The 72,089-nt window shown below is 49.5% G+C and overlaps 2 protein-coding genes and 1 pseudogene across 7 annotated transcripts in view; 1 reads left to right on the top strand and 2 right to left on the bottom strand.

Annotated features, from left to right (window-relative positions):
* The window catches only part of SVBP (small vasohibin binding protein), a 14,501-nt gene extending 8,851 nt beyond the window's left edge, over positions 1 to 5,650 (top strand). The window contains exon 2 of the mRNA XM_069741478.1: positions 5,284 to 5,650. Coding sequence (XP_069597579.1) covers positions 5,284 to 5,370 — 87 coding nt within the window. The 3' untranslated portion in view covers positions 5,371 to 5,650. The remainder of the gene's footprint in view (positions 1 to 5,283) is intronic.
* Positions 1,355 to 2,742, bottom strand: LOC138651356 (calpain small subunit 1 pseudogene; annotated as a pseudogene).
* A 7,463-nt stretch (positions 5,651 to 13,113) lies between the features above and the next one.
* Positions 13,114 to 47,727, bottom strand: TRIM62 (tripartite motif containing 62). Of its 6 annotated transcripts, none has more exons than XM_069741472.1 (6): positions 46,969 to 47,727; positions 35,561 to 35,969; positions 31,637 to 31,732; positions 22,125 to 22,381; positions 21,889 to 22,004; positions 13,114 to 15,403 (listed from the first exon to the last, which is right to left on the bottom strand). In XM_069741472.1, exons 2-6 carry the CDS (start codon positions 35,966 to 35,968, stop codon positions 14,853 to 14,855), a joined length of 1,428 nt encoding a protein of 475 aa, XP_069597573.1. In that variant the 5' UTR covers position 35,969; positions 46,969 to 47,727; the 3' UTR covers positions 13,114 to 14,852. The 6 variants fall into 6 exon arrangements, with proteins under 6 accessions (XP_069597573.1, XP_069597574.1, XP_069597577.1 ...); XM_069741473.1 differs by having other exon boundaries at positions 47,070 to 47,387; XM_069741476.1 differs by having other exon boundaries at positions 46,866 to 46,980.
* Positions 47,728 to 72,089: the final 24,362 nt, after the last annotated feature.

Below are 72,089 nucleotides of genomic sequence, written 5' to 3'. Positions count from 1 at the left end.
CAAGTCTCTGATTACATAGGCTCATTTTCCTAATATAGAAGTGTGTGCAGCCTCTCACAACCCAAAACAGGAGCACGCCCGTCCCCTAGGGCCCCTCATACCCACGCCCGTCCCCTAGGGCCCCTCATACCCACGCCCGTCCCCCTAGGACCCCTCATACCCACGCCCGTCCCCTAGGTCCCCACATACCCACGCCCGTCCCCTAGGGCCCCTCATACCCACGCCCGTCCCCTAGGGCCCCTCATACCCACGCCCGTCCCCTAGGGCCCCTCATGCCCACGCCCGTCCCCTAGGTCCCCACATACCCACGCCCGTCCCCCAGGGCCCCACATACCCACGCCCGTCCCCCAGGGCCCCACATACCCACGCCCGTCCCCCAGGGCCCCACATACCCACGCCCGTCCCCCAGGGCCCCACATATCCACGCCCGTCCCCTAGGGCCCCTCATACCCACGCCCGTCCCCTAGGGCCCCTCATACCCACGCCCGTCCCCTAGGGCCCCTCATACCCACGCCCGTCCCCTAGGGCCCCTCATGCCCACGCCCGTCCCCTAGGTCCCCACATACCCACGCCCATCCCCTAGGGCCCCTCATGCCCACGCCCGTCCCCCTAGGGCCCCTCATACCCACGCCCGTCCCCTAGGTCCCCACATACCCACGCCCGTCCCCCAGGGCCCCACATACCCACGCCCGTCCCCCAGGGCCCCACATACCCACGCCCGTCCCCCAGGGCCCCACATACCCACGCCCGTCCCCCAGGGCCCCACATATCCACGCCCGTCCCCTAGGGCCCCTCATATCCACGCCCGTCCCCCAAGGCCCCACATACCCACGCCCGTCCCCCAGGGCCCCTCATGCCCACGCCCGTCCCCTAGGGCTTCACATACCCACGCCCGTCCCCTAGGGCCCCACATACCCACGCCCGTCCCCCAGGGCCCCACATACCCACGCCCGTCCTCCAGGGCCCCACATATCCACGCCCGTCCCCTAGGGCCCCTCATACCCACGCCCGTCCCTCAAGGCCCCACATACCCACGCCCGTCCCCCAAGGCCCCACATACCCACGCCCGTGTCATGTCTGTGTGCTGTAGATGCTCCTCGCCTTTAGATCACTCTTCCTTGCACCATCCACACATTCGTGTTTCTTCTGGGGCACGCTGCCTGCACCCGCTCGGACATTAAGGGGTTATTGGGTTGTGCCTGATTTTGACTTGCACATTAACTCTTGCATTGCTGGGGACATGGGATGTGTATCGCTGTCGATTTGTCCCAGCAGTGGAGGGGTTAATGTGCCACTTTCAGCATGCTGCCCTCCTGCCCCGGCGCCTGTATAAAAACACCAACATCCGGTCCCATAACTTTAGTGTACATTTATTTGGGTTATATCGGAATTTCTCCCGTGACACCAGGGCCTCCACCTTTGACAGCATGACACCAACGGTGATAATAATAATAATAATAATAATGTGGGATGTCACCTCACCCACGAGGCAGTGACTTGATGACAACAGTGCACTGTGTGATACCAGATGCAGCGAGGCCAGGGCCGCCAGCAGGAGAGGTCAGGGCCGCCAGAGGGCAAGTCGGCTCAACCATGACTTCATGACAATGCACTGTATGACACCAGATTTAACTCACCAGTGACACCGGGGCCTCCAGCTGGGAAGTCAGCTCACCCGCGAGGCCGGGGCTGCCAGCGGGAATGTCACCTCACCCATGATGCCAGGGCTGAGCGGCACTAAGAGTAAATGGTCAGCTTCAGCCAGTCCGGCAGTCTGCACTGGACCTGCCCGTTGCCTTCGCGGTCCAGGGCTTTGAAGGCTCGGAACATGCAGTCCATTCGGACCAGGCTGCTGATGAAGCTGTCGAAGTTGACATTTCCGTTGCTGTCGGCGTAGCGGCGGATCAGCAGTTGGTGCAGTTGTTCGTTGAGCTGGAAGCCGGCAGCCTGGACCGCCCTAGGCATGGAGGTTGCAGGGATGTAACCGGTGCCCTCAGTGTCGTACTCCTTGTAGATGCACTGCCACTTCTTGATGTTATTCCATAGGTACTTGAACTCCTCGAAGCCGAGCTTTCCTGTCCCATCACTGTCCATGACTGCCACCATACTGCGGCACGTGTCAATGCTGAAACCGTCCGTCTTTAGATCCTGGTGCTTGGCCACCACTCTGTTCAGAACATTCTGGAGCTCCACCGGGGAGACCTCCATGTCCTCTCCCGCCAGCTGCTTGAAGAGGCGCCGGAACTGCCGCTGCTCATCATTCTCGTAGGCCTCCTGCTGGTAGGCGTTGGCGCAAGGTGCAGGAGGAGGTTCCGGTTTGTAATTGGCTATGGCATCTCCAATGATACCCAGGATACCACCCAGTATGTTCATTCCACCGCCTCCCCCGGCCCCAGCCCCTGCTGGTCCTGCAAACAGTTTTCCAGCTCCTCCGGCCTGTCCACCACCTCCACTTAAACTGCTCAGAGCGCCTTGTAGCAACTTGCCTGCACCTCCGCCCTGTCCGGATCCAGAGAGCCCACTGAGGGCACCTTGCACTATGTTTCCCATTCCTCCGCCTCCAGATCCAGAGAGGCCGCTCAGAGCCCCCTGCATTAGGTTCCCCATTCCTCCACCCTGCCCGGAACCTGCAACATTGCCAATTGCTCCTTTCAAGACATTGCCAAGTCCACTGGCGCCTCCTCCTTGTCCGGACCCCTGTCCTCCAGTCGCAGCTTTCAGGAAATTATTTACCATGAACATATTGCCTGTAGTTCAAGAGTGATGTGGGATGAGCAGACTGTAGGATCTGCGAGCCTTGTCCGGTGAGGCAGGAGAAGACTGTAGGGTCTGCGAGCCTTGTCCGATGTGGCAGAAGTAGACTGTAGGATCTGTGAGCCTTGTCCGATGTGGCAGAAGACTGTAGGATCTGGGAGCCTTGTCCGATGTGGCAGGAGAAGACTGTAGGATCTGCGAGCCTTGTCCGATGTGGCAGGAGAAGACTGTAGGATCTGCGAGTCTTGTCCGATGTGGCACGAGAAGACTGTAGGATCTGGGAGCCTTGTCCGATGTGGCAGAAGACTGTAGGATCTGCGAGCCTTGTCCGATGTGGCAGGAGAAGACTGTAGGATCTGGGAGCCTTGTCCGATGTGGCAGAAGACTGTAGGATCTGCGAGCCTTGTCCTGTGTCGCAGGAGTAGACTGTAGGATCTGTGAGCCTTGTCCGGTGTTGCAGAAGAAGACTGTAGGATCTGCGAGCCTTGTCCGGTGTCGCAGGAGTAGACTGTAGGATCTGGGAGCCTTGTCCGATGTGGCAGGAGTAGACTGTAGGATCGGCGAGCCTTGTCCGGTGTCGCAGGAGTAGACTGTAGGATCTGCGAGCCTTGTCCGGTGTCGCAGGAGTAGACTGTAGGATCTGCGAGCCTTGTCCGGTGTGGCAGAAGAAGACTGTAGGATCTGCGAGCCTTGTCCAGTGTGGCAGAAGAAGACTGTAGGATCTGCGAGCCTTGTCCGGTGTCGCAGAAGAAGACTGTAGGATCTGCTGCTAGCCTTGTCTGGTGCGGCAGAAGAAGACTGTAGGATCTGGTTCAGTTACACTGAAGAGAAAACAGAAATGTTGAGTCAGAGTCCGCTCCACCCCAGCCTGAAGCAGCCAATGGTGCAGCCTCTTCCCAAAACATTCCTTCCAAAGTGTATTGTGAACCGCCCAGCCCTGAGAGAAGGGAGAGGGAGGGAGACCCTGCAGATCCCGACAGGCTGCCAGCAGCTCTGAGCTGTCATATCTGGCCATCAGATGCTCCACCTCATCAGCCATGAGACCCTACAGATGAGATGAGCGGCTCCCAGTAAGATGGAGATAAGCGTCTGCTGCTTTGGCTCCATCACTCTCTTGTACAAACAAACCTCCATCAGCAGCAGAAACACATCTGCATAATAGGGTTTAATCTGCACAGTGTGGTGTGTGTGTGCAGGGGGACAGGAGAAGGTGCATTGGGCTCAGTATGGTGGGGGTATGCACGAGGCACAGGGGATGGGGGACAGGAGAAGGTGTAGTGAGCACAGTGTGGTGGGTGTGTGCAGGGGACACTGGGTGGGGGACAGGAGGTGCAAGGGGACACAGTATGGTGGGTGTGTGCATGGGGCACAGAGGGGGTGGGGGACAGGAGAAGGTGTAGTGGGCACAGTGTGGTGTGTGTGCAAGGGGACAGGAGAAGGTGCATTGGGCTCAGTATGGCGGGGGTGTGCAGGAGGCACAGAGGGGATGGGGACAGGAGGTGTAGTGGGCACAGTGTGGTGGGTGTGTGCAGGGGACACGGGGTGGGGGACAGGAGAAGGTTCAGGGGGACACAGTATGGTGGGGGTGTGCATGGGGCACAGAGGGGGTGGGGGACAGGAGAAGGTGTAGTGGGCACAGTGCGGTGTGTGTGTGCAGGGGACACTGGGTGGGGGACAGGAGAAGGTGCAGGGGATAGGAGGAGGTGCAGGAGGACACAGTGTGGTGGGTGTGTGCAGGGGACACTGGGTGGGGGACAGGAGAAGGTGCAGGGGATAGGAGGAGGTGCAGGAGGACACAGTGTGGTGGGTGTGTGCAGGGGACACTGGGTGGGGGACAGGAGAAGGTGTAGGAGGACACAGTATGGTGGGTGTGTGCAGGGGACACGGGGTGGGGGACAGAAGGTTCAGGGGGACACAGTATGGTGGGGGTGTGCAGGGGACACTGGGTGGCGGACAGGAGAAGGTGCAGGGGGACACAGTATGGTGGGGGTGTGCAGGGGATAGGAGGAGGTGCAGGAGGACACAGTGTGGTGGGTGTGTGCAGGGGACACTGAGGGACTTGGGTGGAGATGCAGGGTGTTGTGCACTATATGAAGGGTCCTCTGTGCCCCCCTGCACATATTGAGCTGCTGACTGTACCCGCAGGAACGCCCTGCTCGCAGGCTCTGGGTGTGGGGAATCTCCTCAGCTATTTTACCCCCGGGCACAGAAATCTCCTGGTGCGGCCGTTCTCATGGTTCTGAGCTCATCCTTCCAGTTCTGTGGCTTGTCATCTGCTCCTCCTATAATCTACTACCACTCCTAGCCGCCATTGTCAGATGGGTGAGGTTACTGGCATGGGGCCATTGCTTTGTGCTGTGTGGCCTGTGACTTCCGCCCCTTGGGATGTGTGAAGACCCCCTTTCATGTTAGAGGGCCTGCCTGCTGAGCCCCTCCCTCCCCCGTCATCTACCAGTGTAGAGAAACAAGCGCCGTGTCTGTGGGACTACTCTTCCTATCATCCATGACTTGTGCCTTTTTCTCTTTCAGATTTATGCCCTGAACAAGGTGATGACGGAGCTCGAGCAGCAGCAGTTCGAAGCCTTCTGTAAGCAGATGCAGACGTCCAGCAAGTGACGGACAGAGCACGCCATTCCCTATCACCTGCCCTCCTGGCATTGGCAGCGATGACCCCGCCATGATCCCTCCACATGATCACTCCGCCATGATCTCTCCATGTCTGCTGCATGTACTTCATTACTTCACTTTAGTTTGGCCCCTGGATCGTCCATCACCGGAGATGTCCCAGAAACGTCACCGTATGATGCCCATCACGCACCTGTGACCAGAGCGTGCAGCATCTGGTGCACGGCGTCTTCTCGGTGAAAATTAAAAATTTCTAAAACTTTTCACTACATTTTGTGCCTCGGTTCTACATAATCTTGTAGACTTTAGCTTGCTGTCACTGAAGTGGAACTTTTTTTATTCTGTCCCTTCTCGACATTTGTTATTGTGTAAAGGCCGCCATATCAATAGCCAATCCATGGAGATAAGCCACTGCCAGAAGAACCTGGCCAGAGGGGTCAGAAGGGAAAGGTCAGAGGAACCCGAGGACATAGGAGTGAGGAGAAAGGAGGTCAAAGAAGCCAGGAAGAGGACAAAGGAGTGTGGGGTGTAAGAAAGGTCCTTACTGAGAGCTGGAAGAGCCGGGAAAAATATGTAGACGATCCTCTTATCATGCTGAGACTAAAGATTATTTGTAGATTCGCAGCGGAAAAGTCAGTGAGATAAAGTATGCAGGCACGTCGCACGAACAGGAGTCCAGACAGGCAACGTAACGCTGGGATGTCTGGTGGTGGCCTGGCCCTAGCCTGGCCATGGTGTGGCACGGCGGCAGGTTGGCGATGTAATGGCCTCGAACAACAGTAACGGGCTTTTTATACATGGGTAGACAAAGCAAACTGCACCTTGCAGCAAATGGCGTATATGATAACCTCATACTTCAGAGAGGAACATGTGTTTTCGAACAAAGAATACAATGACACAATATGACGTTAATTAACATTTCTCCAAACTACATTAAAAATCATAAATCTCCATGTCCTTCTTCCATAACCTCATTATTCGCATCATGCGTTTGGCGTGCTGCTATAACGCTTCATACACTGACAGCTCTTGATTCTGGTTTCTATCTTAACTCAATATATATACTATTCACTACCATGTAATACCACTTATTTCCTATCACAGTGCCCTGCAGCTGTTCCAATTAGTCTCCCTGGACTCCATCCATACTTACTAATGGCACTGAGGTCAATTTATACCTTTATTCTGGGGCGAGCCTCAGCTATTTCAGCAAAGTTGGTTGACTAGAGTTTGTCCAAGATGGCTGCTAGAGCCAACATGGCTGTTCGGTACATTATGGCTGACCATTCTCTTACAGGGGAAGAGTCTGCAGGGAGGAGAGAGGAGTCTGGAGGAGGAAACTGAAGAGGACATGAGTTGGGAGGGAAGGAGCAGGACATAAGTCTGGAGGGTGGTTAGAGAAGCCCAGGAAGAAGACCGACAACCTGAAGGGAGGAGGCCGCAAGAGGACCGAGAAGCCATGTAGGTTTTGAGAAGTCTGGGTCAAAAGCAGGGCATAAGTCTGGAAGGAGGAGATCGAAGAAGTCAGGAGAAGGATCGAGAAGCCAGAGGGTGAGCTTGGCCAGAGAAGCTTGTAGGGAGGTTCAGGTGAGCTTGCAAGAAGAGGACAGAAAACCCTGAGGGAGGAAAACCACAGAGAAATTAGGGTAGAAGTCAGAGCAGCACGAAGGAAGAAGGTTAGAGAATCCATGGAAGAGAACAGAAGGTCCTGAGGGAACGAGAGAGGAGCCTGTAAGACGGGTGGGTAATATTTTTCTGCCAAGGGCCATTTGTATATTCATACCATCCTTCGGGGGCTGTACAAGTTGTGCGCTAACTCTGCCCACAAATTGACTGGTGTCAAGACGTGATTTTTAATTGCATGCACCTCAGCGTTCAGTAGTGAACACTTTGTGCTCATGCTTTCAGAGCTAAAAGAAATGGCTGGCACGGTACTGCATAAGGAACGTGCCTCTGACTGTGGAGCCCATATGACAAACGCCCATAAAATATTGTCAGTGCCAAATACCCCCTCACACAACTCCCCTATGGTGATGCACAAATAGGGATGCCCAGCCGTCCAATGGTTCTTAAAGGTGAAGGTTCCTACGGCCACACCTACAGGGGTTAATTTCAGGTGTTTGGGTCAGTAACGTCCCTTTTCCTCTGGGGGACACCTAGAAGCTTTTGTTGGGGTGGGGTCGGACTCTCGTGTAAGTCATAAACAGGATCCTCCATGGCAGAAGAAGTGGAGGGCAAAAGGTTCATAACCGCTCGTTGGCCAACTCGCCTGTCGATCACAGACAGGATATCGGCGATTAGTTGCCCGTTACGAAATGTAATTTCCTTTCTCTGCTTACGTAATTAACCCTGCTGTGGAACCACGGGGTCATATAGACCCCAGCGCTGAATAAATTGAAATATTTCTAAAACTGGTCAATCTCAGACATTGACCTTCTATAAATTTTCAAGTAACATATTTCTGCTTATGTTGATATTTTGAATTTGTTTTTCAATTTTGTTTCAAAGTTATTTTCAGTTTTCGGTGTTTGGTACTCTCCTAACCTCATAGTACATTTATTGTCTGACTTTTTTTTTTTAATATTTTCTGTTTATTCACAGGTTTTATAATATAATTATAACTAAACAATGGCTAGACGAACTGTGATGGCTCCTGATGAAATATTGGCAGCTTTGGATGCTTCTAGTGATGTCGATACTGATAATGAAGGTAATTTGGAAGATAATTTGAGCTGGGTTGAAAGTGACGCAGATCTCGATGCCGCATCAGATTCGGACAGCGAACAAAGTGCTGTTCTGTCTGACACTGGCGACGCTAATTCCTCCGATGATGAGGACGATGATACTTCAGGTGAAATTCTTGGCAAAGATGGCTATAAGTGGTTGCTACAGCCAAAGACTATTCGACGATCTGCAATCCGAAACATTGCAAAGGCCAAACCAGGACCAAAGGGTGATGGACGTCTTGCGGATACGCCCTTGAAATCATTCGAACTTTTTTTCAACAATGCTTTGATTGAAGAAGTCGTCAAATTGATGAACCAAAAAGTTCAAAGTGCTAAAGTGAAATACAACTTGAAAAAACAAGCACAGGAGCGCTGAAATGAAGCCAGGACAAGAATATTGGTGTAAACCACAACGCGTTTCGACTTCATCATGTGGAAGTTTATTGTGAATGGACAGGAAGGGGTATTTAAAGGCAGTACAACCAATTAAAAGTAACATTCAATCAAACAAGTCACATGATAAAACAACAACACGACCAAATGCCTACATTAAAAGTTAAAAACATCATAAGACACATGTCATGTAAAATAAATTATACAAAATATATAAAATGAGCTCAGAAAGAGTTACCTAATAACCTCAATAGTGAGATTTAACCCCTCGGGAGCCAGCGTGCCCAATTTGAAAATCCAGAAGCTTTCCCTTTTAATAAGACTACCATAACGGTCAGACACAGTATCCGGGATAAAATCTACGATAGTTAATTAAAGAGATTCCATGTTTTTTTGGTGTGTAGTTAAAAAATGCTTAGACAGGCTATGCAGCAAGAAACCATTCCGAATATGTTGACGATGTTTATTCAGTCGTGCATGCATAGTCTGTATGGTGCAGCCCACGTACTGAAGACCCAGGATTCTGAACTGTGAAATGCGGAAATACTGGTTCATACTAAAAGGGACCCCATCCTTTCTGGCCGCATCCCCGCTCATCCCAGAACAATCTTTAGAAGGAGTCGTACACTCCGTAACCTGGCTGCACCCAGCAATACCACTAGACGCTCCCACGTGTTTTCCAAGGTTCAGAATCCTGTGTGCTTTTCCTGCAGGACAGCTAAATACCAAAATGGGTCTACAGAATTTAAACCCAGCACCACCAACACTAGCTATAAAATTAAGTATCGTGTTAACTGTCAATCCATGTTTGTAGTTTATTTGATTGAATGCTGATATGTGGGCCGCACCATACAGACTATGCATGCACGACTGAATAAACATCGTCAACATATTCGGAATGGTTTCTTGCTGCATAGCCTGTCTAAGCGTTTTTTAACTACACACCAAAAAAACATGGAATCTCTTAAATTAACTATCGTACATTTTATCCCGGATACTGTGTCTGACCGTTATGGTAGTCTTATTAAAAGGGAAAGCTTCTGGATTTTCAAAGTGGGCACGCTGGCTCCCGAGGGGTTAAATCTCACTATTGAGAAGGTTATTAGGTAACTTCTTTTCTGAGCTCATTTTATATATATTTTTGTTATCATTTATTTTACATGACGTGTTTTATTTGAGTCTTATGTTTTTAACTCTTAATGCAGGCATTTTGTCGTGTTGTTGTTTTATCATGTGACTTGTTTGAGTGAGTGTTACTTTTAATTGGTTGTACTGCCTTTAAATACCCGTTCCTGTCCACTCACAATAAACCTTTACCTGATGAAGACTGGGTACCGTCAAAACGCGTTGTGGTTTACACCAATATTCTTTCAGCGCTCCTGTGACCGTGCTTGTTTTTTCAAGTTTTATTTGCTCCTTCTAGAAGGTGCACGGCTGGAGCTGCGTTGAATCCTGCCTCCCTTTTTAACTCCCAATAGACCGATATAAAGTGAAATACTAGACCCAGTCTGGATGTTTGTGTGACACAAGCATTGACGAGGTTCGTGCTCTACTTGGAATTCTGCTCTTGGGTGCTACGAAAAGTGGAAAAGAAAGCACAGCAAGTGTTTGGAAGAAAGATGGCACTGGAAGGCCAATTTGCTAAATTTATTGACAGATCATTCGTTGTCATTCTGTTTTTACTAAAATCCAACCAGTTGCAGTTATTGTGCTTTTTTTATTGAATTTTAATACTTTTAATTATGAGTGAAGCATTTTGATATAAATTTCAGTTTGTGTTTTATAATGACAAATCACTTCAAAGTTACGTTTGATTTCATAACTGTGTTCTGAAATTAATAAATCTTGATTATTCTGAACAGCCAGCATGTTCATTTTAATGAAATATGACGATTTTGAGCCTGGGGTCATATAGACCCCATGGTACCAAAGTAGTGATTTTTTTTCATGGTTCCACAGCAGGGTTAATAAACTTTGACCGACCTGATTCAACCCAGCCAGGCCTGTCTGTGTTTCATTATGGGATTCGTGGGAGTTGGGAAGGCACTGTTTAAGGCTGCTGTCACACTAGCAGTATTTGGTCAGTATTTTACATAAGTATTTGTAGCCAAAACCAGGAGTGGGTGATAATACAGAAGTGGTGCATATGTTTCTATTATACTTTTCCTCTAATTGTTCCACTCCTGGTTTTGGCTACAAATACTGATGTAAAATACTGACCAAATACTGCTAGTGTGACGGCAGCCTAAGACACACGGGTCTCCACAGTCCAATTGGGCTGGCAGCCGTTAGGCTGACAGCGGCCGGCCCAAGCACTGCGATCCCTGGAATTTGCCCATGGCCGCATAAAAGGACATCAAGGGCTGTAAATGGACCTGAGGTTCCCCACCCCTGCTGTAGAAGAACAAAGGGGGACAAATGAGCCAGCCAGCAGAGTAGATTGGAGGATAGAGGGGCCCGAAGAGGACACAGGAGTCTGAGGGGAGAAGGACTGAGAAGCCTGAAGGAGGGGAGGTCAGGAACAAGACAGAAGCCCCTGGAGGGAGGAAGACAACAGAGACCAGAAGTGAAGGACAGCAGAACCTGGAGGGAGAAAGAGAAGTCTGAAGGAAGAGGACAGAGGGATTTGAGTGAAGGAGCGAAGAAGAGGACATAGGAGCCTAGAGAACAGGAGTCTTTAGGAAGAGGACAGAGGAGCCTGGAGGAGGAACCATGAAGAGGACAGAAGAGCCCGAATAATGAACCATGACAGAGGAGAACAGGATTTTGAAAGCCATGAAGAGGACAGTAGAGTCTGAAAGAGGAGGACGAGAGGTAAGTTTGAAGTTAGAGGACTGAGTAATCTGAAGGAGCCATAATGATGACAGAGGAACCTGGTGGAAGAGAACAGAGGTGAATGAAGGAGGACAGATGTGGCTGGAGAAAGAGGACTCTCGAGGAGGATGGGATTCTGAAGGACGAGGAGTCTGGAGGTGGAGAACATGAGTCTGAAGAAGGAGCCATGAATATGGCAGAAGAGTGAAAGAGAACTGATTAGTCTGAAGTAGGAGCCATGAAGAGTATAGAGGAGTGTGGAGAGAGAGTATGGCTGTTGCTCTCATGGAGAACACAAAAGTGCGTAGGGGAGTCGAGGAAGATAGTAGTCTGTCTGAAGTTCCACATATCAGACTCAGTGTTGGATACCAGGCACTTTGTCAGGGTTTCTGTTGAAACAACTGTATTCCATCAGGAACCCCAACGTAGCCATTCACTTGAATGGAGCGGACATTCCCCGTGTGCACACTATGGCTCCATCCTGGCCGTAAACAGAACCTGAACCATATGTTTTGCTAGCTGTGAGCGGGAGGAACCCTACTCTCCGAAGCACTGTGCTTTGTGCTATCATTTTGTTTTTCCCAGAGGGCCGTATTTGTTTTACTTCACCTTGGTTTATTAAACATATAATAAACCAAAGGAAGTTCTTAAAAAGACAGTGTTCCCGTGTCTACCTCCATGTACAGCTGCGTGAGCTGATCTACCACAGCAAGTTTTCTAATAATCCATTATGAACATGCTGCCGACCACCTGACAAGTTAGTCAAAGGCTCTTTGGTTGCGTAAAAGGATCTTTTGGTATGCTTTTACAGGAGATGTGCTGCTGAGAACAGGAGCCCAATTACTGATCATTGCGCTTCTGGGGCGTGGTGTGCCATTAAACGACAGTTGGAGCATTATGGTGACAATCGCAGACCTGCCTGGAGAAATATGCTATCACCTTATACCATGGGAACGGACCTTAAATAGTCAGGTCCTGGAGCTGAGAGCAAGCGGGACCCAGGATCTTTCCCTATCACGCGCTCTGCTATCACCTGCCAAGGCAAACAGGATCATGGGGTGCATTAAGAGAGGTCTGGATACACATGATGAGAGCATTATACTGCCTCTGTACAAATCCCTAGTTAGACCGCACATGGAGTACTGTGTCCAGTTTTGGGCACCGGTGCTCAGGAAGGATATAATGGAACTAGAGAGAGTACAAAGGAGGGCAACAAAATTAATAAAGGGGATGGGAGAACTACAATACCCAGATAGATTAGCGAAATTAGGATTATTTAGTCTAGAAAAAAGACGACTGAGGGGCGATCTAATAACCATGTATAAGTATATAAGGGGACAATACAAATATCTCGCTGAGGATCTGTTTATACCAAGGAAGGTGACGGGCACAAGGGGGCATTCTTTGCGTCTGGAGGAGAGAAGGTTTTTCCACCAACATAGAAGAGGATTCTTTACTGTTAGGGCAGTGAGAATCTGGAATTGCTTGCCTGACGAGGTGGTGATGGCGAACTCAGTCGAGGGGTTCAAGAGAGGCCTGGATGTCTTCCTGGAGCAGAACAATATTGTATCATACAATTATTAGGTTCTGTAGAAGGACGTAGATCTGGGGATTTATTATGATGGACTATAGGCTGAACTGGATGGACAAATGGCTTTTTTTCTGCCTTACTAACTATGTTACTATGTATGTTACTATGTTACCTCCATGTAAAGGTGGAGAGTTACTTAGTGATGTTCTGCTGCAGTAGACGCAGGTGGAGACCAGAGCCTCCCGGGAACTCGGTGACAACATCTTAGAACACCGTGAACAACTCATTTTATTATGTCCCGGCATGGACGCTGCAGCCCCTATTTACATTCATTGCACCCATTACAGATGCCCAGGCATTAGGGCTACACTCATCCCGCATACATTTGCTGCTCATGTTAGGGAGCAGCCGGTCATTTAGTTAGTGATGCCTTCTATTGCAGGAGTCCTCATAAAGGGCCAGTCCATTAACTAATGATACCCTCTAGTATAGGAGTGCTCTTAAAAGGCTGGTCCTTCAAATAATGAATAGTTTTATTTTTGCAGAGAAATTAGCTGGTGATAATTATAATTACAAGGGGGCGTTACAAGAGAGTCTCCTCTGAGGTGTGCACTTTGTCCCCTGCATGCCATTGACCAATCATAAACAAGAGATGTGATCCAAGGGAGACAGCACCGACCCCAGTTTCTCCACCTACTGTGTAGTATAGAGCAGAGTGTGATGCAAACACTTCCAGATCCCTCAGGGCAGTCAGTGTGGGGGGAAGGAGAATACAGTAAAGCTGAATGTGGTTACAAACACTTCTAGATAGCTCAAGTCAGTCAGTGTGGGAGAAGAAGAATACAGCAGCAGTGGAAAAATACAACAGAACTTGATTGCAAACACTTTCAGATCTCTCGGGCAGTACAGTGTATTGAGGGAGAATACAGCTGAGCTGAGTTTGATAGAAACATTTCCAAATCTCTCAGGGCAGTCAGTGTGGGGTAGGAAGTATACAGAAGAGCTTAATGTGACTACCAACACTTCCAGATCTTTTCTTGGCAGTCAGTGTGGGGGGAAGGAGAATACAGCAGAGCAGAGTACGATTACAAACATTTCAAGATATATTCTCACAACAGTACCAGTGTGGAGAGGGAAAAGCTGACAAAAAATCTCCTTCTGCAGACATATTTGCAGTCACAATCAGCTGTTCTGTATTCTCCATCTTCCACTCTGACTGCCCTGAGTTGGGATCTGGAAGTGTTTGTAATCACACTCAGCTCTGCTCTACACAGTAGGTGCAGAAATCACAGCACTTTCCTTTCTCACTTGAATGATTGGTCAATGTCATACAGGTATCCAGAGCCTCAGAGGAGACTCTCAGGTAATGCCCCCTTGGACTCATCATGAATTAACAGCTAAAGTTTACAAGTCTCCACTCCACTACGGAGAGGAAATGACAAACAACTCTGCAGCCGCTGTCCTATCTCGTGGCCGGTATAACACGCTCATACTGGTGAAGGGTCCTCCTGGCCGGTCTTCTCAGCTACATAACAGACAATCTCAGTTCTTTATCGTTGATTGCTGTCAGTGAATAATTTGCAGTGAGGAGGCTGCGGATCCCGTCCCAACTGTAAAGCCCATCCTGATCTAGTCCTGCTGACACAGCTGAGCACGGTGACACATTACCATTCACTGACAGTAATCAGAGATCTGGAAAACTGAGGAAACGATGGTCTGGCACCAGTGACGACGCTTCCAATCCAGGAGACCGGCCCTTTAATGGTGCAGCATAGCCATAGTAATCTGCTATGTGGGTATTGTGCTGCGTGTGGATGTGTCGCTGACCGCTCCGGCCGTGGCTTCACGCCTGCATGATATCCCCGCCCATTAATATGTTATAATGATGCAGGTCACCGATGGCACCGCTCACAACCTGCAATGACCTGAGCGGAGGTGGTCTGAGGCCAATCACTGAACTAACATTGTCAGGGAGGGGGTAAGTCATGAACGCTGCAGACACGGCCCCCTCATATCCGCACGGTGTTGATCCGCAGTGGTTGCACGTTCTTGCCGTTGGCATGGCTCTGCCCGGGGCTGAAGTACGAGCACAGTTTTCCAGGGAACTTCTCCCGGAAGGTGTAGAGCCAGGACATGTCGTCAGCGTTGTAGAAGATGAGGAGCCCCTTGTCGTAGTCCAGGTAGACCCCTACTTTCTCCAGTTTGCTCCTGACATTGAGCCGCGTCCAGGGCTCGGTGCAGGCGCTGTAGCGGTTCCCGTCGTGCATTACGATGCAGTAGAAGCCTTTCCCCGGCTGGATCTGGATACTTCCCTTCCGACTCACGGCTTCATGGGCCAGTCCAATCATCCACTGGGTTTTATCCGAGACCACTACTTCCCAGTAATGCACCCCCCCATCAAAGACCTGGGTGCCCAACACTGACACCTCCACATCAAACCTCTTTGGGGAGTCCTGGAGCGGCTGGGGGTGGAGGTTACCATAGGCCACAATAGTACAGTCGTCCGAGAGGATGAGGCGCTGATGAGCGGTGACGGGATCCAGGGTGAGCACGGCCGGAACTGAAAAACAACAATCAGGAATTCCACTGAGCCATGTGACCAGGAGAAACTGGGAACCTGCACCACCCAACCACAGAAATGGGAGAAACTCCGAGCACAAATCATAAGGGAGCCTCAGAGCAGGATCCACCCCCTCAGGGTAACAGGAGGGGATCAGAATAGGATCCATCCCCACAGGGTAACAGAAGGGGATCAGAGCAAGATCCACCCCCAGGGTAACAGGAGGGGATCAGAGCAGGATCCACCCCTAGGGTAACAGGAGGGGATCAGAATAGGATCCATCCCCACAGGGTAACAGAAGGGGATCAGAGCAAGATCCACCCCCAGGGTAACAGGAGGGGATCAGAGCAGGATCCACCCCCAGAGGGTAACAGGAGGCGATCAGAATAAGATCCCTCCCCACAGGGTAACAGGAGGGGATCAGAGCAGGATCCACCCCTAGGGTAACAGGAGGGGATCAGAATAGGATCCATCCCCACAGGGTAACAGAAGGGGATCAGAGCAAGATCCACCCCCAGGGTAACAGGAGGGGATCAGAGCAGGATCCACCCCCAGAGGGTAACAGGAGGCGATCAGAATAAGATCCCTCCCCACAGGGTAACAGGAGGGGATCAGAGCAGGATCCACCCCTAGGGTAACAGGAGGGGATCAGAATAGGATCCATCCCCACAGGGTAACAGAAGGGGATCAGAGCAGGATCCACCCCCAGGGTAACAGGAGGGGATCAGAGCACGATCCACCCCCAGAGGGTAACAGGAGGCGATCAGAATAAGATCCCTCCCCACAGGGTAACAGAAGGGGATCAGAGCAGGATCCACCCCCAGGGTAACAGGAGGGGATCAGAGCAGGATCCACCCCCAGAGGGTAACAGGAGGCGATCAGAATAGGATCCATCCCCACAGGGTAACAGAAGGGGATCAGAGCAGGATCCACCCCCTCAGGGTAACAAGGGGATCAGAGCAGGATCCACCCCCAGGGTAACAGGAGGGGATCAGAGCAGGATCCACCCCCAGGGTAACAGGAGGGGATCAGAGCAGGATCCACCCCCACAGGGCAACAGAAGGGAATCAGCAGGATCCACCCTCAGGGTAACAGGAGGCGATCAGAATAGGATCCATCCCCACAGGGTAACAGGAGGGGATCAGAGCAGGATCCACCCCCAGAGGGTAACAGGAGGCGATCAGAATAGGATCCATCCCCACAGGGTAACAGAAGGGGATCAGAGCAGGATCCACCCCCAGGGTAACAGGAGGGGATCAGAGCAGGATCCACCACAGGGCAACAGTAGGGAATCAGCAGGATCCACCCCCAGGGTAACAGGAGGCGATCAGAATAGGATCCATCCCCACAGAGTAACAGGAGGGGATCAGAGCAGGATCCACCCCCAGGGTAACAGGAGGGATCAGAGCAGGATCCACCCCCACAGGGTAACAAAAGGGGATCAGAGCAGGATCCACCCCCACAGGGTAACAGGAGGGGATCAGAGCAGGATCCACCCCCAGGGTAACAGGAGGGGATCAGAGCAGGATCCACCCCCACAGGGTAAAAGATGGGGATCAGAGCAGGATCCACCCCCACAGGGTAACAGAAGGGAATCAGAGTAGGATCCACCCCCAGGGTAACAAAAGGGGATCAGAGCAGGATCCACCCCCACAGGGTAACAGGAGGGGATCAGAGCAGGATCCACCCCCAGGGTAACAGGAGGGGATCAGAGCAGGATCCACCCCCACCAGGTAACAGAAGGCGATTAGAGCAGGATCCACCCCCACAGGGTAACAGTAGGCGATCAGAATAGGATCCGCCCCCACAGGGTAACAGAAGGGGATCAGAGCAGGATCCACCCTCACAGGGTAACAGAAGGGAATCAGAGTAGGATCCACCCCCAGGGTAACAGGAGGGGATCAGAGCAGGATCCACCCCCACAGGGTAATAGAAGGGGTTCAGAGCAGGATCCACCTCCACAGGGTAACAGAAGGCGATCAGAGCAGGATCCACCCCTACAGGGTAACAGGAGGGGATCAGAGCAGGATCCGCCCCTCAGGGTAACAGAAGGGGATCAGAGCAGGATCCACCCCCACAGGGTAACAGGAGGTGATCAGAGCAGGATCCACCCCCACAGGGTAACAGAAGGGGATCAGAACAGGATCCACCCCCACAGGGTAACAGGAGGGGATCAGAATAGGATTCACCCCCAAAGGGTAACAGAAGGGGATCAGAGCAGGATCCACCCCCAGGGTAAAGGAAGGGATCAGAGCAGGATCCACCCCCACAGGCTAATAGAAGGGATTCAGAACAGGATCCACCCCACTGGGTAACAGAAGGGGATCAGAACAGGATCCACCCCCACAGGGTAACAGAAGGGGATCAGAGCAGGATACACCTCCCATGGTAACAAGAGGGGATCAGAACAGGATCCACCCCACAGGGTAACAGAAGGGGATCAGAGCAGGATCCACTCCCAAGGGTAACAGGAGGGGATCAGAACAGAATCCACCCCCAGGGTAACAGGAGGGGATCAGAGCAGGATCCACCCCCCAGGGTAACAGGATGGGTTCAGAGCATGATCCAACCCGCAAAGTAACAGGAGGGGATCAGAGCAGGATCCACCCCTCATGGTAACGAGGGGATCAGAGCAGGATCCCCCCCCCACAGCGTAACAGGAGGGGGATCAGAACAGGATCCACCTCCCAGAGTAACAGGAGGGGATCAGAGCAGGATCCACCCCCACAGGGTAACAGGAGGGGATCAGAACAGGATCCACCTCCCAGAGTAACAGGAGGGTATCAGAGCAGGATCCACCCCCACAGGGTTAACAGGAGGGGATCAGAACAGGATCCACCTCCCAGAGTAACAGGAGGGGATCAGAGCAGGGTCCACCCCCACAGGGTAACAGGAGGGGATCAGAGCAGGATCCACCCCCACAGGGTAACAGGAGGGGATCAGAGCAGGATCCACCCCCACAGGGTAACAGGAGGGGATCAGAACAGGATCCACCTCCCAGAGTAACAGGAGGGGATCAGAACAAGATCCACCTCCCAGAGTAACAGGAGGGAGTCAGAGCAGGATCCATCCCCCAGGGTAACAGGAGGGGATCAGAGCAGGATCCACCCCCCAGGGTAACAGGAGGGGATCAGAACAGGATCCATCCCCCAGGGTAACAAGAGGGGATCAGAACAGGATCCCCCCCAAGGTAACAGGAGGGAGTCAGAGCAGGATCCATCCCCCAGGGTAACAGGAGTGGATCAGAGCAGGATCCACCCCCAGGGTAACAGGAGGGGATCAGAGCAGGATCTCTCCCCCAGGGTAATAAGAGGGGATCAGAGCAGGATCCATCCCCCAGGGTAATAGGAGGGGATCAGAGCAGGATCCACCCCCCCCCCCCAGGGTAACAAGAGGGGATCAGAACAGGATCCACCCCCCAGGGTAACAGGATGGGTTCAGAGCATGATCCAACCCGCAAAGTAACAGGAGGGGATCAGAGCAGGATCCACCCCTCATGGTAACAGGAGGGGATCAGAGCAGGATCCCACCCCACAGCGTAACAGGTGGGGGATCAGAACAGGATCCACCTCCCAGAGTAACAGGAGGGGATCAGAGCAGGATCCACCCCCACAGGGTAACAGAAGGGAATCAGAGAAGGATCCACCCCCAGGGTAACAAAAGGTGATCAGAGCAGGATCCACCCCCACAGGGTAACAGGAGGGGATCAGAGCAGGATCCACCCCCAGGGTAACAGGAGGGGATCAGAGCAGGATCCACCCCCACAGGGTAACAGTAGGCGATCAGAATAGGATCCGCCCCCACAGGGTAACAGAAGGGGATCAGAGCAGGATCCACCCCCAGGGTAACAGAAGGGAATCAGAGTAGGATCCACCCCCAGGGTAACAGGAGGGGATCAGAGCAGGATCCACCCCCACAGGGTAACAGAACAGGATCAGAGCAGGATCCACCCCTACAGGGTAACAGGAGGGGATCAGAGCAGGATCCGCCCCTCAGGGTAACAGGAGGTGATCAGAGCAGGATCCACCCCCACAGGGTAACAGAAGGGGATCAGAACAGGATCCACCCCCACAGGGTAACAGGAGGGGATCAGAATAGGATTCACCCCCAAAGGGTAACAGAAGGGGATCAGAGCAGGATCCACCCCCAGGGTAAAGGAAGGGATCAGAGCAGGATCCACTCACACAGGGTAACAGAAGGGGATCAGAACAGGATCCACCCCCACAGGCTAATAGAAGGGATTCAGAACAGGATCCACCCCACTGGGTAACAGAAGGGGATCAGAACAGGATCCACCCCCACAGGGTAACAGAAGGGGATCAGAGCAGGATACACCTCCCATGGTAACAAGAGGGGATCAGAACAGGATCCACCCCCACAGGCTAACAGAAGGGGATCAGAGCAGGATCCACTCCCAAGGGTAACAGGAGGGGATCAGAACAGAATCCACCCCCAGGGTAACAGGAGGGGATCAGAGCAGGATCCACCCCCCAGGGTAACAGGATGGGTTCAGAGCATGATCCAACCCGCAAAGTAACAGGAGGGGATCAGAGCAGGATCCACCCCTCATGGTAACAGGAGGGGATCAGAGCAGGATCCACCCCCACAGGGTTAACAGGAGGGGATCAGAACAGGATCCACCTCCCAGAGTAACAGGAGGGGATCAGAGCAGGGTCCACCCCCACAGGGTAACAGGAGGGGATCAGAGCAGGATCCACCTCCCAGAGTAACAGGAGGGGATCAGAGCAGGATCCACCCCCCAGGGTAACAGGAGGGGATCAGAGCAGGATCCACCCCCCAGGGTAACAGGAGGGGATCAGAACAGGATCCATCCCCCAGGGTAACAAGAGGGGATCAGAACAGGATCCCCCCCAAGGTAACAGGAGGGAGTCAGAGCAGGATCCATCCCCCAGGGTAACAGGAGTGGATCAGAGCAGGATCCACCCCCAGGGTAACAGGAGGGGATCAGAGCAGGATCTCTCCCCCAGGGTAATAGGAGGGGATCAGAGCAGGATCCACCCCCAGGGTAACAGGAGGGGATCAGAGCAGGATCCATCCCCCAGGGTAATAGGAGGGGATCAGAGCAGGATCCACCCCCCAGGGTAACAAGAGGGGATCAGAACAGGATCCACCCCCCAGGGTAACAGGATGGGTTCAGAGCATGATCCAACCCGCAAAGTAACAGGAGGGGATCAGAGCAGGATCCACCCCTCATGGTAACAGGAGGGGATCAGAGCAGGATCCCCCCCCCCACAGCGTAACAGGAGGGGGATCAGAACAGGATCCACCCCCACAGGGTAACAGGAGGGAGTCAGAGCAGGATCCATCCCCCAGGGTAACAGGAGGGGATCAGAGCAGGATCCACCCCCCAGGGTAACAGGAGGGGATCAGAGCAGGATCCACCCCCCAGGGTAACAGGAGGGGATCAGAACAGGATCCATCCCCCAGGGTAACAAGAGGGGATCAGAACAGGATCCCCCCCAAGGAAACAGGAGGGAGTCAGAGCAGGATCCATCCCCCAGGGTAACAGGAGTGGATCAGAGCAGGATCCACCCCCAGGGTAACAGGAGGGGATCAGAGCAGGATCCACCCCCACAGGGTAACAGGAGGGGATCAGAACAGGATTCACCTCCCAGAGTAACAGGAGGGGATCAGAGCAGGATCCACCCCCACAGGGTAACAGGAGGGGATCAGAGCAGGATCCACCCCCACAGGGTAACAGGAGGGGATCAGAACAGGATCCACCTCCCAGAGTAACAGGAGGGAGTCAGAGCAGGATCCATCCCCCAGGGTAACAGGAGGGGATCAGAGCAGGATCCACCCCCCAGGGTAACAGGAGGGGATCAGAACAGGATCCATCCCCCAGGGTAACAAGAGGGGATCAGAACAGGATCCCCCCAAGGTAACAGGAGGGAGTCAGAGCAGGATCCATCCCCCAGGGTAACAGGAGTGGATCAGAGCAGGATCCACCCCCAGGGTAACAGGAGGGGATCAGAGCAGGATCTCTCCCCCAGGGTAATAAGAGGGGATCAGAGCAGGATCCATCCCCCAGGGTAACAGGAGTGGATCAGAGCAGGATCCACCCCCAGGGTAACAGGAGGGGATCAGAGCAGGATCTCTCCCCCAGGGTAATAAGAGGGGATCAGAGCAGGATCCATCCCCCAGGGTAATAGGAGGGGATCAGAGCAGGATCCACCCCCCCAGGGTAACAGGAGGGGATCAGAGCAGGATCCATCCCCCAGGGTAACGAGGGGATCAGAACAGGATCCATCCCCCAGGGTAACAAGAGGGGATCAGAACAGGATCCATCCCCCAGGGTAACAGGAGGGGATCAGAACAGGATCCATCCCCCAGGGTAACAAGAGGGGATCAGAACAGGATCCACCCCCCAGAGCAGGATCCAACCCGCAAAGTAACAGGACCCCTTCTCTTACCGTCACACAGACCACCCATGCACATAGTGGGGGGTCCCACGGGCGACTTACCAGGGTGGATGTCTTGGAAGAGTGTCTTCCAGATGGTGTACTGCAGGGGCCCCATGTACTTGGAGGTGGGGAAGTCTTCATACGTCAGATTGGTCTCATGGATTTTGCCTTTTAACCTGGAGACAGAAAACAAGATTGTAGAGATCGGATGGAGGGGCCTCAGCAGGAGCTTGGTCCTGGAGGTGATGGAGCGTCCTTGCTGCAGGCTGTGAATGAGGAGGGTCTTCTCCGCTCACCTCTCGGACAGGGAGGAGATGCCGGCCAGGAAGGTGTGCTTGTCGCCTTCGGTCAGCCGCTCCTGCAGTATCTGCACGCCCTCCTGCACCTTGCGCAGCTGCTGGCTGTACCGTTGCACCTTGTGCTCGATGTCCGTCAGGGTCCGGGCCGTGTCTGACTCCAGCTCCTCCAGCATGGCCTTCTGACGCTCCCTCAGCAGCCTATGGAGCCGCTCAAAGGCCTCGCTGATGGTGGCACGGAGACTCTTAGCGGAAGACTGCGCAGAAGAGGCAGAGATCAGAGGAGATTGGAGAGGGGGACTACAAGGCCCTGCACTCACTGGACACGGGCGACTACAAGCCCCAGCATTCACCTGACACGGGGGACTACAACCACCCAATATGTGGGGCAGATGATGGGAATATGAGGGTAGGGTGAAGTGGTCAGAAATGATGCTGAGAAGCCGACCCCTTACATTCCTATTTTACATCTGAGTTCTCTAAGAAACCAAATGTAACATGAACTGATCTTCAGGGGCAATGGAAGGAACAAAAGAATTCACTCTGTCCATAGCCAGAGAGATGGCAGAGAGGACACTGAGATAAGGTACATCTCCTGGCCAGAGGAATCAGCCTGGGGAACAGAGACAAAAAATCACAACCAAGGAGTGCCAGGGTGTGACAGTAATAAAAAGTGCCGTGTACCCACCAATAATATCCCTGACCCCGCACAAGCTATACTGATGTAGCTAAGAATGGACGGTCAGAATGTCACAAAGGAGAGCAAAAGAAAAGGAAGGCCAACCATAAAGTCTAATCATAATATGGTGAAAAATAAATAATACCGTATTTATTAATTGCAGTAATATACACGTAATAACAGGAACAACAAGTCAACGTGTACAAACAATTCGTTAAAAACAAGGCCGCACATTTAGATACAAAAAATGGCCATAAATATTGTACTCCGACCAATAACAAGGTGCCAGTCTCAGTGTAATGCTTACAAAAGTGATATGGATCTCACTCTCCTCCTAGGGAACTGAAAGAGTTAACAGAGGAAATTGCAGAACCACTAGCCAGAATCTATGAAAAATCCTGGAGAACAGGAGAAGTCCCAGAAGATTGGAGAAAGGCAAATGTTGTCTCTATCTTCAAAAAAGGAAAGAAGATGGAGCCAGGAAATTACAGGCCAGAGAACCTTACTTCTATACCAGAAAATTACAGGCCAGAGAACCTTACTTCTATACCAGAAAATTACAGGCTAGTGAGCCTTACTTCTATACCTGGAAAGATCTGTGAACAAATTATTAAACAGCATATATGTAAGTACTTGAATAAGAATACAGTAATTAACCAGAGCCAGAAAGGGTTTGTACCAAACAAGTCATGTCAGACTAATCTAATTTCCTTCCATGATGGAATCACTGACTGGGTGGATCAGGGAATGTAGTAGATATAGTATATCTCAACTTCAGCAAAGCATTTTGTGAGGGATGAGGGAGACTTCATTTTGGTTTTAAGAATTTAGGCCACATAGATTCAGGAGATCTCCCTCCACTCCGGAAATGTGGCCCACACCCTTGGGAAAAGCACACAGATTTCCACCAGTGCTGGACTTTTCTCAAACGGCCAGTGAATTGAAGGCCATGAGGCCATGTGTTAATGAAGGCACAGAGGGGTAGAGCTGGGACCCCTGCTATCTTTTGTGCAAGGTAGCCAACATCAAAGCAAACTCTAGACCGAACGTCACCGACACCTAGAGATGAATCATGAAAGTACCATGAAAGCTAGACCAAGCGTCATCGACATCTAAAGATGAATTATGAGCGTTCTGTGCATCTCATGGTTATGTCCGGTATACCACCAGAATCCTGGGAGCCTCCTGCACGCAACCCCGCATCTCATATCTCTCTAGCTTTCCCGGATTCCGAGCTATCGAGACTTGCTCTCCAGAACCACTTAGCCGACCCGAGTTTGGACTCCTCGTATCGGTCCAGCCCCAATGAACCCGTTGAGACGTCAGTCTTCCCGTTTGGTCCTCCCACTAGGAAGTTATGACTCATCTCAGATATTAGGAATTATTTCAGCTAGGAGGTCAAGGGAGGAGAATTCAGCCCAACCCAGAGGGACGGTAGCAAATATGGGAAGGATGAGCTAGGGGTTTAAAGCTAGCTACACACTTCCAGCCCCGTCTTCGTTCTGTCTTGGATGCCATGTCACGTTACGTGTGGAGACTGTCTAGGAACTAAGGAAGTACCTGTGGACTCAGCGCTTCCCTGGGCCCACATGCTATAAGACACGGTAACTTGACACATACAGCTAACTGCTATCCACAACCTGTACCCTAATTTTTATCTGTACTTCCGGCTGTAATATCTGTATATTTCTCTGTATATATTTGTAGTATCTAGTGCACCTTTTGGCTATTAAAATATCAAGTAATCTTCTCAAAACCCGATTTTCCATGTCCGTGAGTCCGACTAGTACTTCTACGCTACCTGGGCTTAGTTTCTGACCCAATATAAGCTTGTTAACGGACCGGGCTTATATCGAATGAGGAACTGGTGGCAGCATACTGTTCTGGTGTTATTGGGGGATCCTGGCAGTGACGGATCAGAGGTTTATATCTATAATATAACGCTGGGAGCGTCACTCTGTCCGAAGCCTTTATAGACTGCGCTGGCGCAAGCGCCGGCGCAGTCTGGCCCCCACAGAGTGACGCTCCCAGGAGATCGCGGTATGCGTAAACACTGAACGCACACCGCGATCTCCACCGGAGAGTCAGGGACCGCCAGGAGGGTAAGTATATTCACCTCTCCCCGTTCCAGCGCTGCGTGCGGCTCCGTCTCCTGGCTCCTCTGCTGTGACAGTTCAGAGGGCGCGATGAATGATACAATGGTATTTACAAGGAGAAATGCAAGAGTCTACATCTGGGCAAGAAAAATGAAAATTACATCTACAGAATGGGAGCAATAGAACTAAGCAACAGAACGAGTGAAAAAGACTTGGGTATACTAATAGATCACAGACTGCACAGGAGTCAACAGTGTGATGCAGCAGCAAAAAAGGCAAACACAGCTCTGGAATGTATTAAGAGAAGCATCTAGATCACGTGAAGTAATTATCCCTCTACTCCTCCTTGGTCAGACCTCATCTGGATACTGTGTTCAGTTCTCGGCTCCACATTATATAAAAGACATTGGAAAACTGGAGCAAGTTCAGAGAAGAGCGACCAGGATGGTGAGCGGACGGCAGAGTATGTCCTACGAGGAACATTTACAGGATTTGGGAATGTTTAGCTGCCAAAAAGATGACTGAGAGGAGACTTAATAGATGTCTTCAAATATCTGAAGGACTGTCACAGTGTAGAGTGATCATCATTATTCTCATTTGCACATGGAAACACGATAAAGCAACGGAAGAAAACTGAAAGGGGGAAGATACAGATTACCGTATATACTCGTGTATAAGCTGAGTTTTTCAGCACATTTCTTTGTGCCGAAAACGTCCCCCTTGGCTTATACATGAGTCAATTGACCCAGAAATACGGCGGGGAGGGAGCGGCGGAGCAGCGGGTCACAGAGGCAGGAGCTGGCGGCTGTGGCTAAACCCTGTGCCGCTGCTAAAGAGAAATGAATATTAATTTCTCTTATAGCGCGCACAGTTACAGCCGCAGCCGCCGGCTTCCAGCAGCTGTAAAAAAAAAAACAAGCTTCTACTTACCTTCCTGTACGCTCTGGCAGCATCTTGTTCCGGCACCAGCAGCTCTTCCCGCAGAGCGATCATATGGCCCCACTCATTAAGGTAATGAATATTCACGACTTTCGACTCCCATAGACGTGGAATGAATATTCATTACCTTAATGAGCAGGGCCATGTGATCGCTCTGCCGCAACAGATGCTGCGAGGGCACGCAGGAAGGTAAGTAGAATTTTTTTTTTTTTTTTTATGGGAACCACGCATACATGGTCAGTGAAGGGGAAAACATGTATATAAGGACAGGGACCAGTGAGCCATGCATACAAGGACAGGGAGGGGGAGCCACGCATACAAGGACAGGGAGGGGGAGCCATGCATACAAGGACAGGGAGAGGGAAGCCATGCATACAAGGACAAGGAGGGGGAGCCATGCATACAAGGACAGGGAGGGGGAGCCATGCATACAAGGACAGGGAGAGGGGAGCCATGCATACAAGGACAAGGAGGGGGAGCCATGCATACAAGGACAGGGAGAGGGGAGCCATGCATACAAGGACAGGGAGAGGGGAGCCATGCATACAAGGACAGGGACCAGTGAGCCATGCATACAAGGACAGGGAGGGGGAGCTATGCATACAAGGACAGGGAGAGGGGAGCCATGCATACAAGGACAGGGAGAGGGAGCCATGCATACAAGGACAGGGACCGTGGGGCCATGCATACAAGGACAGGGACCGTGGGGCCATGCATGCAAGGACAGGGATCGTGGGGCCATGCATACAAGGACAGGGACCGTGGGGCCATGCATACAAGGACAGGGATGAGGGGACAATACATACCTGGCTTATACTCGAGTCAATACATTTACCCAGGTTTTTTGTGGCAAAATTAGGTGCCTCGGCTTATACCCGGGTTGGCTTATACTCGAGTATATAGTCACAGACAGGGCTGTGGAGTCAGTAGGCTAAATCTCTGACTCCAACTCCGACTCCTCGATTTCCATGACACCGACTCCACGACTCCCTCATACACGGCTCATGTTTAATTTTAAGTGATAAATTTACTGTGGTAAAATGGTAACATCAGGCTTTTAATCATTATTATGATACAATAATCAAGCCATTTAGATAGAACATAAAATATATTTATTGGAAAACAACTTTAGAACAAAAAATTTTTACGTATTTACAATTATACACTCTGCAGTAAGTGTAAAAAGTAAAAAGTTTTCAACAAAAACGTACTGAATAGCATTTGTGCAGTCTATGAATTTGTTCTGAGAAATAGTATCGCCTCCATCAGATCCTCCTCCATAGATGACCTCACATCTGACCTAATTATTTTGAGTCTGGAGAACGACCTCTCTACGGTACCTTGGGTTGGTGATAAAGCAGTGACCACATGGGCGACATCTCTAACAATTTCAGGGTATGAAGGAATTGCCTCGTGCAGTCAGTTTTGATGAATGATTGAACTCTTCTACTTCTTTGAGAACTCTTGAAAAACGTTGCTGAAATATGGTCAATCTGTTTTCTATGCGAGTGGAATATTTTTCCCTGCAGCAACGCTTTGCCTGCTCCTTGTCGTTCAAATACTTGTCGAAATCAAACTCCTCATCTGACGAGGATGAAGGAACGGCAGCAGCAGCACTGGCAGGACCCGAGTCCTCTTGCTCTTGGCCGTCCTGTAGCCCACTCATCCTAACTGCTCCCTCAATCAGAGCTTCTTTTCCTTTAGTAAGCTGTTGATCATCCACCAATATATGATGACTCTGGTCCACATAAACAGCTGCCAGAAGAGTTTTATTTTCTAATTGCAGTGTCCCTCTCTCTTTCATTGAAGCAACAATACCATCTGTGATTAAACCTCCTCTTTGGGACAGGTAAAACAACAAGTTCTTCCACTCCTTTATAAAAATGGCAGGAGTTAAATCCTCAGCTTGTAACTTTTTAGTCACTGTAAATGGGTGATGAAGAAATTCCTTCAATTCAGCCACCTGTGTCCATTGACCTTCATGTAGTGTTACCTGAGGGTTGGCCATACAGTGCTTTGTGAAAGTTTTCGGCTCCCTGGAACTTTTCAACCTTTTCCCACATATCAGGCTTCAAACATGAAGAAACCAAATGTCAATTTTTGGAGAAGAATCAACAACAAGTGGAACACAATTGTGAAGTTGAATTAAATTTATTGGTTATTTTAAATTTTTGTGGAAATTCAAAAACTGAAAAGTGGGGCGAGCAATATTATTAGGCCCCTTTACTTTCAGTGCAGAAGTTCATTGTGGATCTCTGAATGATCCAATGTCGTCCTAAATGCCTCATGATGATAAATATAACCCACCTGTGTGTAATCAAGTCTCCGTATAAATGCACCTGCTCTGTGATAGTCTCAGGGTTCTGTGTGAAGCCCAGAGAGCATCATGAAGACCAAGGAACACAACAGGCAGGTCCGTGATACTGTTGTGGAGAAGTTTAAAGCCGGATTTGGATACAAAATGATTTCCAAAACTTCAAACATCCCAAGGAGCACTGTGCAAGCGATCATATTGAAATGGAAGGAGTATCATATCACTGCAAATCTACCAAGACCCGGCCGTCCCTCTAAACTTTCATCTCAAACACGGAGAAGACTGATCAGAGATGCAGCCAAGAGGCCCATGATCACTCTGGATGACCTGCAGAGATCTACAGCTGAGGTGGGACAGTCTGTCCATAGAACAACAATCAGTCGTACACTGCACAAATCTGGCCTTTATGGAAGAGTTGCAAAAAGAAAGCCATTTCTCAAAGATATCCATAAAAAGTGTCATCTAAAGTTTGCAACAAGCCACCTGGGAGACACCAAACATGTGGAAGAAGGTGCTCTGGTCAGATGAAACCAAAATTGAACTTTTTAGCAACAATGCCAAACGATATGTTTGGCGTAAAGGCAACACAGCTCATTACCCTGAACACACCATCCCCACTGTCAAACATGGTGGTGGCAGCATCATGGTTTGGGCCTGCTTTTCTTCAGCAGGGATAGGGAGGATGGATAAAATTGATGGGAAGATGGATGGAGCCAAATACAGGAACATTCTTGAAGAAAACCTGTTGGAGTCTGCAAAAGACCTGAGACTGGGACGGAGATTTGTCTTCCAACAAGACAATGATCCCAAACATAAAGCAAAATCTACAATGGAATGGTTCACAAATAAACGTATCCAGGTGTTAGAATGGCCAAGTCAAAGTCCAGACCTCAATCCAATGGAGAATCTGTGGAAAGAGCTGAAAACTGCTGTTCACAAACGATCTCCATCAAACCTCACTGAGCTCGAGCTGTTTGCCAAGGAAGAATGGGCGAGAATTTCAGTCTCTCGATGTACAAAACTGATAGAGACAAACCCCAAGAGACTTGTGATCACCGCAAAAGGGGCGCAACAAAGTATTAAGGTACAGGGGCCGAATAATATTGCACTCCCCACTTTTCATTTTTTGAATTTCCACAAAAATTTAAATTAACCAATAAATTTCATTCAACTTCACAATTGTGTTCCACTTGTTGTTGATTCTTCACCAAAAATTTACATTTGGTATCTTTATGTTTGAAGCATGATATGTGGGAAAAGGTTGAAAACCTCCAGGGGGCCAAATACTTTTGCAAGGCATTGCATCTACAAGCAAGGGTTTCAGCTCAATCATTAAATAGGTGCTGCCCCACCGAGTGGTTTGATCCACAATTTCCCCTTTTCCCAGCACGTCTCTTCAAGATGTAATCAATTTTGGGGGTTCTGGCAGCAATAGCCAATTTCCTCACTTTGCTCACCAGAGTTCCAGCATGTCCCTCTTGCAGACTATCTCTTATTGCCAGCTGCGTGTGCACAACACAGCGCATGTGATGAATAGCCAAGAGGTGTGAAGCAGCTTCAACAAGATCATCTAATTGTAAATAATCATGTTGCTGTTCTTCTGTAGTAATATCTGTTTATTCCTCCGTAATGGGAACAGAACTGTGGCCTTCCATCTCCAACATAGATTGTGAAATGTTCTTCCAGCTGCTGTTCACCTTCATTATTCTCATTCATCAGTTTAATTGTACTTATCATGTTTGCAGCATTATCCGTTACAATAGCAAGAACCTGTGTTTTTTTAGTTCATAATCTTGCAGAACTTTTTCCACTAAGGTCTGGAGAAACTGGCTGCTGTGAAGAGCTTTAGTATCTTTTACTGCTAGCGTTTCAGTAACAATTATTTTGTGGTCACAAATATATCGAACATTGATAGCAAAATAGTTCACTCTGTGACGTGTGCAGGCATCCATTTTAAGAAATACAAAGCGTCTCTTGAGAGTATTTTTAAGAACTTCCTTTTGGTTAAGGGCTTCTTCAATCACTAATTTTCTAATACTTTCTCTTTCCAGAGAAACACCAAGTTTGCAGGCTATTTCTCCATTAAGAGCTTTAATGCTGGTCGTGCAAATAATGATAATGGTACACTGTCCTTCACAACAAGCTCAATGAACTGTTTTTCGAACACATCTTCTATCATTGTTGCAGTAACTTTGTCACTTACAAAATATCTTGTAACTGACGTTTGAGACCCTCTTTCTTCCTCTTTTGCCTGGCGGGAAGTGCTGGTCTCTGGTTTCTTGGTGCTGCTGTGATCTTTTTCAATCACAGCTTTGCAAACTTCTGGGTGGTAGCGTTGTAAATGTCTTCTTAGATTGGAATCTCTTGAAGGAGCATTTTTATCACTGCCTGAGTATGCACTGATTTATTTTGGCATCACAGCATTTGTTTTCATCTGGGTCACTAATACACTGACACACAAAATTTTTTTTTTTATCTTGAGTCACTGTGAAATGCTAAAATACAGCTGACTTCATAAGATGCTTCTAAGACATTTTGTAATTATGTAAATTCGCTCTCAAAATATTTTTGTCCTGTTAAAAAATAAGGTATATTGTAATTCTTGCAAGGAAAGAATCATGCACTGTATAATTTAGGATATCAATAAAACAATCTTTGCATAAATCAATAGGACAGACGATAAGTATAAAGTTTGTAAAATACGTTCGATAGCTTTATGCTGAACTTTCAATGTCAGGCTTGTCTCAGTGTACAGCTCATTAAATACTTCACATCATATTTCTTCACAGTCTATGAAGAGAGGAAGAGGGAGGGAGCATGTCTGTGCTGAATCATATTGCAGAACACACACAAATATATATGTCCTCATCGATCCTGTTACTGTATTTCTGAACTTGAGATGTTAGAAAACAGTTTCTCCCTTTTATTCTATGTATAGTGTATATAAGTCATCAGGGTAGCTAATTTCTCCAAATATGAGCTAAGAGGAAAAATAAACTAAAACATCAAGATTACGGAGACAACATATACTGGACTATTGATTTATGCACAGTTTATTGAAAGTTTAGATATGCTTTAATAAGTACTTACCTTCCTTAATCCTGCTTTCCTGTTCACTCCAGAAGTTCTGAGATTAATGCAGGCATTCCTTCCCTGTGTGTTTATTGTTTACCCTTATCTGTAGAGGAGGAGCCTCACTACTTATCATTAACATAAACTACAGCAAAGATTCATCTCAGCTAAAAGTCTAGACCTTAGATCAGGAATAGGACAGACATTTATAGGACATTTCATAACTTTACCAAATTCTTATCAAAAAAATATTCTCCACAAACTGCACTGAACTACTGTACCCAATTTATTATATATTTTAGGAGTCGGTCCATTTTATACTGACTCCAACTCCGACTCCACCAAAATGGGCTCAGACTCCGACTCCACCTCCACAGCCCTGGTCACAGTCAGCCACCTTGGCAGGTCTCACCTTGGTCTCAGCCAGCTGGCGTTTCAGCAGCTGCAGTGCCTCCGTGTGCCCCTGTGCGCTTTCCTGCAGTGCCTGTAGCTGCTCTTTCAGTTCTCTCTGAAAGTGAAAAAAAAGAAAATGATCCATTCCATGCAGAAGACGGGAAGAGCCGAATCAGAGAAACCAACAAACTAAGCATTATCCATCACCACCAACATCCACAGTCATGGAGCAGATGATGGGGGTCGCAGCCGGGACACAAAGACCATGCAGTGTGTGTCACTCACTGGATATTAGATTGAGGACAATGGGGTCAGTGCACATTGTAATCCACACCAAACACAGGAGGCAAGAAGGCACCGACTCTGCACACAACCAGGACTGCACGAGAGCAAGAAAGGAAACCACCACCAAACCAGCTGAAATCCTGGATTATACCCCATAGCTGCACTCACTATTCCACAGGTGCCGTAACAAATCGGGGGTGACCTTTGGCCAGCACACGGCTATCACATGTGCAGGGGGCTTATCTCAGCTATCCCTCCACTGCTACACTGTGATGAAAACACAAACAAGGCTGCTGATATATCAATTTACGGCAGGGGCTTATTTTAGTTATCCCACTGCTGCTACAATATCACGAACTGCAGGGATTTATGTATATCCCGCTTTCCAGTTCTGCTTCGGAGCTTGCAGCTGTCCGGCGCCCCCCTTACCTTCAGGTCAGTCAGGGAACTACACCTGGGATAATTAGTCGCCAGATGGGCTGCTTCACTGTGGACTGGCTAGCAGGCACGCTGCAGCAAGGGAATTATAAATGCTCAGGCCGCAGCCAGGCAATAGCTTATAAAACCCCATTCCGTCGCTGACAGCGGCACCCACCTAGCCCAGAACACACTTCGCTGCCACCAGCTCAGATTTCTCACAGAGAGGGGTTCAGAGCCAACCCAATTTAGTAGCGTAATTAACTTCAGGCACGTGAAAAATTCGCATAGAACATGAAGAATACGAACTAGTAGTTTTATAGTTTACTCCAAAATATTAGGCAGTGTTTATAAAAGGTAAAGATGTTACAACATGAGACAAAGTATGTACAGCAATAAGGCTAGCGTCACATTGCGTTAGTGCAATCCGTTTAGCGCTAGCGCTAGCGGATTGCGCTAACGCAATGTTTTCTATGGGGCTGCGGTCGGGGTCGCGGTAACGTCCCCGCTCTCGCAGATCCCCGATCTGCGAGAGCGGGGAACGGACCGCGGGCGCGCCTCGGACGCTGCAAGCAGCGTCCGCGGCGCGCCAGGAATCCCCGGCGCGTCGCTAGCGCGTGCCGAACATGGCACGCGCTAGTGAAGCGCGTTCCCATTAGCGTGAATGGGCGCGTTAACGGCCGCGTTGCACGGCGTTAATTTCGCCGTGCAACGCTGTCCGTTTAACGCGGTCCCATAACGCAATGGGAACCCAGCCTTATAAAAAAAAGTGGATTAAAGAAAGATAAAACTCACATTTGCTTAGATAATTTTAGCTAACCATGCTGGTAGGCGGAGCCAAATATCCCAGTGCATCAGGAGGTCTTTCTGTAGTGACATCCCAGGCAAGAATGAAGGCTGGGTTGAGTGCAGTAACTTATACCTGCAGGCTTGTGACATCACTAAAGGGGCTGGTTTACCTTCACCCTCCCCTCTCCTCAAAGTTACAGATTGTACCAGCAATACTTATAATCCTCATATCTTGCCTTCAGAACATGGCAGAGTCACATCACACCCATCATTCATCTTATATTAAAATTTGCTTTCTAACGATACCGGACTAGTTGGTCCACACGGTTCAGGAGAAATCTGCACTTTGTACTCGGTGTGTTTAGCTGCTAGCGCTTACAGTGATTGACAGATCTACTGATGGGAATTCGCAATATGTACTCACTAGTTTTCTAGCCCAAATCGGTGGCCCAATATCTTACTATAATAGAAACCTCAAAGAACCTCATGTCTTTTGACAGAGTCTAGACCAGTTTCAGCTGGTACTTGATGGGAGAATTGTCTATTGCAGCTACAGAGGTCGTAAACATTCTTGTGGTGGGAGGGAATGAGAAGTTTAGGATTCACAAACACACACACAGCAGCAGAAGCAAAGAGAGAAGGGGGGTCAGAGCCCACAGCGTGCGTGATAATAGGAAAAATGAAAAATCCTACTCCATTTTATACATTATCGTGACAATACCCCAGAGCTGCAATCACTATTCTGCTGGTGCAGTCACTGTGTACATACATTACATTACTGATCCTGAGTTACCTCGTGTATTATACTAAACAGCTGCACTCACTATTCTGCTGGTGCAGTCACTGTGTACATACATTACATTACTGATCCTGAGTTACCTCCTGTATTATACCCCAGAGCTGCACTCACTATTCTGCTGGTGCAGTCACTGTGTACATACATTACATTACTGATCCTGAGTTATATCCTGTATTATCCTCCAGAGCTGCACTCACTATTCTGCTGGTGCAGTCACTGTGTACATACATTACATTACTGATCCTGAGTTACCTCCTGTATTATACCCCAGAGCTGCACTCACTATTCTGCTGGTGCAGTCACTGTGTACATACATTACATTACTGATCCTGAGTTATATCCTGTATTATCCTCCAGAGCTGCACTCACTATTCTGCTGGTGCAGTCTCTGTGCACATACATTACATTACTGATCCTGAGTTACCTCCTGTATTATACCCCAGAGCTGCACTCACTATTCTGCTGGTGCAGTCACTGTGTACATACATTACTGATCCTGAGTTATATCCTGTATTATACTCCAAAGCTGCACTCAATATTCTGCTGGTGCAGTCACTGTGTACATACATTAATGATCCTGAGTTACCTCCTGTATTATACCCCAGAGCTGCACTCACTATTCTGCTGGTGCAGTCACTGTGTACATACATTACTGATCTTGAGTTACTTGTATTAGAGGATCATCTCTTTGTTCTCCCTCTCACACCTGTATTAGAGGGTCATCCCTTGTGTTCTCCCTTACACCTGTATTAGAGGATCATCCCTTCTGCTCTCTCACACCTGTATTAGAGGATCATCCCTTGTGTTCTCCCTCTCACACCTGTATTAGAGGATCATCCCTTGTGTTCTCCCTCTCACACCTGTATTAAAGGGTCATCCCTTGTGTTCCCCCTCTCACACCTGTATTAAAGGGTCATCCCTTGTGTTCCCCCTCTCACACCTGTATTAGAGGGTCATCCCTTGTGTTCCCCCTTACACCTGTATTAGAGGATCATCCCTTGTGTTCTCCCTCTCACACCTGTATTAGAGGATCATCCCTTGTGTTCTCCCTCTCACACCTGTATTAGAGGGTCATCCCTTGTGTTCTCCCTCTCACACCTGTATTAAAGGGTCATCCCTTGTGTTCCCCCTCTCACACCTGTATTAGAGGGTCATCCCTTGTGTTCCCCCTTACACCTGTATTAGAGGATCATCCCTTGTGTTCTCCCTCTCACACCTGTATTAGAGGATCATCCCTTGTGTTCTCCCTCTCACACCTGTATTAGAGGGTCATCCCTTGTGTTCTCCCTCTCACACCTGTATTAGAGGGTCATCCCTTGTGTTCCCCCTCTCACACCTGTATTAGAGGGTCATCCCTTGTTTTCCCCCTTACACCTGTATTAGAGGGGCATCCCTTTTGTTCCCCCTTACACCTGTATTAGAAGGTCATTCCTTTTGTTCCCCCTTACACCAGTATTAGAGGATCATCCCTTGTGTTCTCCCTCTCACACCTGTATTAGAGGATCACCCTTTTGTTCCCCTTTACACCTGTATTAGAGGGGCATCCCTTTTGTTCCCCCTTACACCTGTATTAGAGGGTCATCCCTTTTGTTCCGTCACACACCTGTATTGGATTGTCGTCCCTTGAGCCCCCTCATACCTCTGTACCCTCACCTGCAGCTCCTCAAAGGCCTCGTCCACATTGGTCACCTGGTGCTGCTCATGAAGGGAGGGTTCATCACAGAAGAAGCAGACAACGGTGCGGTCCGTCAGGCAGAAAAGCTTCACTTTGTCGTGGTCTTTGCAGGGAAAAGAGCTTCTCTGGGCGCTCAGGATGGCGTCTAGGGGGAAGGCCGAGTACCTTTCCACAATGTTAGACAGTTTTAGGCTGGGGGACAAGGTGGGCTCCGAGAAGGTCCTCCGGCACTCGGGACAGTCCAGGGGGCCCCCCAGCTTGTGCCGGCTCCAGTGCTCAGTGATGCATTTACGACAGAAGTAATGTTCACAGCCGAAGCTGACGGGGTCCTGGTATATACTGAGACAGATAGAGCAGAGCAGCTCGTCCTTCAGACAGCACGCCATCCTGGGGGCCAGAGAGGAGCACGTCAGCATGGAGACCACCCCAGACAAGTCACCAGCCTGCCCCCATCATACACCCCGACAAATGTCACCAGCCTGCCCCCCATCATACACCCCCGACACATGTCACCAGCCTGCCCCCATCATACACCCCGACAAATGTCACCAGCCTGCCCCATCATACACCCCGACAAATGTCACCAGCCTGCCCCCATCATACACCCCCGACACATGTCACCAGCCTGCCCCCATCATACACCCCGACACGTCACCAGCCTGCCCCCATCATACACCCCGACACATGTCACCAGCCTGCCCCCATCATACACCCCGACAAATGTCACCAGCCTGCCCCCCATCATACACCCCCGACACATGTCACCAGCCTGCCCCCATCATACACCCCCGACACATGTCACCAGCCTGCCCCCATCATACACCCCGACAAATGTCACCAGCCTGCCCCCATCATACACCCCGACACATGTCACCAGCCTGCCCCCATCATACACCCCGACACATGTCACCAGCCTGCCCCCATCATACACCCCCGACACATGTCACCAGCCTGCCCCCATCATACACCCCCGACAAACGTCACCAGCCTGCCCCCATCATACACCCCAACACATGTCACCAGCCTGCCCCATCATACACCCCGACAAATGTCACCAGCCTGCCCCCATCATACTCCCCCGACACATGTCACCAGCCTGCCCCCCATCATACACCCCCGACACATGTCACCAGCCTGCCCCCATCATACACCCCCGACAAATGTCACCAGCCTGCCCCCATCATACACCCCCGACACATGTCACCAGCCTGCCCCCATCATACACCCCCGACAAATGTCACCAGCCTGCCCCCATCATACACCCCAACACATGTCACCAGCCTGCCCCATCATACACCCCGACAAATGTCACCAGCCTGCCCCCATCATACTCCCCCGACACATGTCACCAGCCTGCCCCCCATCATACACCCCCGACACATGTCACCAGCCTGCCCCCATCATACACCCCGACAAATGTCACCAGCCTGCCCCCATCATACACCCCGACAAATGTCACCAGCCTGCCCCCATCATACACCCAGACACATGTCACCAGCCTGCCCCCATCATACACCCCGACAAATGTCACCAGCCTGCCCCCATCATACACCCCAACACATGTCACCAGCCTGCCCCATCATACACCCCGACAAATGTCACCAGCCTGCCCCCATCATACTCCCCCGACACATGTCACCAGCCTGCCCCCCATCATACACCCCCGACACATGTCACCAGCCTGCCCCCATCATACACCCCCGACAAATGTCACCAGCCTGCCCCCATCATACACCCCGACAAATGTCACCAGCCTGCCCCCATCATACACCCAGACACATGTCACCAGCCTGCCCCCATCATACACCCCGACAAATGTCACCAGCCTGCCCCCATCATACACCCCGACACATGTCACCAGCCTGCCCCCATCATACACCCCGACAAATGTCACCAGCCTGCCCCATCATACACCCCGACACATGTCACCAGCCTGCCCCCATCATACACCCCGACAAATGTCACCAGCCTGCCCCCATCATACACCCCGACAAATGTCACCAGCCTGCCCCCATCATACACCCCGACACATGTCACCAGCCTGCCCCCATCATACACCCCAACAAATGTCACCAGCCTGCCCCCATCATACACCCCGACACGTCACCAGCCTGCCCCCATCATACACCCCGACAAATGTCACCAGCCTGCCCCCATCATACACCCCGACAAATGTCACCAGCCTGCCCCCCATCATACACCCCGACAAATGTCACCAGCCTGCCCCCATCATACACCCCGACAAATGTCACCAGCCTGCCCCCATCATACACCCCGACACATGTCACCAGCCTGCCCCCATCATACACCCCGACAAATGTCACCAGCCTGCCCCCATCATACACCCCGATAAATGTCACCAGCCTGCCCCCATCATACACCCCGACAAATGTCACCAGCCTGCCCCCCATCATACACCCCGACAAATGCAGACTCGGATATTACACGTATCCCCCGGCATACTCTCACACTCACCCCGGTGTAATATCCAACCCGACCCCCACCCCTAATATACAACCTGACCCCCACCCGATATAATATCCAAGCTTCCCCCCCACCCCAATGTAATAACCATCCTGCCGCCCACCCCAGTATAATATCCAACCTTCCCCCCACCCGATATAATATACAACCTTCCCCCCCACCCCTAATGTAATAACCAACCTGCCCCCCACCCCAGTATAATATCCAACCTGACCCCCACCCGATATAATATACAACCTGCCCCCCACCCGATATAATATACAACCTGCCCCCCACCCCTAATGTAATAATCAACCTGCCCCCACCCCGGTATAATATCCAACCTGACCCCCACCCGATATAATATCCAAGCTTCCCCCCCACCCCTAATGTAATAACCAACCTGCACCCCACCCCGGTATAATATCCAACCTGACCCCCACCCGATATAATATACAACCTGCCCCCCACCCGATATAATATCCAAGCTTCCCCCCACCCCTAATGTAATAATCAACCTGCCCCCACCCCGGTATAATATCCAACCTGACCCCCACCCGATATAATATCCAAGCTTCCCCCCCACCCCTAATGTAATAACCAACCTGCACCCCAGCCCGGTATAATATCCAACCTGACCCCCACCCGATATAATATACAACCTGCCCACCAACCCCTAATGTAACAACCAACCTGCCCCCCACCCCAGTATAATATCCAACCTTCCCCCCCCCCACCCCTAATATAATATACAACCTTCCCCCCACCCGATATAATATCCAACCTTCCCCCTCACCCGGTATAATATCCAACCTCCTCCCCACCCGATATAATATCCAAGCTTCCCCCCCACCCCTAATATAATGTCCAACCTCCTCCCCATCCCTAATATAATAACCAACCTGACCCCCACCCGATATAATATACAACCTTCCCCTCACCCGATATAATATCCAAGCCTCCCCCCAACCCCTAATATAATAACCAACCTGCCCGCCACCCCAGTATAATATCAAACCTCACCCCCCACCCGATATAATATCCTACCTTCCCCCCACCCCGGTATAATATCCAACCTCCTCCCCACCCCTAATGTAACATCCAACCTTCCCCCCCACCCCAGTATAATATCCAACCTTCCCCCTCACTTTAATAATATAATATCCAACCTTCCCCCCACCCCTAATATAATATCCAACCTTTCCCCCTCCCCACCCCGGTATAATATCCAACCTTCCCCCCACCCCAAATATAATTTCGAACTTTCTCCCCCACACCTAATATAATATCCAACCTTCCCCCCACCCCCAGTATAATATCCAACCTTCCCCCTCACCCCTAATATAATATCCAACCTTCCCCCCTCCCCACCCCGGTATAATATCCAACCTTCCCCCCACCCCTAATATAATATCGAACTTTCTCCCCCACACCTAATATAATATCCAACCTTCCCCCCACCTCCAATATAATATCAAATATTCCCCCCTCCCCACCCCTAATATAACATTCAATCTTCCCCCCTCCCCACCCCCGGTATAATATCCAACCTTCCCCCCCACCTGGTATAATATCCAATTTCCTCACCCCTAATATAATATCTAATCTTCCCCCTCCCCACCCTCAGTATAATATCCAACCTTCCCCCACCCCCCCACCCCTGGTTTAATATACAACCTTCCCCCCCACCTGGTATAATATCCAATCTCCTCACCCCTAACATAATATCTAATCTTCCCCCCTCCCCACCCTCCGTATAATATCCAACCTTCCCCCAACCCCTAATATAATATCCAACCTGCCCCCCCTTGGTATGATATCCAACTTGCCCCGTCAGTGTAATATATAACCCCCACCCATGTTATATCAAACACTCTCTCCTGGTATATTACATATTTGATGGCGGCGGCTCAATGTACCCGCTGTAACTGGTGGCGGCTCACTGTGCATGTGGTGGTGGTTTGCTATGCTCGGCGGTTGTAGCGGCTTGCTGTGCCCGGTAGTGGTGGCGGCTCGCTGTACCTGCTGTGACTGGTGGCGGCTTGCTGTGCCCGGTGGTGGGGGCTCGCTATGCAGGTGGTGGGGGCTCGCTATGCAGGTGGTGGGGGCTCGCTATGCAGGTGGCGGCGGTTTGCTGTACCTGCTGTGACTGGTGGCGGCTGGCTGTGCTCGGTGGTGGCGGTAGTTTGCTGTGTCTGGTGGTGGTGGCGGCTCACTGTGCCAAGTAGTGGTGGTGGTTTTCTGTGCCCGGTGGTGGTGGTGGCGGCTTGCTGTACCTGCTGTGACTGGTGGCGGCTCGCTGTGCCCGGTAGTGGTGGCTACTTCACCCCTAATATCCAACCTTCCCACTCACCCCTAATATAATGTCCAACCTACCCTGTTATGACCTGGTGGTCAGGACAATAATGGACCTGGTGGTTAAGAGCGCACAGAATGACCTGATAGTTACTAATAATATAGGACGAGCTCTGAGACGTGGGAACTCTGCTGACCGCAATCCGTAATCCTATCACACACACTAGAAATAGCCGTGGAGCGCTCCTGACGCTCCCTAGGCGCCTCGTCACAGCCTAAGGAACTAGCTAGCCCTAAAGATAGAAAAATAAAGCCTACCTTGCCTCAGAGAAATTCCCCAAAAGAACAGGCAGCCCCCCACATATAATGACTGTGAGTAAAGATGAAAATTACAAACACAGAGATGAAATAGATTTAGCAAAGTGAGGCCCGACTTACTGAACAGACAGAGGATAGGAAAGGCAGCTTTGCGGTCAGCACAAAAAACTACAAAAAGACCACGCAGAGGGCGCAAAAAGACCCTCCGCACAGACTCACGGTGCGGAGGCGCTCCCTCTGCGTCCCAGAGCTTCCAGCAAGCAACACAACAATCAAAATAGCAAGCTGGACAGAAAAATAGCAAACCAAAAAAAAACAAGCAGTAACTTAGCTTCTGCTGGGAAGACAGGTCACAAGAACGATCCAGGAGTGAACTAGACCAATACTGGAACATTGACAGGTGGCATGGAGCAAAGATCTAAGTGGAGTTAAATAGAGCAGTCAGCTAACGAATTAACCTCGTCACCTGTGGAAGGAACCTCAGAAGCCGCAGCCGCACTCACAACTACCAGAGGAAGCCCATGGACAGAACCAGCCGAAGTACCATTCATGACCACAGGAGGGAGCTTGACAACAGAATTCACAACAGTACCCCCCCCCTTGAGGAGGGGTCACCGAACCCTCACCAGAGCCCCCAGGCCGACCAGGACGAGCCAAATGAAAGGCACGAACCAGATCGGCAGCATGAACATCGGAGGCAAAGACCCAGGAATTATCTTCCTGACCATAACCCTTCCACTTGACCAGGTACTGGAGTTTCCGTCTCGAAATACGAGAATCCAAAATCTTCTCCACCACATACTCCAACTCCCCCTCAACCAACACCGGGGCAGGAGGATCAACGGATGGAACCACAGGCGCCACGTATCTCCGCAACAATGACTTATGGAATACATTATGGATGGCAAAAGAAGCTGGAAGGGTCAAACGAAACGACACAGGATTGAGAACCTCAGAAATCTTGTACGGACCAATGAAACGAGGCTTAAACTTAGGAGAGGAAACCTTCATAGGAACATAACGAGACGACAACCAAACCAAATCCCCAACACGAAGTCGGGGACCCACACAGCGCCGGCGGTTAGCGAAACATTGAGCCTTCTCCTGGGACAATGTCAAATTGTCCACCACATGAGTCCAAATCTGCTGCAACCTATCCACCACAGTATCTACACCAGGACAGTCCGAAGACTCAACCTGCCCTGAAGAGAAACGAGGATGGAAACCAGAATTTCAGAAAAACGGCGAAACCAAAGTAGCCGAGCTGGCCCGATTATTAAGGGCGAACTCAGCCAAAGGCAAAAAGGACACCCAATCATCCTGATCAGCAGAAACAAAGCATCTCAGATATGTTTCCAAAGTCTGATTAGTTCGTTCGGTTTGGCCATTTGTCTGAGGATGGAAAGCCGAGGAAAAAGACAAATCAATGCCCATCCTAGCACAAAAGGCTCGCCAAAACCTCGAAACAAACTGGGAACCTCTGTCCGAAACAATGTTCTCCGGAATGCCATGTAAACGAACCACATGCTGGAAAAACAATGGCACCAAATCAGAGGAGGAAGGCAATTTAGACAAGGGTACCAAATGGACCATCTTAGAGAAGCGATCACAAACCACCCAAATGACCGACATCTTTTGAGAGACAGGGAGATCCGAACTAAAATCCATAGAGATATGCGTCCAGGGCCTCTTCAGGACCGGCAAGGGCAAAGGCAACCCACTGGCACGAGAACAGCAGGGCTTAGCCCGAGCACAAGTCCCACAGGACTGCACAAAAGAACGCACATCCCGCGACAAAGACGGCCACCAAAAGGATCTAGCCACCAAATCTCTGGTACCAAAGATTCCCGGATGACCAGCCAACACTGAACAATGAACCTCAGAGATAACTCTACTAGTCCATTTATCAGGGACAAACAGTTTCTCTGCTGGGCAACGGTCAGGTCTATCAGCCTGAAATTTTTGCAGCACCCGCCGCAAATCAGGGGAGTTGGCATACAAAATTACCCCCTCTTTGAGAATACCCGCCGGCTCAGGAACACCCGGAGAGTCGGGCACAAAACTCCTTGACAGGGCATCAGCCTTCACATTCTTAGAGCCTGGAAGGTACGAAACCACAAAATCAAAACGGGAGAAAAATAGCGACCAACGAGCCTGTCTAGGATTCAACCATTTGGCAGACTCGAGATAAGTCAAATTCTTGTGATCCGTCAAGACCACCACGCGATGCTTGGCTCCTTCAAGCCAATGACGCCACTCCTCGAATGCCCACTTCATGGCCAACAACTCTCGATTGCCAACGTCATAATTGCGCTCAGCAGGCGAAAACTTTCTAGAAAAGAAGGCGCATGGTTTCATCACCGAGCCATCAGAACTTCTTTGCGACAAAACAGCCCCTGCTCCAATCTCAGAAGCATCAACCTCGACCTGAAACGGAAGCGAAACATCTGGCTGGCACAACACAGGGGCAGAAGAAAAACGACGCTTCAACTCCTGAAAAGCTTCCACAGCCGCAGAAGACCAATTGACCACATCAGCACCTTTCTTGGTCAAATCAGTCAACGGTTTAGCAACACTAGAAAAATTACTGATGAAGCGACGATAAAAATTAGCAAAGCCCAGGAACTTTTGCAGACTTTTCACAGATGTCGGCTGAGTCCAATCATAAATGGCCTGGACTTTAACAGGGTCCATCTCGATAGTAGAAGGGGAAAAAATGAAACCCAAAAATGAAACCTTCTGAACTCCAAAGAGACACTTTGACCCCTTCACAAACAAAGAATTCGCACGAAGGACCTGGAACACCATTCTGACCTGCTTCACATGAGACTCCCAATCATCCGAGAAGACCAAAATATTATCCAAATATACAATCAGGAATTTATCCAGGTACTCTCGGAAGATGTCATGCATAAAGGACAAATACTGATGGAGCATTGGAAAGCCCGAATGGCATAACCAGGTACTCAAAATGGCCCTTGGGCGTATTAAATGCTGTTTTCCATTCATCGCCCCGTTTAATACGCACAAGATTGTACGCACCACGAAGATCTATCTTGGTGAACCAACTAGCCCCCTTAATCCGAGCAAACAAATCAGACAGCAACGGCAAAGGATACTGAAATTTGACTGTAATTTTATTAAGAAGGCGGTAATCAATGCAAGGTCTCAAAGAACCATCCTTCTTGGCCACAAAAAAGAACCCTGCTCCTAACGGTGATGACGACGGGCGAATATGGCTTTTCTCCAAGGATTCCTTTATATAACTCCGCATAGCGGCGTGTTCTGGCACAGATAAATTGAACAATCGGCCCTTAGGAAACTTACTACCAGGAATCAAATTAATTGCACAATCGCAATCCCTATGAGGAGGTAGGGCACTGGCTTTGGGCTCATCAAATACATCCCGGTAATCCGACAAAAACTCTGGAACTTCAGAAGGAGTGGAAGACGAAATAGAAAAAAATGGAACATCACCATGTACCCCCTGGCAACCCCAGCTGGACACAGACATAGATTTGCAGTCCAATACTGGATTATGAACCTGTAGCCATGGCAACCCCAAAACGACCACATCATGCAGATTATGCAACACCAGAAAGCGGATATCCTCCTGATGTGCAGGAGCCATGCACATGGTCAATTGGGTCCAATACTGAGGCTTATTCTTGGCCAAAGGCGTAGCATCAATTCCTCTCAATGGAATAGGATACTGCAAGGGCTCCAAGAAAAACCCACAACGCCTGGCAAACTCCAAGTCCATCAAATTCAGGGCAGCGCCTGAATCCACAAATGCCATTACAGAATAGGATGACAAAGAGCAGATCAGAGTAACGGACAAAAGAAATTTCGACTGTACCGTACCAATGGTGGCAGACCTAGCGAAACGCTTAGTGCGCTTAGGACAATCGGAGATAGCATGAGTGGAATCACCACAGTAAAAACACAGCCCATTCCGACGTCTGTGTTCTTGCCGTTCAGCTCTGGTCAAAGTCCTATCACACTGCATAGGCTCAGGTCTATGCTCAGATAATACCGCCAAATGGTGCACAGCTTTACGCTCACGCAAGCGTCGATCGATCTGAATGGCCAAAGACATAGACTCATTCAGACCAGCAGCCGTGGGAAATCCCACCATGACATCCTTAAGGGCTTCAGAGAGACCCTTTCTGAAGATTGCTGCCAGGGCACATTCATTCCACTGAGTGAGCACAGACCACTTTCTAAACTTCTGACAATATATCTCCGCTTCATCCTGACCCTGACACAGAGCCAGCAAGATTTTCTCTGCCTGATCCACTGAATTTGGTTCATCATAAAGCAATCCAAGCACCAGGAAAAACGCATCAACATCAAGCAATGCCGGATCTCCTGGCGCAAGGGAAAATGCCCAGTCTTGAGGGTCGCCACGTAACAAAGAAATAATGATTTTCACTTGTTGAACAGGGTCACCTGAGGAGCGAGGTTTCAAAGCAAGAAACAATTTACAATTATTTTTGAAATTCAGAAACTTAGATCTATCCCCAAAAAACAAATCAGGAATAGGAATCCTAGGCTCTGACATCGGATTCTGAACCACAAAATCTTGAATGTTTTGTACTCTTGTAGTGAGATTATCCATACAAGAGGACAGACCTTGAATGTCCATATCTACACCTGTGTCCTGAACCACCCAGAGGTAAAGGGGAAAAGAGACAAAACACACTGCAAAGAAAAAAAAATGGTCTCAGAACTTCTCTTATCCCTCTATTGAGATGCATTAGTACTTTGGGCCACCTGTACTGTTATGACCTGGTGGTCAGGACAATAATGGACCTGGTGGTTAAGAGCACACGGAATGACCTGATAGTTACTAATAATACAGGACAAGCTCTGAGACGTGGGAACTCTGCTGATCGCAATCCCTAATCCTATCAAACACACTAGAAATAGCCGTGGATTGCTCCTAACGCTCCCTATGCAACTCGGCACAGCCTAAGGAACTAACTAGCCGTAAAGATAGAAATATAAAGCCTACCTTGCCTCAGAGAAATTCCCCAAAGGAAAAGGCAGCCCCCCACATATAATGACTGTGAGTAAAGATGAAAATTACAAACACAGAGATGAGATAGATTTAGCAAAGTGAGGCCCAACTTACTGAACAGACAGAGGATAGGAAAGGCAGCTTTGCGGTCAGCACAAAAAACTACAAAAAGACCACGCAGAGGGCGCAAAAAGACCCTGCGCACCGACTCACGGTACGGAGGCGCTCCCTCTGCGTCCCAGAGCTTCCAGCAAGCAAGACAAAAATCAAAATAGCAAGCTGGACAGAAAAATAGCAAACCAAAAAAAAACAAGCAGTAACTTAGCTTCTGCTGGGAAGACAGGTCACAAGAACGATCCAGGAGTGAACTAGACCAATACTGGAACATTGACAGGTGGCATGGAGCAAAGATCTAAGTGGAGTTAAATAGAGAAGCCAGCTAACGAATTAACCTCGTCACCTGTGGAAGGAACCTCAGAAGCCGCAGCCCCACTCACCACCACCAGAGGAAGCCCATGGACAGAACCAGCCGAAGTACCATTCATGACCACAGGAGGGAGCTTGACAACAGAATTCACAACACTACCCCCCCACCCGATATAATATCCAACCTACCGCCACCACCCATAATATCCAACCTACCCCCCACCCGATATAATATCCAACCTGCCCCCACCACCCCTAAGATAATATCCAACCTACCCCCCCACCCGATATAATATCCAACCTGCCCCCACCATCCCTAATATAATATCCAACCTTCTCCCTCACCTCTAATATCCAACCTTCCCCCTTTCCCACCCCGGTATAATATCCAACCTTCCCCCCACCCCTAATATAATATCTAACCTGCCCCCTCCACCCATAATATAATATCCAACCTACCCCCCACTCGATATAATATCCAACCTGCCCCCACCACACATAATATAAAATCCAACCTACCCCCTCACCCGATATAATATCCAACCTGCCCCCACCCCTAATATAACATCTAATCTTCCCCCCCCCCACCCTGGTATAGTATCCAACTTTCTCCTCCACCCCTAATATACTATCCAACCTGCCCCCCCTTGGTATGATATCCAACTTGCCCCGTCAGTGTAATATATAACCCCCACCCATGTTATATCAAACACTCTCTCCTGGTATATTACATATTTGATGGCGGCTGCTCAATGTACCCGCTGTGACTGGTGGGGGCTCACTGTGCATGTGGTAGTGGTTTGCTATGCTCGGCGGTGGTAGCGGCTCGCTGTGCCCGATAGTGGTGGCGGCTTGCTGTACCTGCTGTGACTGGTGGCGGCTTGCTGTGCCAGGTGGTGGCGGCGGTTTGTTATGCCTGGAGGTAGTGGAGGCTCGCTGTGCCCAGTGGCAGTTTGCTCTACCTGCTGTGACTGGTGGAGGCTCGGTTTGCCCGTGGTGGTGGTGGCTCGTCGTGCCCGGTGGTGGCTTGCTGTGTGCGGTGGTGGTGGCGTCTCGCTGTGCTCGGTGGTGGTGGCAGCTCGTTATGTCCGTTGAAGGCTTGCAGTGCTGGGTGGTGGCGGTTTGCTGTGCCCAGTGGTGGCGGCTCCCTGTGCCCGATGGTGGAGGCGGCTCGCTGCACCCGGTGCTGGAGGCGCCTCGCTGTGCCTGATGGTGGTGGCGGCTCGCTGCACCCGGTGCTGGAGGCGCCTCGCTGTGCCTGATGGTGGTGGCGGCTCGCTGTGCCCGAGTGGTGGCGGCCCGCTGTGCCCGGTGGTGGTTCACTGTGCCCGGTGGTGGTGGTGGCTCGCTGTGCCCGGTGGGGGTGGCGGCTCGCTGTGCCCGGTGGGGGTAGCTCACTGTGCCCGGTGGTGGTGACGGCGGTTTGCTGTGCCCGGTGACGGCGGTTTGCTGTGCCCGGTGGTGGTGACGGCGGTCTGCTGTGCCCGGTGGTGGCGGTTTGCTGTGCCCGGTGGTGGTGACGGCGGTCTGCTGTGCCCGGTGGTGGCGGCCCTCCCTCCCTGATGTTCCCGCAGCCTCTGTTCTCTTCCTGCTCAGGTTCAGCTGCTCTTCTTCCTAATCAGCCCTGTGAGGATGGAACAGTCCAACTCAGCAGCACCCCTCACAGTGGAAAGGTCCAGCCTCACACACTGCAGCCACAGCAAGGGGGGACCTGCCATCACCAGACACCCCCAGGTACTGCAATGGTACAGTCCTCCAGATCCTCTTTACACAGCAAGAATTAAAGGGACAGTGTCCACATCATCCCACATCTGCGATAGATACCAGGCTCAGCAGTCAGTATCACACAGGATAGGATTAGATACACGGCTCAGCAGACAGTATCACACAGGAGAGGATTAGATACACGGCTCAGCAGTCAGTATCACACAGGAGAGGATTAGATACACGGCTCAGCTGTCAGTATCACACAGGATAGGATTAGATACACGGCTCAGCAGACAGTATCACACAGGAGAGGATTAGATACACGGCTCAGCAGTCAGTATCACACAGGAGAGGATTAAATACACGGCTCAGCTGTCAGTATCACACAGGATAGGATTAGATACACGGCTCAGCAGACAGTATCACACAGGAGAGGATTAGATACACGGCTCAGCAGTCAGTATCACACAGGAGAGGATTAGATACACGGCTCAGCTGTCAGTATCACACAGGAGAGGATTAGATACACGGCTCAGCAGTCAGTATCACACAGGAGAGGATTAGATACACGGCTCAGCTGTCAGTATCACACAGGGGAGGATTAGATACACGGCTCAGCAGACACTATCACACAGGGGAGGATTAGATACACGGCTCAGCAGTCAGTATCACACAGGATAGGATTAGATACACGGCTCAGCAGACAGTATCACACAGGAGAGGATTAGATACACGGCTCAGCAGTCAGTATCACACAGGAGAGGATTAGATACACGGCTCAGCAGTCAGTATCACACAGGAGAGGATTAGATACACGGCTCAGCAGTCAGTATCACACAGGAGAGGATTAGATACACGGCTCAGCTGTCAGTATCACACAGGGGAGGATTAGATACACGGCTCAGCAGACACTATCACACAGGGGAGGATTAGATACACGGCTCAGCTGTCAGTATCACACAGGATAGGATTAGATACACGGCTCAGCAGACAGTATCACACAGGAGAGGATTAGATACACGGCTCAGCAGTCAGTATCACACAGGAGAGGATTAGATACACGGCTCAGCTGTCAGTATCACACAGGAGAGGATTAGATACACGGCTCAGCAGTCAGTATCACACAGGAGAGGATTAGATACACGGCTCAGCAGTCAGTATCACACAGGAGAGGATTAGATACACGGCTCAGCTGTCAGTATCACACAGGGGAGGATTAGATACACGGCTCAGCAGACACTATCACACAGGGGAGGATTAGATACACGGCTCAGCAGTCAGTATCACACAGGAGAGGATTAGATACACAGCTCAGCAGTCAGTATCACACAGGAGAGGATTAGATACACGGCTCAGCTGTCAGTATCACACAGGGGAGGATTAGATACACGGCTCAGCAGTCAGTATCACACAGGAGAGGATTAGATACACGGCTCAGCAGTCAGTATCACACAGGAGAGGATTAGATACACGGCTCAGCAGTCAGTATCACACAGGAGAGGATTAGATACACAGCTCAGCAGTCAGTATCACACAGGAGAGGATTAGATACACGGCTCAGCAGTCAGTATCACACAGAAGAGGATTAGATACACGGCTCAGCAGTCAGTATCACACAGGAGAGGATTAGATACAGCTCAGCAATCAGTATCACACAGGAGAGGATTAGATACACGGCTCAGCAGACAGTATCACACAGGAGAGGATTAGATACACGGCTCAGCAGTCAGTATCACACAGGAGAGGATTAGATACACGGCTCAGCAGTCAGTATCACACAGGAGAGGATTAGATACACGGCTCAGCAGTCAGTATCACACAGGAGAGGATTAGATACACGGCTCAGCAGTCAGTATCACACAGGAGAGGATTAGATACACGGCTCAGCAGTCAGTATCACACAGGAGAGGATTAGATACACAGCTCAGCAGTCAGTATCACACAGGAGAGGATTAGATACACGGCTCAGCAGACAGTATCACACAGGGGAGGATTAGATACACAGCTCAGCAGTCAGTATCACACAGGAGAGGATTAGATACACGGCTCAGCAGTCAGTATCACACAGGAGAGGATTAGATACACGGCTCAGCAGTCAGTATCACACAGGAGAGGATTAGATACACAGCTCAGCAGTCAGTATCACACAGGAGAGGATTAGATACACGGCTCAGCAGACAGTATCACACAGGAGAGGATTAGATACACAGCTCAGCAGTCAGTATCACACAGGAGAGGATTAGATACACAGCTCAGCAGTCAGTATCACACAGGAGAGGATTAGATACACAGCTCAGCAGTCAGTATCACACAGGAGAGGATTAGATACACGGCTCAGCAGTCAGTATCACACAGGAGAGGATTAGATACACGGCTCAGCAGTCAGTATCACACAGGATAGGATTAGATACACGGCTCAGCTGTCAGTATCACACAGGAGAGGATTAGATACACGGCTCAGCTGTCAGTATCACACAGGATAGGATTAGATACACGGCTCAGCAGTCAGTATCACACAGGAGAGGATTAGATACACGGCTCAGCTGTCAGTATCACACAGGATAGGATTAGATACACAGCTCAGCAGTCAGTATCACACAGGATAGGATTAGATACACGGCTCAGCAGTCAGTATCACACAGGATAGGATTAGATACACGGCTCAGCAGACAGTATCACTCAGTAGAGGATTAGATACACGGCTCAGCAGTCAGTATCACACAGGAGAGGATTAGATACACGGCTCAGCAGTCAGTATCACACAGGAGAGGATTAGATACACGGATCAGCAGTCAGTATCACACAGGACAGGATTAGATACACGGATCAGCAGTCAGTATCACACAGGAGAGGATTAGATACACGGCTCAGCAGACAGTATCACACAGGAGAGGATTAGATACACGGCTCAGCAGACAGTATCACACAGGAGAGGATTAGATACACGGCTCAGCAGTCAGTATCACACAGGGGAGGATTAGATACACGGCTCAGCAGTCAGTATCACACAGGAGAGGATTAGATACACGGCTCAGCAGACAGTATCACACAGGATAGGATTAGATACACGGCTCAGCAGTCAGTATCACACAGGGGAGGATTAGATACACGGCTCAGCAGTCAGTATCACACAGGATAGGATTAGATACACGGCTCAGCAGTCAGTATCACACAGGATAGGATTAGATACACGGCTCAGAAGTCAGTATCACACAGGAGAGGATTAGATACACGGCTCAGCAGACAGTATCACACAGGAGAGGATTAGATACACGGCTCAGCAATCAGTATCACACAGGAGAGGATTAGATACACGGCTCAGCAGTCAGTATCACACAGGATAGGATTAGATACACGGCTCAGCAGTCAGTATCACACAGGGGAGGATTAGATACACGGCTCAGCAGTCAGTATCACACAGGACAGGATTAGATACACGGCTCAGCAGTCAGTATCACACAGGATAGGATTAGATACACGGCTCAGCAGACAGTATCACACAGGAGAGGATTAGATACACGGCTCAGCAGTCAGTATCACACAGGACAGGATTAGATACACGGCTCAGCAGACAGTATCACACAGGAGAGGATTAGATACACGGCTCAGCAGACAGTATCACACAGGAGAGGATTAGATACATGGCTCAGCAGACAGTATCACACAGGAGAGGATTAGATACACGGCTCAGCAGTCAGTATCACACAGGATAGGATTAGATACACGGCTCAGCAGACAGTATCACACACGGGAGGATTAGATACACGGCTCAGCAGTCAGTATCACACAGGAGAGGATTAGATACACGGCTCAGCAGTCAGTATCACACAGGAGAGGATTAGATACACGGCTCAGCAGACAGTATCACACAGGAGAGGATTAGATACACGGCTCAGCAGACAGTATCACACAGGAGAGGATTAGATACACGGCTCAGCAGTCAGTATTACACAGGAGAGGATTAGATACACAGCTCAGCAGTCAGTATCACAGGAGAGGATTAGATACACGGCTCAGCAGACAGTATCACACAGGAGAGGATTAGATACACGGCTCAGCAGTCAGTATCACACAGGAGAGGATTAGATACACGGCTCAGCAGTCAGTATCACACAGGAGAGGATTAGATACACGGCTCAGCAGTCAGTATCACACAGGAGAGGATTAGATACATGGCTCAGCAGTCAATATCACACAGGATAGGATTAGATACACGGCTCAGCAGTCAGTATCACACAGGAGAGGATTAGATACACGGCTCAGCAGTCAGTATCACACAGGATAGAATTAGATACAGGGCTCAGCAGTCAGTATCACACAGGAGAGGATTAGATACACGGCTCAGCAGACAGTATCACACAGGAGAGGATTAGATACACGGCTCAGCAGACAGTATCACACGGGAGAGGATTAGATACACGGCTCAGCAGTCAGTATCACACAGGACAGGATTAGATACACGGCTCAGCAGTCAGTATCACACAGGAGAGGATTAGATACACGGCTCAGCAGACAGTATCACACAGGATAGGATTAGATACACGGCTCAGCAGACAGTATCACACAGGAGAGGATTAGATACACGGCTCAGCAGTCAGTATCACACAGGAGAGGATTAGATACACGGCTCAGCAGACAGTATCACACAGGAGAGGATTAGATACACGGCTCAGCAGACAGTATCACACAGGAGAGGATTAGATACACGGCTCAGCAGTCAGTATCACACAGGAGAGGATTAGATACATGGCTCAGCAGTCAGTATCACACAGGAGAGGATTAGATACACGGCTCAGCAGTCAGTATCACACAGGAGAGGATTAGATACACGGCTCAGCAGTCAGTATCACACAGGAGAGGATTAGATACACGGCTCAGCAGTCAGTATCACACAGGAGAGGATTAGATACACGGCTCAGCAGACAGTATCACACAGGGGAGGATTAGATACACGGCTTAGTAGTCAGTATCACACAGGATAGGATTAGATACACGGCTCAGCAGACAGTATCACACAGGAGAGGATTAGATACACGGCTCAGAAGACAGTATCACACAGGGCAGGATTAGATACATGGCTCAGAAGACAGTATCACACAGGGCAGGATTAGATACACGGCTTAGCAGTCAGTATCACACAGGAGAGGATTAGATACACGGCTCAGCAGACAGTATCACACAGGGGAGGATTAGATACACGGCTTAGCAGTCAGTATCACACAGGATAGGATTAGATACACGGCTCAGCAGTCAGTATCACACAGGAGAGGATTAGATACACGGCTCAGCAGTCAGTATCACAGGAGAGGATTAGATACACGGCTCAGCAGTCAGTATCACACAGGAGAGGATTAGATACACGGCTCAGCAGTCAGTATCACAGGAGAGGATTAGATTCACGGCTCAGCAGACAGTATCACACAGGAGAGGATTAGATACACGGCTTAGCAGTCAGTATCACACAGGGGAGGATTAGATACACGGCTCAGCAGTCAGTATCCCAAAGGAGAGGATTAGATACACGGCTCAGCAGTCAGTATCACACAGGAGAGGATTAGATACATGGCTCAGCAGTCAGTATCACACAGGAGAGGATTAGATACACGGCTTAGCAGTCAGTATCACACAGGGGAGGATTAGATACACGGCTCAGCAGTCAGTATCACACAGGAGAGGATTAGATACACGGCTCAGCAGTCAGTATCACAGGAGAGGATTAGATTCACGGCTCAGCAGTCAGTATCACACAGGAGAGGATTAGATACATGGCTCAGCAGTCAGTATCACACAGGATAGGATTAGATACACGGCTCAGCAGTCAGTATCACACAGGAGAGGATTAGATACACGGCTCAGCAGTCAGTATCACACAGGAGAGGATTAGATACACAGCTCAGCAGACAGTATCACACAGGAGAGGATTAGATACACGGCTCAGCAGTCAGTATCACACAGGAGAGGATTAGATACACGGCTCAGCAGTCAGTATCACACAGGAGAGGATTAGATACACGGCTCAGCAGTCAGTATCACACAGGAGAGGATTAGATACACGGCTCAGCAGTCAGTATCACACAGGAGAGGATTAGATACACGGCTCAGCAGTCAGTATCACACAGGAGAGGATTAGATACACGGCTCAGCAGTCAGTATCACACAGGAGAGGATTAGATACACGGCTCAGCAGACAGTATCACACAGGGGAGGATTAGATACACGGCTCAGCAGACAGTATCACACAGGATAGGATTAGATACACGGCTCAGCAGTCAGTATCACACAGGAGAGGATTAGATACACGGCTCAGCAGTCAGTATCACACAGGAGAGGATTAGATACATGGCTCAGCAGTCAGTATCACACAGGAGAGGATTAGATACACGGCTCAGCAGTCAGTATCACACAGGAGATTAGATACACGGCTCAGCAGTCAGTATCACACAGGAGAGGATTAGATACATGGCTCAGCAGTCAGTATCACACAGGAGATTAGATACACGGCTCAGCAGTCAGTATCACACAGGAGAGGATTAGATACACGGCTCAGCAGTCAGTATCACACAGGAGATTAGATACACGGCTCAGCAGTCAGTATCACACAGGGGAGGATTAGATACATGGCTCAGCAGTCAGTATCACAGGAGAGGATTAGATACAGGGCTCAGCAGTCAGTATCACAGGAGAGGATTAGATACACAGCTCAGCAGTCAGTATCACACAGGAGAGGATTAGATACACAGCTCAGCAGTCAGTATCCCAAAGGAGAGGATTAGATACACGCTCAGCAGTCAGTATCACACAGGAGAGGATTAGATACACGGCTCAGCAGTCAGTATCACACAGGAGAGGATTAGATACACGGCTCAGCAGACAGTATCACACAGGGGAGGATTAGATACACAGCTCAGCAGTCAGTATCACACAGGATAGGATTAGATACACGGCTCAGCAGTCAGTATCACACAGGAGAGGATTAGATACACGGCTCAGCAGTCAGTATCACACAGGAGAGGATTAGATACACGGCTCAGCAGTCAGTATCACACAGGATAGGATTAGATACACGGCTCAGCAGTCAGTATCACACAGGATAGGATTAGATACACAGCTCAGCAGTCAGTATCACACAGGATAGGATTAGATACACGGCTCAGCAGTCAGTATCACACAGGAGAGGATTAGATACACGGCTCAGCAGTCAGTATCACACAGGAGAGGATTAGATACACGGCTCAGCAGTCAGTATCACACAGGATAGGATTAGATACACGGCTCAGCAGTCAGTATCACACAGGATAGGATTAGATACACAGCTCAGCAGTCAGTATCACACAGGAGAGGATTAGATACACGGCTCAGCAGTCAGTATCACACAGGATAGGATTAGATACACGGCTCAGCAGTCAGTATCACACAGGAGAGGATTAGATACACGGCTCAGCAGTCAGTATCACACAGGATAGGATTAGATACACGGCTCAGCAGTCAGTATCACACAGGAGAGGATTAGATACACGGCTCAGCAGTCAGTATCACACAGGAGAGGATTAGATACACGGCTCAGCAGTCAGTATCACACAGGATAGGATTAGATACACGGCTCAGCAGTCAGTATCACACAGGATAGGATTAGATACACAGCTCAGCAGTCAGTATCACACAGGAGAGGATTAGATACACGGCTCAGCAGTCAGTATCACACAGGATAGGATTAGATACACGGCTCAGCAGACAGTATCACACAGGAGAGGTTTAGATACACGGCTCAGCAGATAGTATCACACAGGAGAGGATTAGATACACGGCTCAGCAGACAGTATCACACAGGGGAGGATTAGATACACAGCTCAGCAGTCAGTATCACACAGGAGAGGATTAGATACACGGCTCAGCAGTCAGTATCACACAGGATAGGATTAGATACACAGCTCAGCAGTCAGTATCACACAGGAGAGGATTAGATACACAGCTCAGCAGTCAGTATCACACACGGGAGGATTAGATACACGGCTCAGCAGTCAGTATCACACAGGAGAGGATTAGATACACGGCTCAGCAGTCAGTATCACACAGGATAGGATTAGATACACAGCTCAGCAGTCAGTATCACACAGGAGAGGATTAGATACACGGCTCAGCAGTCAGTATCACACAGGAGAGGATTAGATACACGGCTCAGCAGTCAGTATCACACAGGAGAGGATCAGATACACGGCTCAGCAGACAGTATCACACAGGAGGATTAGATACACGGCTCAGCAGACAGTATCACACAGGATAGGATTAGATACACGGCTCAGCAGTCAGTATCACACAGGAGAGGATTAGATACACGGCTCAGCAGTCAGTATCACACAGGATAGGATTAGATACACGGCTCAGCAGTCAGTATCACACAGGAGAGGATTAGATACACGGCTCAGCAGTCAGTATCACACAGGAGATTAGATACACGGCTCAGCAGTCAGTATCACACAGGAGAGGATTAGATACATGGCTCAGCAGACAGTATCACACAGGGGAGGATTAGATACATGGCTCAGCAGTCAGTATCACAGGAGAGGATTAGATACACGGCTCAGCAGTCAGTATCACACAGGAGAGGATTAGATACACAGCTCAGCAGTCAGTATCCCAAAGGAGAGGATTAGATACACGCTCAGCAGTCAGTATCACACAGGAGAGGATTAGATACACGGCTCAGCAGACAGTATCACACAGGGGAGGATTAGATACACAGCTCAGCAGTCAGTATCACACAGGATAGGATTAGATACACGGCTCAGCAGTCAGTATCACACAGGAGAGGATTAGATACACGGCTCAGCAGTCAGTATCACACAGGAGAGGATTATATACACGGCTCAGCAGTCAGTATCACACAGGAGAGGATTAGATACACAGCTCAGCAGTCAGTATCCCAAAGGAGAGGATTAGATACACGCTCAGCAGTCAGTATCACACAGGAGAGGATTAGATACACGGCTCAGCAGTCAGTATCACACAGGATAGGATTAGATACACGGCTCAGCAGACAGTATCACACAGGAGAGGTTTAGATACACGGCTCAGCAGATAGTATCACACAGGAGAGGATTAGATACACGGCTCAGCAGACAGTATCACACAGGGGAGGATTAGATACACAGCTCAGCAGTCAGTATCACACAGGAGAGGATTAGATACACGGCTCAGCAGTCAGTATCACACAGGATAGGATTAGATACACAGCTCAGCAGTCAGTATCACACAGGAGAGGATTAGATACACAGCTCAGCAGTCAGTATCACACACGGGAGGATTAGATACACGGCTCAGCAGTCAGTATCACACAGGAGAGGATTAGATACACGGCTCAGCAGTCAGTATCACACAGGATAGGATTAGATACACAGCTCAGTAGTCAGTATCACACAGGGGAGGATTAGATACACAGCTCAGCAGTCAGTATCACACAGGAGAGGATTAGATACACGGCTCAGCAGTCAGTATCACACAGGATAGGATTAGATACACGGCTCAGCAGTCAGTATCACACAGGAGAGGATTAGATACACGGCTCAGCAGTCAGTATCACACAGGAGAGGATTAGATACACGGATCAGCAGTCAGTATCACACAGGAGAGGATTAAATACACGGCTCAGCAGTCAGTATCACACAGGAGAGGATTAGATACACGGCTCAGCAGACAGTATCACACAGGAGGATTAGATACACGGCTCAGCAGTCAGTATCACACAGGAGAGGATTAGATACACGGCTCAGCAGTCAGTATCACACAGGAGAGGATTAGATACACGGCTCAGCAGTCAGTATCACACAGGAGAGGATTAGATACACGGCTCAGCAGTCAGTATCACGCAGGAGAGGATTAAATACACGGCTCAGCAGTCAGTATCACACAGGAGAGGATTAGATACACGGCTCAGCAGTCAGTATCACACAGGAGAGGATTAGATACACGGCTCAGCAGTCAGTATCACGCAGGAGAGGATTAAATACACGGCTCAGCAGTCAGTATCACACAGGAGAGGATTAGATACACGGCTCAGCAGTCAGTATCACACAGGATAGAATTAGATACACGGCTCAGCAGTCAGTATCACACAGGAGAGGATTAGATACACGGCTCAGCAGTCAGTATAACAAAGGGGAGGATTAGATACACGGCTCAGCAGTCAGTATCACAGGAGAGGATTAGATACAGGGCTCAGCAGACAGTATCACACAGGATAGGATTAGATACACGGCTCAGCAGTCAGTATCACACAGGAGAGGATTAGATACACGGCTCAGCAGTCAGTATCACACAGGAGAGGATTAGATACACGGCTCAGCAGACAGTATCACAAGTATCACACAGGAGAGGATTAGATACACGGCTCAGCAGTCAGTATCACACAGGAGAGGATTAGATACACAGCTCAGCAGACAGTATCACACAGGATAGAATTAGATACACGGCTCAGCAGTCAGTATCACACAGGATAGAATTAGATACACGGCTCAGCAGTCAGTATCACACAGGAGAGGATTAGATACATGGCTCAGCAGACAGTATCACACAGGGGAGGATTAGATACACGGCTCAGCAGACAATATCACACAGGAGAGGATTAGATACACGGCTCAGCAGTCAGTATCACACAGGAGAGGATTAGATACACGGCTCAGCAGTCAGTATCACACAGGGGAGGATTAGATACACGGCTCAGCAGACAATATCACACAGGAGAGGATTAGATACACGGCTCAGCAGTCAGTATCACACAGGAGAGGATTAGATACACGGCTCAGCAGTCAGTATCACAGGAGAGGATTAGATACACGGCTCAGCAGACAGTATCACACAGGATAGGATTAGATACACGGCTCAGCAGTCAGTATCACACAGGAGAGGATTAGATACACGGCTCAGCAGTCAGTAACACACAGGAGAGGATTAGATACACGGCTCAGCAGACAGTATCACAAGTATCACACAGGATAGGATTAGATACACGGCTCAGCAGTCAGTATCACACAGGGGAGGATTAGATACACGGCTCAGCAGTCAGTATCACACAGGAGAGGATTAGATACACAGCTCAGCAGTCAGTATCACAGGAGAGGATTAGATACAGGGCTCATCAGACAGTATCACACAGGATAGGATTAGATACACGGCTCAGCAGTCAGTATCACACAGGAGAGGATTAGATACACGGCTCAGCAGTCAGTATCACACAGGAGAGGATTAGATAAACGGCTCAGCAGTCAGTATCACACACGGGAGGATTAGATACACGGCTCAGCAGACAGTATCACACAGGAGAGGATTAGATACACTGCTCAGCAGTCAGTATCACACAGGAGAGGATTAGATACACGGCTCAGCAGACAGTATCACACAGGGGAGGATTAGATACACAGCTCAGCAGTCAGTATCACAGGAGAGGATTAGATACAGGGCTCAGCAGACAGTATCACACAGGATAGGATTAGATACACGGCTCAGCAGTCAGTATCACACAGCAGAGGATTAGATACACGGCTCAGCAGTCAGTATCACACAGGAGAGGATTAGACACACGGCTCAGCAGACAGTATCACACAGGAGAGGATTAGATACACGGCTCAGCAGTCAGTATCACACAGCAGAGGATTAGATACACGGCTCAGCAGTCAGTATCACACAGGATAGGATTAGATACACGGCTCAGCAGTCAGTATCACACAGGAGAGGATTAGATACACGGCTCAGCAGTCAGTATCACACAGGAGAGGATTAGATACACGGCTCAGCAGTCAGTATCACACAGGAGAGGATTAGATACACGGCTCAGCAGACAGTATCACACAGGGGAGGATTAGATACACGGCTCAGCAGACAGTATCACACAGGAGAGGTTTAGATACACGGCTCAGCAGATAGTATCACACAGGAGAGGATTAGATACACGGCTCAGCAGACAGTATCACACAGGAGAGGATTAGATACACGGCTCAGCAGTCAGTATCACACAGGAGAGGATTAGACACACGGCTCAGCAGTCAGTATCACACAGGAGAGGATTAGACACACGGCTCAGCAGACAGTATCACACAGGAGAGGATTAGATACACGGCTCAGCAGTCAGTATCACACAGGAGAGGATCAGATACACGGCTCAGCAGACAGTATCACACAGGAGGATCAGATACACGGCTCAGCAGACAGTATCACACAGGAGGATTAGATACACGGCTCAGCAGTCAGTATCACACAGGAGAGGATTAGATACACGGCTCAGCAGTCAGTATCACACAGGAGAGGATTAGATACACGGCTCAGCAGTCAGTATCACACAGGAGGGGATTAGATACACGGCTCAGCAGACAGTATCACACAGGAGAGGATTAGATACACGGCTCAGCAGTCAGTATCACACAGGAGAGGATCAGATACACGGCTCAGCAGACAGTATCACACAGGAGGATCAGATACACGGCTCAGCAGACAGTATCACACAGGAGGATTAGATACACGGCTCAGCAGTCAGTATCACACAGGAGAGGATTAGATACACGGCTCAGCAGTCAGTATCACACAGGAGAGGATTAGATACACGGCTCAGCAGTCAGTATCACACAGGAGGGGATTAGATACACGGCTCAGCAGACAGTATCACACAGGAGAGGATTAGATACACGGCTCAGCAGTCAGTATCACACAGGAGAGGATTAGATACACGGCTCAGCAGTCAGTATCACACAGGATAGAATTAGATACAGGGCTCAGCAGTCAGTATCACACAGGAGAGGATTAGATACACGGCTCAGCAGTCAGTATCACACAGGAGAGGATTAGATACACGGCTCAGCAGTCAGTATCACACAGGATAGAATTAGATACACGGCTCAGCAGTCAGTATCACACAGGAGAGGATTAGATACACGGCTCAGCAGTCAGTATCACACAGGAGAGGATTAGATACACGGCTCAGCAGACAGTATCACACAGGAGAGGATTAGATACATGGCTCAGCAGTCAATATCACACAGGATAGGATTAGATACACGGCTCAGCAGTCAGTATCACACAGGAGAGGATTAGATACACGGCTCAGCAGTCAGTATCACACAGGATAGAATTAGATACAGGGCTCAGCAGACAGTATCACACAGGAGAGGATTAGATACACGGCTCAGCAGACAGTATCACACGGGAGAGGATTAGATACACGGCTCAGCAGTCAGTATCACACAGGACAGGATTAGATACACGGCTCAGCAGTCAGTATCACACAGGAGAGGATTAGATACACGGCTCAGCAGACAGTATCACACAGGAGAGGATTAGATACACGGCTCAGCAGTCAGTATCACACAGGAGAGGATTAGATACACGGCTCAGCAGACAGTATCACACAGGAGAGGATTAGATACACGGCTCAGCAGACAGTAACACACAGGAGAGGATTAGATACACGGCTCAGCAGTCAGTATCACACAGGAGAGGATTAGATACATGGCTCAGCAGTCAGTATCACACAGGAGAGGATTAGATACACGGCTCAGCAGTCAGTATCACACAGGAGAGGATTAGATACACGGCTCAGCAGTCAGTATCACACAGGAGAGGATTAGATACACGGCTCAGCAGACAGTATCACACAGGGGAGGATTAGATACACGGCTTAGCAGTCAGTATCACACAGGATAGGATTAGATACACGGCTCAGCAGACAGTATCACACAGGAGAGGATTAGATACACGGCTCAGAAGACAGTATCACACAGGGCAGGATTAGATACATGGCTCAGAAGACAGTATCACACAGGGCAGGATTAGATACACGGCTTAGCAGTCAGTATCACACAGGAGAGGATTAGATACACGGCTCAGCAGACAGTATCACACAGGGGAGGATTAGATACACGGCTTAGCAGTCAGTATCACACAGGATAGGATTAGATACACGGCTCAGCAGTCAGTATCACACAGGAGAGGATTAGATTCACGGCTCAGCAGTCAGTATCACACAGGAGAGGATTAGATACACGGCTCAGCAGTCAGTATCACACAGGAGAGGATTAGATACACGGCTCAGCAGTCAGTATCACAGGAGAGGATTAGATTCACGGCTCAGCAGTCAGTATCACACAGGAGAGGATTAGATACACGGCTCAGCAGTCAGTATCACAGGAGAGGATTAGATTCACGGCTCAGCAGTCAGTATCACACAGGAGAGGATTAGATACATGGCTCAGCAGTCAGTATCACACAGGAGAGGATTAGATACACGGCTTAGCAGTCAGTATCACACAGGAGAGGATTAGATACACGGCTTAGCAGTCAGTATCCCAAAGGAGAGGATTAGATACACGGCTCAGCAGTCAGTATCACACAGGAGAGGATTAGATACACGGCTCAGCAGTCAGTATCACAGGAGAGGATTAGATTCACGGCTCAGCAGTCAGTATCACACAGGAGAGGATTAGATACATGGCTCAGCAGTCAGTATCACACAGGAGAGGATTAGATACACAGCTCAGCAGACAGTATCACACAGGAGAGGATTAGATACACGGCTCAGCAGACAGTATCACACAGGGGAGGATTAGATACACGGCTCAGCAGTCAGTATCACACAGGAGAGGATTAGATACACGGCTCAGCAGTCAGTATCACAGGAGAGGATTAGATTCACGGCTCAGCAGTCAGTATCACACAGGAGAGGATTAGATACATGGCTCAGCAGTCAGTATCACACAGGAGAGGATTAGATACACAGCTCAGCAGACAGTATCACACAGGAGAGGATTAGATACACGGCTCAGCAGACAGTATCACACAGGGGAGGATTAGATACACGGCTCAGCAGACAGTATCACACAGGATAGGATTAGATACACGGCTCAGCAGTCAGTATCACACAGGAGAGGATTAGATACACGGCTCAGCAGTCAGTATCACACAGGAGAGGATTAGATACATGGCTCAGCAGTCAGTATCACACAGGAGAGGATTAGATACACGGCTCAGCAGTCAGTATCACACAGGAGAGGATTAGATACACGGCTCAGCAGTCAGTATCACACAGGAGATTAGATACACGGCTCAGCAGTCAGTATCACACAGGAGAGGATTAGATACATGGCTCAGCAGACAGTATCACACAGGGGAGGATTAGATACATGGCTCAGCAGTCAGTATCACAGGAGAGGATTAGATACAGGGCTCAGCAGTCAGTATCACAGGAGAGGATTAGATACACAGCTCAGCAGTCAGTATCACACAGGAGAGGATTAGATACACAGCTCAGCAGTCAGTATCCCAAAGGAGAGGATTAGATACACGCTCAGCAGTCAGTATCACACAGGAGAGGATTAGATACACGGCTCAGCAGTCAGTATCACACAGGAGAGGATTAGATACACGGCTCAGCAGTCAGTATCACACAGGAGAGGATTAGATACAGCTCAGCAGACAGTATCACACAGGAGAGGATTAGATACACGGCTCAGCAGACAGTATCACACAGGAGAGGATTAGATACACGGCTCAGCAGTCAGTATCACACAGGAGAGGATTAGATACACGGCTCAGCAGTCAGTATCACACAGGAGAGGATTAGATACACGGCTCAGCAGACAGTATCACACAGGGGAGGATTAGATACACAGCTCAGCAGTCAGTATCACACAGGATAGGATTAGATACACGGCTCAGCAGTCAGTATCACACAGGAGAGGATTAGATACACGGCTCAGCAGTCAGTATCACACAGGAGAGGATTAGATACACGGCTCAGCAGTCAGTATCACACAGGATAGGATTAGATACACGGCTCAGCAGTCAGTATCACACAGGAGAGGATTAGATACACGGCTCAGCAGTCAGTATCACACAGGATAGGAATAGATACACAGCTCAGCAGTCAGTATCACACAGGAGAGGATTAGATACACGGCTCAGCAGTCAGTATCACACAGGATAGGATTAGATACACGGCTCAGCAGACAGTATCACACAGGAGAGGTTTAGATACACGGCTCAGCAGATAGTATCACACAGGAGAGGATTAGATACACGGCTCAGCAGACAGTATCACACAGGATAGGATTAGATACACAGCTCAGCAGTCAGTATCACACAGGAGAGGATTAGATACACGGCTCAGCAGTCAGTATCACACAGGATAGGATTAGATACACGGCTCAGCAGTCAGTATCACACAGGAGAGGATTAGATACACGGCTCAGCAGTCAGTATCACACAGGAGAGGATTAGATACACGGCTCAGCAGTCAGTATCACACAGGAGAGGATCAGATACACGGCTCAGCAGACAGTATCACACAGGAGGATTAGATACACGGCTCAGCAGTCAGTATCACACAGGAGAGGATTAGATACACGGCTCAGCAGTCAGTATCACACAGGAGAGGATTAGATACACGGCTCAGCAGTCAGTATCACACAGGAGGGGATTAGATACACGGCTCAGCAGTCAGTATCACGCAGGAGAGGATTAAATACACGGCTCAGCAGTCAGTATCACACAGGAGAGGATTAGATACACGGCTCAGCAGTCAGTATCACACAGGAGAGGATTAGATACACGGCTCAGCAGTCAGTATCACGCAGGAGAGGATTAAATACACGGCTCAGCAGTCAGTATCACACAGGAGAGGATTAGATACACGGCTCAGCAGTCAGTATCACACAGGATAGAATTAGATACACGGCTCAGCAGTCAGTATCACACAGGAGAGGATTAGATACACGGCTCAGCAGTCAGTATCACACAGGAGAGGATTAGATACACGGCTCAGCAGTCAGTATCACACAGGAGAGGATTAGATACACAGCTCAGCAGTCAGTATCACACAGGATAGAATTAGATACACGGCTCAGCAGTCAGTATCACACAGGAGAGGATTAGATACATGGCTCAGCAGACAGTATCACACAGGGGAGGATTAGATACACGGCTCAGCAGACAATATCACACAGGAGAGGATTAGATACACGGCTCAGCAGTCAGTATCACACAGGAGAGGATTAGATACACGGCTCAGCAGACAGTATCACACAGGATAGGATTAGATACACGGCTCAGCAGTCAGTATCACACAGGAGAGGATTAGATACACGGCTCAGCAGTCAGTAACACACAGGAGAGGATTAGATACACGGCTCAGCAGACAGTATCACACAGGAGAGGATTAGATACACGGCTCAGCAGTCAGTATCACAGGAGAGGATTAGATACAGGGCTCATCAGACAGTATCACACAGGATAGGATTAGATACACGGCTCAGCAGTCAGTATCACACAGGATAGGATTAGATACACGGCTCAGCAGTCAGTATCACACAGGAGAGGATTAGATACACGGCTCAGCAGTAAGTATCACACAGGAGAGGATTAGATACACGGCTCAGCAGTCAGTATCACACACGGGAGGATTAGATACACGGCTCAGCAGTCAGTATCACACAGGAGAGGATTAGATACACGGCTCAGCAGACAGTATCACACAGGGGAGGATTAGATACACAGCTCAGCAGTCAGTATCACAGGAGAGGATTAGATACAGGGCTCAGCAGACAGTATCACACAGGATAGGATTAGATACACGGCTCAGCAGTCAGTATCACACAGCAGAGGATTAGATACACGGCTCAGCAGTCAGTATCACACAGGAGAGGATTAGACACACGGCTCAGCAGACAGTATCACACAGGAGAGGATTAGATACACGGCTCAGCAGTCAGTATCACAAGTATCACACAGGAGAGGATTAGATACATGGCTCAGCAGTCAGTATCACACAGGAGAGGATTAGATACACGGCTCAGCAGTCAGTATCACACAGGAGAGGATTAGATACACGGCTCAGCAGTCAGTATCACACAGGAGATTAGATACACGGCTCAGCAGTTAGTATCACAGGAGAGGATTAGATACACGGCTCAGCAGTCAGTATCACAGGAGAGGATTAGATACAGGGCTCAGCAGACAGTATCACTCAGGAGAGGATTAGATACACAGCTCAGCAGTCAGTATCACACAGGAGAGGATTAGATACACGGCTCAGCAGTCAGTATCACACAGGAGAGGATTAGATACACGGCTCAGCAGTCAGTATCACACAGGAGAGGATTAGATACACGGCTCAGCAGTCAGTATCACACAGGAGAGGATTAGATACACGGCTCAGCAGATAGTATCACACAGGAGAGGATTAGATACACGGCTCAGCAGTCAGTATCACACAGGAGAGGATTAGATACACGGCTCAGCAGACAGTATCACACAGGAGAGGTTTAGATACACGGCTCAGCAGATAGTATCACACAGGAGAGGATTAGATACACGGCTCAGCAGACAGTATCACACAGGAGAGGTTTAGATACACGGCTCAGCAGATAGTATCACACAGGAGAGGTTTAGATACACGGCTCAGCAGTCAGTATCACACAGGAGAGGATTAGATACACGGCTCAGCAGTCAGTATCACACAGGAGAGGATTAGATACACGGCTCAGCAGACAGTATCACACAGGAGAGGATTAGATACACGGCTCAGCAGTCAGGATCACACAGCAGAGGATTAGATACACGGCTCAGCAGTCAGTATCACACAGGAGAGGATTAGATACACGGCTCAGCAGTCAGTATCACACAGGAGAGGATCAGATACACGGCTCAGCAGACAGTATCACACAGGAGAGGATTAGATACACGGCTCAGCAGTCAGTATCACACAGGAGATTAGATACACGGCTCAGCAGTCAGTATCACACAGGAGAGGATTAGATACACGGCTCAGCAGACAGTATCACACAGGGGAGGATTAGATACACGGCTCAGCAGTCAGTATCACACAGGAGATTAGATACACGGCTCAGCAGTCAGTATCACACAGGAGAGGATTAGATACACGGCTCAGCAGACAGTATCACACAGGGGAGGATTAGATACACGGCTCAGCAGACAGTATCACACAGGAGAGGTTTAGATACACGGCTCAGCAGATAGTATCACACGGGAGAGGATTAGATACACGGCTCAGCAGACAGTATCACACAGGAGAGGATTAGATACACGGCTCAGCAGTCAGTATCACAGGAGAGGATTAGATACAGGGCTCAGCAGACAGTATCACTCAGGAGAGGATTAGATACACAGCTCAGCAGTCAGTATCACACAGGAGAGGATTAGATACACGGCTCAGCAGTCAGTATCACAGGAGAGGATTAGATACAGGGCTCAGCAGACAGTATCACTCAGGAGAGGATTAGATACACAGCTCAGCAGTCAGTATCACACAGGAGAGGATTAGATACACGGCTCAGCAGTCAGTACCACACAGGAGAGGATTAGATACATGGCTCAGCAGACAGTATCACACAGGGGAGGATTAGATACACGGCTCAGCAGACAGTATCACACAGGAGAGGTTTAGATACACAGCTCAGCAGTCAGTATCACACAGGAGAGGATTAGATACACGGCTCAGCAGATAGTATCACACAGGAGAGGATTAGATACACGGCTCAGCAGACAGTATCACACAGGAGAGGATTAGATACACGGCTCAGCAGTCAGGATCACACAGGAGAGGATTAGATACACAGCTCAGCAGTCAGTATCACACAGGATAGGATTAGATACAGGGCTCAGCAGTCAGTATCACTCAGGAGAGGATTAGATACACAGCTCAGCAGTCAGTATCACACAGGATAGGATTAGATACACGGCTCAGCAGTCAGTATCACACAGGAGAGGATTAGATACAGGGCTCAGCAGACAGTATCACTCAGGAGAGGATTAGATACACAGCTCAGCAGTCAGTATCACACAGGAGAGGATTAGATACACGGCTCAGCAGTCAGTATCACACAGGAGAGGATTAGATACATGGCTCAGCAGACAGTATCACACAGGGGAGGATTAGATACACGGCTCAGCAGACAGTATCACACAGGAGAGGTTTAGATACACGGCTCAGCAGATAGTATCACACAGGAGAGGATTAGATACACGGCTCAGCAGTCAGGATCACACAGGAGAGGATTAGATACACGGCTCAGCAGTCAGTATCACACAGGAGAGGATTAGATACACGGCTCAGCAGTCAGTATCACACAGGAGAGGATCAGATACACGGCTCAGCAGACAGTATCACACAGGATAGGATTAGATACACGGCTCAGCAGACAGTATCACACAGGAGGATTAGATACACGGCTCAGCAGTCAGTATCACACAGGAGAGGATTAGATACACGGATCAGCAGTCAGTATCACACAGGAGAGGATTAGATACACAGCTCAGCAGTCAGTATCACACAGGAGAGGATTAGATACACAGCTCAGCAGACAGTATCACACAGGAGAGGATTAGATACACAGCTCAGCAGTCAGTATCACACAGGAGAGGATTAGATACATGGCTCAGCAGTCAGTATCACACAGGAGGATTAGATACACGGCTCAGCAGTCAGTATCACACAGGAGAGGATTAGATACACGGCTCAGCAGACAGTATCACACAGGAGAGGATTAGATACACGGCTCAGCAGTCAGTATCACACAGGAGAGGATTAGATACACGGCTCAGCAGTCAGTATCACACAGGGGATTAGATACACAGCTCAGCAGTCAGTATCACACAGGAGAGGATTAGATACACGGCTCAGCAGTCAGTATCACACAGGGGATTAGATACACAGCTCAGCAGTCAGTATCACACAGGAGAGGATTAGATACACGGCTCAGCAGTCAGTATCACACAGGAGAGGATTAGATACACGGCTCAGCAGTCAGTATCACACAGGAGGATTAGATACACGGCTCAGCAGTCAGTATCACACAGGAGGATTAGATACACGGCTCAGCAGTCATTATCACACAGGAGACTGCAGAGAAAGGAGGGACAGTGTTATGATCTGGTGGCCTTGGAGCAGCATGAGACGGACTCTGGAGAAGGTGGTCCCTGTACTGACCGCAAACCCTGAACTAGCAGCGCAACTAGAAGTAGCCATGGGATGTACCTAACACTCCCTAGACCCCTCGACACAGCCTAAGAACTAACTACCCCTAAAGACAGAAACGGGAAAACTATCTTGCCTCAGAGAAAATCCTCAAAGGATAGACAGCCCCCCACAAATATTGACTGTGAGCGGAGAGGGAAATAACATACGCAGACATGAAATCAGATTTTAGCATAGGAGACCATACTAGCTAAAAAGGAAGAATAGGACAGAGTATTATGCGGTCAGTATTAAAACACTAGAAAATATCCACCACAGAAAATACAAATCACCACATCTGACTAAAGACATGGGGGGTATATCTGCATCTCCAGAGACACAGCTTGGCTGCAAAAAATCCTTCACAGACAAAGCTGGACAAAACAAAACAAGAAAATGCACAGAACTATAAGGTCCACAGCAGGTGGATAGCAAAAACAAGGCCAGGACTTATCTTTGAAGAAATAAACAGCAGACCAGGAGAGACCAAGAATGGATGTGAATCCTCCAAAAACAATGGGCAACTGGCACTGACAAAGGATAAAGCAGGACTTAAATAGCCCAGCCCAAATTACAAAAAATGGACACACCTGATAAATGCTGCGATCCAACTACCGCAGCACTACCACTCATAACCACCGGAGGGAGCCCAAGAGCAGAATTCACAACAGGACAGACCCCAAAATACTGTAGAGAAAGGTGGAGAGACAGACCCCAAAAGACTGGAGAAAGGTAAAGAGACAGACCCCAAAAGACTGCAGAGAAAGGTGGAGAGACAGACCCCAAAAGACTGCAGAGAAAGGAGGGAGAGTGTCACGTAGCCATTTCTCAGCACGCAACTTGGGGTTGTGCCTGCAAGGGTTAATCTATCTTCCCTCTCAATCCAGCATTCAACCTCTGTCCTATGCTGTAATGGGAGCATAAATCACACACCGACCCAGGCCACACACCCGCTCATACGCGCTGCCACCACTCACCGAATACACGGGCGATGAGTCCCGGAAATATTAATACTAATAATGTCTACCACTCATAAGGATCACACACCTTAGACTATGGATCCTTTAGAGCAGGGGTGTCGAACTGCATTCTTCGAGGGCCGCAAACCACGCGTGTTTTCAAGATTTCCTTAGCTTTGCACAAGGTGCTGTAATCATTATGTGTTTAGGTGATTAAATTATCACCTGTCTAGTACAAGGAAATCTTGAAAACATGACCTGTTTGCAGCCCTTGAGGAATGCAGTTTGACACCCCTGCTTTAGAGCATACAAGGCTCAACTAATTAAAGTTTTATGCTTTAATAGAAAAGGTGCAGTGCTTACAATAAAAAGGTATAAAAAATGGTAACAAAAAAGTGACATACAAATATGCAAAAGTTATAAAAATAAACAGGAGAAAACTTACAGAAATACCTAACTTTGTAGTCTGCTTTCTGCTCCCTGAGGAGGAGGGGGGGGGCGAATATGGACTGGAACACATCAGCTCGGCTGCCCCTCAATCTGTGAACCACTTTGTATGCGTACAAGCCTAATTTATAGAGTTACTCTGGAGGTCAAATTACTAGACCAGCCTCTCAGGTTAATATTATGCTTGCTTGTTTTTGATTGGACCACGGCCGCTCTCCCGATGACTATATTGTTTTCCTCTGAACACTCTTTGCCTAAAGTTTCTCACAGATAGATAGTGTCAGGCTATAAATGACATCTCTCTTCAAAAGAGCTAGAAGGTGTGAAATTATTACCTTTTCTGGTTCCCAGCAAGGCCCCTTGGCGAGATTAGAGACAGCAGACTGCCCTCTCAGGATACCATATGTTGAGACCCCTGAAATCTTAGGACAGATGTTAAATTATTGCTGGTTACACATAACCCTATACATATTTCATTACACACATATATACCTATACATATTTCGCTACACCTCCCTCCTTAAGAACGTGCATGGGGGTAGACTTAAAGGTTAGCTGCCGAGCGCGTATATGGTTCCACCCCACCTTGTCGAGATAGGCCATCAGCATTGCCATGATCAACTCCCTTCTTGTGCTGAATTGTGAAATCATATTGCTGTAATATCAGACTCCATCTAAGCAATTTCCCGTTGTCCCCCAACTACTCTGTTGAGCCTACTCAATGGGTTATGAACTGTGATCACGGTGAAGTTACGCCCATAGATGTATGGTTGCAGCTTCTGCAGAGACCACACAATTGCCAGACATTCCTTCTCAATGGTGGCATTGGGTGCTCCTCACCTTGTTGGTTCACCTGGCTGAGAACCGCACCTAGCCCATAGGTGCTGGCATCTGTCTGCACTACAAACCTGCGAGTGAAATCTGGGGCCTGCAGGACGGGTGAACTAACCAATGCCGACTTTAGGGCAGAAAATGATTCCTCACACTGAGTCCCGGCTCCCACATCTAATAACAGATCAGCCTCCCCCTCTTCAGGCCGGCTACAGACAGGTAAGACACAGGCCTCCCTGGCATGATGAGCCTTCAACATATTTACATGAAACACTTTCTGACGCTTTGCATGCTCATCTAGTGTCACCACATAATTAACATCATTCAGCCGCTTATGTACAGTATATGGTCCCTCCCATGTGGCCTGTAATTTATTCTGTAACATAAGGACCAACACCCAAACCTCCTGCCCTTCCTCGTAGGCCCTCAGTCTGGCATTACGGTCGTACCAGACCTTCTGGTTGGTTTGGGCCTGGGCCACGTTCTTATGGGTCAGGTTGCTCAGTTTTTGCATTCTCTCTCTGAGCCGCAGTACATATTCGACCACTGAGACTCCAGTAGTTCTGGGGTCGTCCTCCCAACAGTCCTTAATCAAATCAAGTGGCCCCCTGACCCTCCTCCCATAAACCAGTTCAAAGGGGGAGAATCCAGTAGACGCCTGGGGTACCTCTCTGTAGGCAAACAGCAGATGGGGAAGGTACTGCTCCCAGTCTCCCCCTTCAGTCTCCACCAACATTTTGAGCATTTGCTTTAATGTTCCATTAAAACGCTCGCAGAGTCCGCTGGTGTGGTGATGATAGGCGATGGCCACAACATGCTGCACTTGTATTCCAAGATGTCCGGCTAAAGGAATTTCATGGGCAATCCTCAATAATTGTTCTCTAAATGGATAAGGGACGATCAGCCGCCGTTCATAGTCCCAAGATTCTGTAGTATCCGTGGGGATAGTCTCTGTATACAGTCTGCCCTGGTCCCAGTATACTCTCTGTCAGAAGCAGCAGTGGGTTCGGTCTGCAAGACATCTGAGC

The sequence above is a fragment of the Ranitomeya imitator genome, chromosome 10 (genome assembly GCF_032444005.1).
Source record: "Ranitomeya imitator isolate aRanImi1 chromosome 10, aRanImi1.pri, whole genome shotgun sequence".
NCBI lineage: Eukaryota > Metazoa > Chordata > Amphibia > Anura > Dendrobatidae > Ranitomeya > Ranitomeya imitator.
This window is presented reverse-complemented; position numbering and strand designations above follow the sequence as displayed.

Excerpts from the sequence above, each read along its gene's own strand:
- TRIM62 (XM_069741471.1), bottom strand. The coding sequence starts at position 46,222 with ATGGTACTTCGGCTGGTTCTGTCCATGGGCTTCCTCTGGTGGTG. Across the intron at positions 31,733-35,560 it reads AGGCCTTTGAGGAGCTGCAG|AGAGAACTGAAAGAGCAGCT; the intron begins GTGAGGGTACAG and ends TTTCACTTTCAG. Across the intron at positions 22,382-31,636 it reads GCCAGCTGGCTGAGACCAAG|TCTTCCGCTAAGAGTCTCCG; the intron begins GTGAGACCTGCC and ends TCTTCTGCGCAG.